The sequence below is a fragment of the Glossina fuscipes genome, unplaced genomic scaffold (genome assembly GCF_014805625.2).
Source record: "Glossina fuscipes isolate IAEA_lab_2018 unplaced genomic scaffold, Yale_Gfus_2 28, whole genome shotgun sequence".
In the NCBI taxonomy this organism is placed as follows: Eukaryota; Metazoa; Arthropoda; class Insecta; order Diptera; family Glossinidae; genus Glossina; species Glossina fuscipes.
The window spans coordinates 17,187,510-17,258,097 of NW_023998423.1; the positions used below are offsets into that span (position 1 = coordinate 17,187,510).

The 70,588-nt window shown below is 33.1% G+C and overlaps 5 protein-coding genes across 9 annotated transcripts in view; all 5 read left to right on the forward strand.

Moving 5' to 3' along the window:
* LOC119636479 (silent chromatin protein ESC1-like) overlaps positions 1-4,641 on the forward strand; it is a 32,161-nt gene extending 27,520 nt beyond the window's left edge. The window contains exons 13-17 of one of the 3 annotated variants that reach the window (XM_038031835.1): positions 2,917-2,988; positions 3,051-3,569; positions 3,636-3,899; positions 4,150-4,247; positions 4,336-4,641. In XM_038031835.1, coding sequence (XP_037887763.1) covers positions 2,917-2,988; positions 3,051-3,569; positions 3,636-3,899; positions 4,150-4,247; positions 4,336-4,518 — 1,136 coding nt within the window. In that variant the 3' untranslated portion in view covers positions 4,519-4,641. Of the gene's footprint in view, positions 226-2,916; positions 2,989-3,050; positions 3,570-3,635; positions 3,900-4,149; positions 4,248-4,335 lie in introns of those variants that run through there. The other 2 variants (XM_038031836.1, XM_038031834.1) reach the window with 2 other exon arrangements.
* A 2,588-nt stretch (positions 4,642-7,229) lies between these two features.
* Positions 7,230-12,886, forward strand: LOC119636480 (putative inorganic phosphate cotransporter). The gene is made up of 5 exons (XM_038031839.1): positions 7,230-7,315; positions 9,310-9,446; positions 9,517-9,718; positions 11,696-12,585; positions 12,655-12,886. The coding sequence occupies exons 1-5, from the start codon at positions 7,294-7,296 to the stop codon at positions 12,856-12,858; spliced, it is 1,455 nt and encodes a 484-aa protein (XP_037887767.1). The 5' UTR covers positions 7,230-7,293; the 3' UTR covers positions 12,859-12,886.
* A 1,405-nt stretch (positions 12,887-14,291) lies between these two features.
* LOC119636382 (putative inorganic phosphate cotransporter) lies at positions 14,292-16,893 on the forward strand. The gene is made up of 4 exons (XM_038031697.1): positions 14,292-14,470; positions 15,376-15,512; positions 15,585-16,658; positions 16,720-16,893. The coding sequence occupies exons 1-4, from the start codon at positions 14,413-14,415 to the stop codon at positions 16,891-16,893; spliced, it is 1,443 nt and encodes a 480-aa protein (XP_037887625.1). The 5' UTR covers positions 14,292-14,412.
* A 1,230-nt stretch (positions 16,894-18,123) lies between these two features.
* LOC119636640 (putative inorganic phosphate cotransporter) lies at positions 18,124-22,650 on the forward strand. Its single transcript, XM_038032130.1, has 4 exons — positions 18,124-18,487; positions 21,071-21,207; positions 21,265-22,338; positions 22,432-22,650. Exons 1-4 carry the CDS (start codon positions 18,466-18,468, stop codon positions 22,639-22,641), a joined length of 1,443 nt encoding a protein of 480 aa, XP_037888058.1. The 5' UTR covers positions 18,124-18,465; the 3' UTR covers positions 22,642-22,650.
* A 10,647-nt stretch (positions 22,651-33,297) lies between these two features.
* Positions 33,298-56,758, forward strand: LOC119636580 (putative inorganic phosphate cotransporter). 3 transcript variants are annotated; one of them, XM_038032018.1, is made up of 4 exons: positions 33,298-33,715; positions 54,546-54,682; positions 54,743-55,822; positions 55,908-56,758. In XM_038032018.1, the coding sequence occupies exons 1-4, from the start codon at positions 33,625-33,627 to the stop codon at positions 56,076-56,078; spliced, it is 1,479 nt and encodes a 492-aa protein (XP_037887946.1). In that variant the 5' UTR covers positions 33,298-33,624; the 3' UTR covers positions 56,079-56,758. The 3 variants fall into 3 exon arrangements, with proteins under 3 accessions (XP_037887946.1, XP_037887945.1, XP_037887947.1); XM_038032017.1 differs by having other exon boundaries at positions 33,298-33,727; positions 55,908-56,757; XM_038032019.1 differs by lacking the exon at positions 33,298-33,715 and adding an exon at positions 51,397-51,563 and having other exon boundaries at positions 55,908-56,745.
* Positions 56,759-70,588: the final 13,830 nt, after the last annotated feature.

A 70,588-nucleotide genomic window follows, 5' to 3' on the forward strand; every position in this document is an offset into this window, starting at 1 on the left:
TTACTGCACTGCCGTCACCAATATTCTCTCACTGGAGAAGGATATGTCTCTTAGCAATTCCAAGCATATCGCTTTAATGTTGCTTAAGATATTTCGTCGTAAGAAAACCAGCGGAATTGAAACGTAGTAATTAATCAAGTTCAAGTTCAAGTTTAAAACTCAATCACGCATACACACACACTTGCTCCGATTATTGTATATAGAAAACCACCAATATGCTGCTCCTTACCCGTTATTCACACTTCCAGATTGTATAATACAGTTGCTGATCAAATTAAACTTAGTGTGTGGAGAGAATTTCAATTTTAAATATTTTCGTTCATTTTTAAAGTGTTTTTTTTTTTTTTTTTTTTTCATTTCATCCCCTTTCTGGGATTATGTAATTGTTTTTGCTTTAGCTAAATCATCATAAAATCCGAATAATTGAATCGAATTTCGTAAGTTCATTTGTATTATTATTAATTTTTTAAAGTAAAAAATATTGTTTAATTTATTAGTTTGTTGTGATGTGTAAAAGACTTATGGTTTAGTTGCTGAAAATTCTTTGTCCTTTTGTTTTTAAGTTATAATGTGCGTATTAGAATAATATATTTTTCATCCATGAGTATACACAATGTTATCTTTTTCTTTTTTTTTAATTGAAAATTTAATAAGCGATTTCATCTTTCATGATTACGTTAATCACTTACGAGATGAAAAGGAATTTATTTTAGACTATCGTAATTAACGCGTCTCATCGAAGAAGAATAATATCAGAGTGTAAGTGTTGCCAATAGGTCAGAGAGTAGGAGGTAGGTTAAATTAAAATGCCATTGAGAAGAAGGCGATTGTTCTTCTCAGCCCTTACAATATCGTAAAACAAACGTAAAGTAAAATTGAAGAGCTATTTAAAAGGGAGTTAATCCTCTTGCAGCAAATCTTAGCGAGTTTTGGACATTATTGACGATGAAAATTGAATTAAAAATCTTGTGAAAAACAAGGGTGTGACTCATGCGACCTTTTTCTAATCTGGAGTTGTAAAATTAAGCTGCACATTAATAAGCTAAGATAAAGCGAGAAATCCTGTGTGGCTGTGAACTTTATGAAGTTGTAAAAGTCATAAATCAGTGATAATTTAATGATTTAGCCGAGAAAATTGGTTGCAGCTTTAGAACGTACCGTAAAGCAAAGTATGGATGATCAAGTAGATAATTTGTTTAAGATGCTTAACATTTTAGTAAACTTTGCTTATTGCAGAAATCGATGATCAATGAAGTAAAAAGCAAATGCAAATATCATAGTTGACCGCGACCTACCTTTAAGTATCCTGCAGCACTTGCACGTAGTTATTCATATAAGAAGTGGTTGAAGAAGGATTCCTTCGCTCTATGCACAGAGACCGAAAAATTGGACCGATCCAAACCATTTTCATTAGCATTCGTCTTTGGGTCAAAATACGCCACTGTACCAAATTTCATCAAAATATCTCAATAATTGCGACCTTTAGCCTGAGCACAAATTTACATGGACAAACGTCACACAGACAGATGGACAGACAGGCTTAGATCAATTCAAATTATGATTCTGAATCGATCGGTATAATAAAAGGAGGGCCTATATTAAGACATTTTGCATGTTACACTAGTGTCCGCACTAGTTTGAAATAAATTTGAAAGACATGGATCTATTTCTTGGCCTCGATTGCATTTAAGATTTCTCATGAAGTGGAGAAGAGGAAAAAGTTTTAGATTTTAATATATTGTAAGGAAAATTGGTCGATAGCAGCAATTTAGCAAAGACATTAAACGAATTTGGACCACTTAAGTCTATTTTTTAGACCCTAACATATATAAGGCTTATCATGAAGAGCAAGTTCTTATATAGAGAGAAAGTGTGATTTCTAGTTTGTCATGATGGAAACTGAAAAATAATAAAATTTTTAGGAAATAAATGTATTTATTAAATTTGGATCCTGCCATGTGCAGTTTTGGGTATCCTCTAGTATATGGGCTTTCATGGTAATTTATGAGTAATGGCTAATCATAAAAGAGAAGTTCCTTCGTTTATGCTGCACTATAAGCGTGTCTCTTGGGCAATTTGACAACATTCACGGTCAGGGGAATTTTTTCCATAGACATTACAGAAACGGGCAGATAGTAAGAGATGGTTTAGAATTTAAAGCTGATTAAGAAAATATATACATGATGGGGTTCCGAGCCTTCCTTTTGGGCGTTTGCAAAGCATTGGCAAGATGAATATAAAAAAATGGGAACCTTGAACAAATCTTAAATAAAATAAAGATATTATGAACTTACCGTGAATGAAAACCTTTCCAAAAATGGTTTTATATATACTTTTAAAAATGCAAAGCAAGAATGATCTTGATCCATATGCCGAACGCTACAATTACCAAAATGTTGTCATCCTTTTTCAAAATATATTTGCCGAAATACATTCGGGCCAATGATTATAGAAAATCTTACGAACTTAAGAAACTTCCAATCGCTCCTTGCTCTTCATGCTGGCGTAGATTTGTTTAGTATGAAAAAATCTTCTTGTCTTGTCTTCTTTTAATCATTCAAGAAGAAACGCGTGCTTGTTATTAAACTCAACTGAAATGAATCCTGAAATTTATGATTTGGATCTTCTTTCAAAAATTTCTCTATTCAGCAGATTTCATCTCGTTAATAGGTGAAAGTGAACAAAATTGAAATAATTAATATCAAGTGATAATTACGATCTATCTGTACTATCCTAACAGTTTTGGCTCTCACTTCGTTATATCTTTTACTTTTTTTAATTTACTTAACTTATTTAAAAGATTCATTTACTACATTTTTGCTTCTTGTGGCTTCACAGCTTTTTAGAGAAGTTTACCAATTATTGATATATTTTCGTTTTTATGGAAAACTAATATATCGTTACCTGCCTTTACAGGTCAAATAGAAAATCACAGTTTTGAAAATAATCCACTCTTTAAAACCGAGCAGGGGAAATATTTAGCAGACAGTAAGTTGAAAACAAATGAACTTGAGCTTTTTGTTAATGTTTTAATGAATATCATCCATTAGCTTTGGCGGAACCATTGATTAAAGCTTTAACACAAATAGTAAACAAACGTCCTGCCGATCCTTTACTTTATTTAACAAATTACTTACAAAGCTATGTGAAAACACGTAATAGTAATGGGAGAACCATAACTACTACACAGGCAGCGGTGCATACTGGCAGTGGTGTGTCACATGTTGCACGAAATGAATCATCGATTGAAAAACAAAATGGCAATGCTTTTATGAACGGAATAGATGGTGATGCCGCTGGCAATCATCTGATGGAAAATTTAGAAGAAACTGAAGCAGACGATACCAAGAAAATGGAAGAACGCGATGAACATGGCCAGAGTAGATTGCATTTTGCTTGTGCTCGCAGCAATCGCAAGGGGGCTCTTATAAATTTAATCGAAGAATCCTTAATCGATATAACATATCGCGATGAATTATATCGCACTGCTAGAGACGTATCATTGCAAGCAAATCAACTGGGTAACGCCAAAGAAATCGATCGTTATGTATTTTCTTTAGCAGTCGTAGGTAAATTTAATATTGAACGCTTTTTCTTTACCTTATTATATAATTGTTTTGATTTGACTTTTGTAGGTGACGTTAAGCCATTTGAGCATTTAGCCGTATCGGGTTATGATCATATTATCGATATATACGATGACAATGACGCCTCCATTATCGATGTGGCCGAGCAACGAGGCAACACACAGATAGCAACATTTTTGCGGGCATTACGTTCGATGGAAGAATTGCGGGAAGAATTACATCAAATGATACGAGATAATCGTGTGGAACGTGTTAAAGAAATTGTCGATGTCCCGAACGGCAAATGGTTCATAAAAGCTAAAAATTATTATGGTACCGTTATATACCGTCAATAATGCATAGTCTATATAATAGCTGGGAAAGTAATTTCGTGCAAGGCAGCAATTGCTGCTTTCGAAATACGCTAAGCTTTACATTACTTTTCCTTACCCGACGTCTTGTTCTATTTTTTTTCTTTAATTTCTTTCCTTGTGGCTATTTTGGCAAAATTTTGCGAAATTACTTTTCAAACGACCAAATAATTTCGATAACAGTTAAAAGCACTTTTCCTCTATTTCTTTAGGTCGGACTGCTCTGCATATAGCCATTTTAAAAGAATCAGTAGAAATTGTTGAACATTTCGTAGATATCTGCCCGGAATCGTTAAAAATAGGCGATAATGTAAGTTTCCTTTCTTAAAGAAAAAAAAAAAAAAAAAAACTAAAAACAATATTTAAAATTTCCTCATACTTTTCTTTCTATACAACAGTTAGAGCGTTCGCCATTACACTATGCCATGGGTACAAGTACTATTGAGAGCATTAGTCGTATACTAATACAGAATGGAGCTAAACGTACTTGCAAAGATTTAAAGGGACGCCAGCCGAGTTATTATTTCATGAACAAAGCCGATGTATTGCGTTTGCAAGAGGAAGAAGATGAAAATCGTTAAAGGACTTTTTCATTTGTTATTTATTTGTTTTAAATTTCGATTTCACGATATTGATCTCAAGTGTGAAGCGTAGTGTCAAATATTATCATTGTAAGAGCACAAATTTTTATAAATGAATTTGAAAATATTTTATGAACAAGTTTTTTTTTAATTTGTTTGTTGTCAATAACAACAAAAAGAAATGAATGCACCTACACTGTAACAAATCTTTACGAATTTATTGTAATTTTATAAATGTAGTTCCCTAAGTTATCACAAGCAACGTTTAAGTGAATAAATTGTTATTATAAGTGAAAAAATAAAAAACAAAAAAAAATTTCAATTTTTTTGAATTCAATGTTATTCATATACCTGCTCTCTTATACACATATTTCGTCAACTGCTTAGGGGAAATTCCTTTTATGAGTGGAAATGGCGGCCGTCAGGAATCATTACAATGAAGATACGGCAAGATGCTATGCCGCATAGTTGCTGCAACGGTAAGGTAGGTCCAAGCACTTATTATAAAAATACGTTGCACGTAATTCTTTGGTCCAAAATTAGAAAACAAAAATTTGTGAGTTCTCTATATTTACTTTAACGCTAGAGCTGCGGAGTGCGTCAACTTGACCCTTTTCAACTAAGCAGTATTGAAAATTATTATTGTCAGTTATATAAGTTTGCAAAAATTTGTTGGCGACTTTTATTTGTATGAAAGGACCTTTAAAGAGTTTTAATCAATTTTCTTCGGCCTGGGCGAATTTCCGGAATGCCTTTGCCCTGTTAAATGACCACTATTGGAAATCATAATACGGGAACTATTTAACGAACTTATAGATGGTTCTTTCGGGAAATTTTCTTGATCCTGGGTAGAACCTTTTTAGGAGTATCCTCACACATAATTGAAAAAAAATAATGAAAAAATTGTCAGTTTGTTTTGGAAACTACTTCAGTTTATTATCTATTGTACTGGAGTGTGTGAGACACACATCTTAACTTAACTTATTTAATCGATGAAAAATCCGTGTGCCAAAGTTTAGTTTCCTATTTTCATTTTTATAAACTACACCACTTGTGGTAAACGGAATATTATGTTTGTGCCGACGTACGTAACGCACTTAACATAATCCAGCTTTTATTAAACCGATCGGTTCAGAATCATTTTCTAAATCTGTCCAAGGCTGTCTATCATGTATATCTGTGTTCAAGGTTTCAATTTTTGAAATATTTTGATGAAATTTGTGCAAAGACGTATTCTGCCCCAAGGATGAACGCTGAAAACATCCCCATATAATGCATTGTTTTGAAAAAATATTTCAATTTTCAAACTTACTCGACAAAGATAGCTAAATAATAGTATTTCATCATTCTAAATTGGTGCGAAAACTTTGGACTGGCTGGAGCCATTTTTTGAATTCTCCCAGCAAAACGAAAACTGAAGTTCATGCGGGAAAAAAGCATAATTTTCAATGCTTCACGATGAAAATGATATCATGATACTAGTTTAACAGGGAAAAATTATTTATACCCAATTTAGTCCATTTCGCTCTATTTTTTGGATCCTATCTTACGTAAGGATTTTCATGAAAATTGATACTTTGTAGGGCAGAAATTGATCCATAATAGTAATTTCATATAAAAATAAGAATTGTGTTAGATAATGCGGTGTAGAGTAAGTATTTAATGGTCGGCCTTGTCTGACTATAATGTTCTTATTTGTTTCGGCTATGATGATTGCATAAAACCGGACGTTAAGTTCTCGCCTTCCACTCCGGAATAAATACCTACCATAAGTATCCCGAAAACTTGTCCAGACCAAAGAAAATTAATTGTATCTACTTAATGCTCTTTCCCTACAAATAAAAGTCACCAAGAAGTTTTTGAAACCTTACGTTCCTTGTAATCAAGAAAGATTGTCTATAGCTTTAACGTCAAATTAAGTTCGTATCCAGAATAGGTTCGAGATTTACTTGCCTTGACATGCTTCTTTTTTTTTTCTACAGTACTTACGTACAGTTTAAATTTCATAAACGATCAGATTCGCATCAGAATACTTTTAGATATCTTGCTTTATAATATAACTTTTGATGGCCCATTTAAAAATTCTTCTTTTCTTTATTACCAGCAGTGATAATAAGCTGTAAACCTTATCACTAAAATGCTTCTGTTCATTATTAAGAAAGCAACCGATAAGGACAGACAGATATATATTTTGATTAGATACATTAGTGTTAATGTTAGTTTATGAGACATAACAGTACAGTAAAAAATTTCGATTTTCTTATGATGATGACGTCTTTTCGAAAATCAACAAAGATTTATTAGTTCAATTAAAGTGAGACCATATCTGTTTTACGTATTACATTTGCTAATGCCGCCCTTCAATTTGGAATTTGATCGGATTTTAATCAATCTTTCATACAAGTTTGAAAAAATAATTCACTTTTACTGCCTATAAATTCAATGCTTTTTATATAGTTGGTAGCAAGCTATATAAGCTTTATTCGCGCAGATTTGTCGCGTTTTATAATTTGATTATCATGAAAAAGTTTTTGCCCTTTTTTTTTTTTTTTCTTTTTCTTATTATTAGATAAAAGCAAAGCTTTGATTTATTCGCATTATAGATAGATTAGACATTATCAAATTCAATTTCAACACTTATTGGTTAAAATCTTTTCAATTCTAAGGAGTTTATTTTTGGCTGCCCACCTTGGCAGCTGCGAATATTTGTGCACAAGTGAAATTTAAAGTTGAGTTATAGACAATAAAAACAAAAGTATATGAAAAAAGAGAAAAATGACTACGGAATCAAATAAAGGTAATAGAAATGGAAAAGCCAAAGGCAAGCAATTTCTTTTGAAACTTAAATACTCTCCAAAATCTGAATGATACGTTGTCCTCGTTTAACTTTTTATCGCAACTTTACTATGAAACTATAGCAAGAAAGGGTAAAGTTTCCTATTTCAATACGGAATAGAAAATGCATACAAGTTTCGGAATTTTTTCAACGTTTTAATGAACACTTGTGTTCAATCTTGACGCCTTACATTACATCTTTCACATAAGTGAACAATAGCGCGTCTTATGAAAAATTCGAATGGTTCTGTGCCATTAAGATATCAAAGTGCGAAGTGAGTGAAAGAATAATTTGCGAGAGTTTTGCGGCTATAAGTTCTTAGACTATCATCATTTCAATGCGGATGGAAAGAGGAATACGCGTAACTACATTTTTCATGCATAGACCAAAGATTGAATCCTTTCCACAGGAGAAGTGCAGTCGAACAACACAGTGATAATCGACAAATGCGATTTTACTTGCGCTATACGCTACTGTATAAATCACATCCAAAAAGGCAAGGCGAAGAGTTCCACTTTTGGTTCAACGGTTTCCTTACTAAATAGAACTGATGCAATCGGCAGATTGGCAGATAGCTTATCAATAATTAATTAATTATATGCACGAGTAATTCTGTGTGGTGAACAGTGTATGTTGTCGTTTGTAAATAATTTTCAAACATATGAGATGAGTCATTAACAGGCATTTGCCACATACATGAGTAGATAAGAGTCGCTACCATCAAATCGATGTTCAGGTGTTTACATCTCACCGCGGTTTGATGATCAAACATGATTGCCGCTACAGCAACTAATGCTGCGTACAGGCATAACACTTATCTATCGGATTCTCACTCGATCTACTGGGGTCAGTTTCTCACCCCCCATCTCTTTGTCTTTCCCCATTTCTTTTTTATCCATCATCATTTTCGTGTTACACATATATATATATGTGTGAGGGTACATCCCTCGCATGGTCAGTCGTAGAAACAAAACTTGCTAGTCAGGCTACTTTATGAAAAATTGGGTGCCTCTGGCCTTTGATTTCGAGAACACAATGCGCAATTTTGCACAGCCAGCAAAATAAAGTCGCAAAGTTCTGTGCGGAACGTTCCTAATAAAGTCGAAATTTGAAACCTTAAGGGAAAACCTTGTATTGCCGCGAATCGGGATGAAACATATAAGATTATGTGAAAATATTGTCGTCATCGCAGATAGCACATGTGTTCTTTACCTTATGGAATCTAAACAACACCCATAGGACCTCTACTTTTTTGGTTATTGTGGTTTTAGTTAAATTTTAAGTAGTCGAGCGATTGAGTTAGTGTTAGTTATTTTCAAACGTCGCCATGTGAGAGTTTCGTCTATTTCGAATTCTGCCAAGGGTTAGTACGAGCCTAATATTTCATTCGAAAACTAATATTTATGATTGTGATAATTTTTAATGCTTTCGGAAAGCAAGATATCTGCAAAATATTTAGCATTCTTGCTTTGTGGGATTTCACTATCATTTATTTGTTTTGTTTAATTACACGCTACACCACTTGTGCTAGAAAGTGTATTAAGATTGTGTATATGACATCCAAAAGGGATTGAAATAGACCCGTCTTTTATCCTATTGGTCCTTTCAGAATAGTTTTCTAAATCTATGTAAGCTTTTCCGTCCGTCTGTCGGTCTGTCTGCCTTGTTTCCCTGTGTTCCGGCCTACAGGTCGCATTTCCGAAATATTTTGAGCAAATTTACTGAAATACTGCCGTGTTTTGGCCCGAGGACAAATGCTATTGACAATGGTTCGAATCGAATCGCTTACCACTAACACCTTACCTTGAAAAGTGAAGATATATGGATAACTGAAGAGTGATGCGCGCTGTGCCTCAGCATAATGTTTTTAACTGTTTTTAGTTTAAATTATTTTTAACTGGCTTTCTTTTATCTTTCATAATTGTTTTTATTTTTTTTTATTTTTTTAATTCTAGTTCCCGTTTTGGGTCAAAGGCATCTACAAATCTTGTTATTGTTTCTTTCGATTACCGTTAATTTTATCGCCAAATTTAATGCGGGTGTCTCAGTAGTGGCCATGACCAATGCCGACACTACCAATCCAGATTTTCCGGTAAATTAAAATCAAAAGAATTTATGTATGAAAAATGTTCTATAAATTGATCTTTTCGGTTTACCTAAAGGAATACGATTGGAATGAAATGGAAAAATCTTTCATATTGTCGAGTTTCTTCTGGGGCTATTTTGTTACGCAATTTCCGGGCGGTTATCTTTGTCGTCGTTTCGGTGCTAAGCTAACTATGTTCGTTTCGACATTGGGTTCGGCTTTGTTTGCGCTACTCATTCCTTTGACAGTTGACTGGGGTGGTTGGCAGATTTATTGTGGTATGTGTGTGTGAAATAAGAAATTCCATATATAAGAAAATTTCTCTGCATTTTTCTAATGGTTTCACTAATTCTTTTAATGATTCCCTTTATTATTTATATATTAATTTAATTATTTATTTTTTTAATACTTTATTAATTGAGTGCTTATGTGTGTGTGTGTGTATTTTTTGTTTGTTTCATTATTTATCCATTTATTTATTTTTTATTTAATTCTTGACTTGTTTCTTTATTATTCATTTATTTACGTATTTACCTGTTTATATATATATATTATTTATTTCTTTTTATTAAGTTATTTATTTCTTAATCTTTATTTTTCTTAGAATCTTCTTCTTTATTATTATATTTACATTATAAGTATACGTTAATTTATATTATTACATTTAAATAACAAACGCATCGCAAAATAAGCCTTACACTGGGGTAATTCCGTTACAATAACAACAATAATAATAATAATAATAAATATAAGAGAAAAATTGCAGTCGCCTATGGTTGAATAGTTTGTACTCACTATCTTTGTCTTGAAAACTTTTAAGGCAAAAATTGAATTTTGGTGCTTTAAGGTGGGCGTGACCGATTTTTTCCATTTGCATAGATACATTCTAGGATCACCAATAGAATTTTGCCGGAAATTTTAATCGTTTTATCTATTTTTATATATACGAAAGTTGAGCTTTCAAACGGACAGAATGTTGAATTGACAGACATGCTTATATCGATTCAGAATTTGACACTGACCAAGAACACCTACACTTTATAGGATTTTTGAAGATTTCCTCTGGATGTTGAAAACGGTTTGACGAATTCTTCGCATTCATCGCATTCTTCGCTGATGGGTACACTAGTCATAACAATATTAACAACATATAACAACAACAAGCATGAAAATTATATTCGATCATGATGATCATGGGCGCAGCTGATTTTTCCTATTTTCAGAATAAAAGTGAAAATTTATATGGTGTATGTGTTGTACTTTACGACTAACAAGCAAAAAGCCCGAGAAAGGAAAAGTGTTCACAGTCTGCGTTACGTAGGCGTGTGGACATGTTGTAGGCGTGTCCCTTTCAAATTTACTTGCAATCTTATAGGCGATTGGGAACGGGACAAGCTTGACATCGGAGATTACACAGACGGACAGATGGACATCTGCACATGTTTAAATCGATTTAGAATTTCATGCTGATCAAGAATATATATAATTTGTGAGGACCGTGAAGCTTTCTTCTGCGTATTCCCAACGTTTTGACAAAACGAATCATTCTTCGGGGATGGGTATAACAATAGTAAAAATAAAAAAGATCAATTATAATAATAATAATAATAATAATAACATAAAATTTGGTTCAAAAACACGCTTCAAATTAATATTTTTATTCAAAAAAATCCACGCTTTTAAAAAATATTTATATATATGTTTTATGTTGCCCAAATTTAGTTTTAGAATTGGAAATATCCACGGTTGAACGCCCTACACTATTTTATAAAAAGAAGGTCTTATATAGTGGGCCGATTCGAACCGTTTTCAATAGTGTTCATCCTTGGACCAAAACATGTCTGTCTACCAAATTTCATCAAAGTTTCTTGAAAATAACGACCTGTAAATCGAAAGGAAGAAAACAAGACGAACCAAAGGACAGACACGCTTACATCAAAACAAAAAGTGACTCTGAATCGGTATAATAAAATCTGGATCTACCTTAAGTCCCTCTGGGTGTTGCATACATCCTCTAAAACTTAATATATCCTTGTACCACAACTGGCTTATGGCATAAAGACTTATTTTAATGCGCTTTATACGCACTTTATTAAAGGTCCAATACAATCCATCAAGAAATTATAACAAGTGTGTTATTATTTGTTATCTTTGTTTGTTTTCACAAAACTTGTTGTGGCGCAAAAAGAATTTTTTTATATATTTTAATGAAATTTGCATATTTTTTTAAATTTCCTTTTATTAAATCCTTGCAGGTATACGTGTATGTCAGGGCTTATTTCAAGGTCTTTTGTTTCCGTGTATACATGCTCATCTGGCGGCGTGGTGCCCTGTGCAGGAACGCAATCGTTTGGGTGCTCTTGCTAATACGGGCATAGAATGTGGCACTGTATTGGCGATGTTCTTGGGCGGCATAATAGCAGCTTCTAGCATGGGCTGGCCTGGTATATCTTATGTTTCATGTGCCTTAGGGGTGGCCTGGTGTATAGTATGGCTGATATTCTCTGCCAATACACCCTCAGAGTCGAAATTTATATCGGCGCCAGAACTGGCTTATATAGAGAGCTCGAAGAATGCTGAAAGGAATATGACGAATGATAGTGGCACGAAACCTGCACGTATACCGGTGCCTTGGAAAGCTATCATGGCTTCATGGCCTTTTTGGGCCCTGTTGGTGGCACGTTCTTCTCAATCTTGGGGATTTTCTACATTACAAGCGGAAATACCCTCTTATATGAATGGGGTCTTAGGCATGGACATGAAATCGAATGCATTCTTTTCGGCTTTACCTTACTTCGTCATGTGGTGCATGTCCTATGTTTATCTGATATTAGCCGATGTCCTCCTACAACGGAAACTTCTTTCGCTAAACGCTTTAAGGAAAACTTTCAATAGTTTGGCATTTTGGGTGCCAGCTATTGGTTTAATAGCTGTCGGATTTGTAAATGAGAATCAACGAACTTTAGCTATAGCGTTAATGACGGCTAATGTAGGCATTAATGCTGGCTCGACTATAGGTAGTGCCTTAAACACTATCGACTTATCGCCAAATCATGCCGGTATACTTATGGGTATTGTAAATACTTCCGCTAATGTAATACCAATTTTAACACCATTGTTGGTAGGTCTTATAGTGAAAAACGAGGTAAGCTTTGCACATGAAATAAGTTAAAGACATTGTTCAATCTCTGTGTTTTTTTTTTCGCAATTTCAGGATGATCGTACCGAGTGGCAAATTGTTTTTGTGATATCAGCTTTAGTTTTCGGTTTAGGTAATTTATTCTTTATTGTTTTCGGATCGACACAATTGCAACCTTGGGATGATGAGAATTATCTGAAATCAGCGTCAAATAAGCCAAATGAAACAAATGAAGAAGACTGTCCCACAAGTAGTGTACAGTTGAGCAAAAGATATTGAATTAGTTTATAAGTTTTTTTAAGTTAAAAATGAAACCGAAAATGCAAGTTTAATATTAAAATTTAAGCGGCAGGTCCGTTAGAACTAAATAAAATTTATTAAGTGAAAATGATTTTTAAAAGAATTTGTTCATATTATTTCTTTCAAATTTCGATAGAATCTTAGAAAGGTTTGTATCTAGAATGTCATATGCCATGGAAGGACCAGACATTTATATATTTGTTAATGGAAAGTGTTTAGCTTTTCTAATGGGATTTTCTGATAAAGCTACCAGTTAGTTACTGCCTTAAGAGACTTAATAAACAAGTTTGTTGCTTTCAAATATTTGGCAATAAAAACAATTAAAACATATAAGAAAATTATAATCGGTTGCCACTGGGTCTTGTATACCCATATCCGCTATTCTATTCGAGATAGGAAAAAAAGAAAATATATCAATTTGCTTACTCTATATTATACGGTATTTTTTAAATTTGGAATGCATCTAAGCATGTCCCTCTGTTCGTTTGTCCATCTGTCCGTCTTCTCAATCGGGTAGTATTCTCCTGTTGAAGAGAAGGAAGTAACCCAAACTTTTAAATGGACATGTCGACAACACCCTCACGCCCATGTGCCACGTGGCGTTCTATTTTGAAAATAGAAAAAATCAGCCGTGTCCACTCCACATTGTAGGGGATGAAAATTTAGTTCTTTTACTTTTTGTCTTTTTTACGAAAACAATGATGGTTATAAAAGATTCGGTGGCGACCGAATATTATTTTCTTACTTGTTTTTTCTTTAACGATTGTGCGATTTATGGTCTTTACATCTTCTATTATTAGTAGTGTTGTTACTGTTATGATTATTATTATTGTGGTTGTTGTTCTTATCATTATTATCATTATTATATTCTTCTATATATAGCATAATCGGTCGAAGTGGCAATTGGTTTTCCTAACAGCCGCTCTTGTGCTTTTTCTGGAATATGTGATATGGGATTCGGGCAAAACTCAAACTTGAGATATTGACACTTTGTGTTAAAAAAAGGAAAGGAAGAAGAACAACACTGACAGTGATAGAAATAACAAATGAATACTTAATTAGACCTAAGTCGAAGAATTTAGAAACAGCAAAGGTTTGCGTCTAGAATATAATATGCGATAGAAAGCCCAAGCATTAACATAGTTTTTAAGACAAAGTGTTAAGCTTTTCTAACGGCATTTTTTAATAAAGCTACCAGTTAGTTACTTACTTAGTTAGCTAAGAGACTTAAGAGATTTTATAAACAAGTTTGTTGCTTCTAAGTATTTAGCAATAAAAACAATCAAAAAAAAAAAAAGGTTTTATTTATTAATCGACTGTTGTTAATCTTTTGTCGACATATTTTAGATAAGAGGGCTTTAAATTTTTTAATAAGAAATGTAATTGTTTATCTCACTTATTAGTTTACGTTTATCTCTCATTGAAAACGTTTCGTTCAATAGAAAAAATTCTAAGAAATAAAACATGAATAAAATTATTTGATTTTGCATAAAATAATTTAAAAAATATTAAAAAATTTCATTGTCTTTAATAATGGCTGAGGTGACAAACAACATTAACAACATCAATAGCAATAATGACAATAATAAAGGTAGAGAACTGGAACAAAACAACAGTTGTTTACTAGTTGTAAGCGAGCAAAAATTATTTTTTGAATTCGTTTTTATTCGCGTCCAAGAAAAACAATCGGTTAATTATGATTAGCCTCATAAAGTTATAGACTGATAATGAAATTTAATCAATGGCATTTATTATGGCGTTTTCAAATCAGCTCTAGAGCTTTCTCTTTTCATGAAGCACCTTTTGCTGCTAAAACGTCAAACGATGTCTGCTAAAAAGTGATCGTGACGAAACAATTGCTTAACCTATCTGCTCCCTCTTTCTCGAATTTTTTCTGATCATCGACGTCTTACACGTGATTCGTCAAATGAAAAAAAAAAATCATCATGTAATTGTCAAAAGGTACGGTTCATCAATATTAAAGATAAGCCAAAGGGTCCTTCATGTTTAGAACTATGCAAGTATATTACAACATTTTCAATTTAAAAATTCAAAAATTCTTCTTCAAACCGAAAATTCTTTGGCTATAGTAAAAACCGTAAAGCTAATCCGAGCACAAGATAAAATTAGTTTATGTTTCTTGCTTAAATATGCCGGGCGATGCGATATCCTTACATTTTCTTATCAATATATATGTGGAGTGTTAAATAATTTCTGAAGGATCTTACGCTATATTAATAGCAATTACTGCACCTTTTTATTAAAATATTCCAGTTTCTAAATAATCGCTGCTTATAGATCCTCGGTTGAAAACGCAAATTTTTTGGATTTGAAAATTTGCAACGACGATCTCAAGCTTACCACGCTGTGTCTTTCAAGCCGCGGTGGTATAGAATGATTCCTAAATAATATTTGTGAAATTAATTGATTATCGAAGTTATCGAGCCCGATATTTTCGTATTCTTCGTGCATTAATTGCTTTGCGTTTATTTTCAGTGCCCACCTTTGGTATGCGTTACGTTCAAGCTTTGTTGATTTTCCTAAATATTGTTGTGATTTATATAAGTCGGTTTAACGTTGGTATAGCAGTGGTAGCCATGACAAATGCTGAAACTACAAATCCCAATTTTCCGGTAAGTCTCACATAAAACTACCTACTGAGTAAATGTTTTTTTCAAATATTTTTTTTCGACTATGTCTTACAGGAGTTTGATTGGTCTGAAAAAGAGATGTCTTTCATTATATCCAGCTTTTATTGGACATACGTTTTAACACAGTTTCCTGGTGGACCGGTGTGCAAACGTTTTGGTGCTAAGGCAACTATGCTAGTCTGTACCTTATGCTCGGCTATATTAAGTGCTTTGTTGCCCTGGAGTGTTCTAAAAGGTGATTGGAAGGCTTATTGTGCGGTACGCTTACTTCAGGGTTTATTTCAGGGCATGTTATTTCCTTGCATACATGAACACTTGGCTAAGTGGTCACCGCCGCATGAAAGAAATCGTTTAGGAGCACTTAGTCATACAGGCATTGAGTGCGGTTCTGTTTTGGCTTTGGGTGTAAGCGGTCTTATTGCCGAAAGCCCTTTAGGATGGCCAGGTATATCTTATGTATCCGCTGGTCTTTGTTTCGCTTGGTGTATTTTGTGGTACGTATTTGCGGCTAATAATGCAACGGAATCGAAATTTATAACACACAGAGAAATGAAATATATTGAAACATCTTTAGCCCGTTCGGAAGATTTTCATAAAAAGAAAATTCCAACACCTTGGAAGGCTATAGTATGCTCTGTACCTGTCGCCGCAATGCTAACAGCTAAGTGTGCAGAAGGTTGGGGTCTATCCATAATGCAATCTCAAATCCCGTCATATATGAATGGTGTCCTAAACATGGCGATTAAAAGTAATGCACTATTTTCCGCTTTACCTTTTCTGGCCATGTGGTGTATGTCGTATGTGTACCTAATAGCTGCTGATATAATGCAAAGAAAAAAGGGATTGAGTTTAACGAGCATACGTAGAATAACTAACTCATGTGCTTTTTGGATATCGGCTGTGGCTTTAGTAGGAATAGGTTTTCTCGATGAAGGCCAGAAACCATGGGCTATTGCAATAATGACCGTGGCAGTGGGTGTTAATAGTGGATGTACAATTGGATGTATTTTAAATCCCCTCGATTTATCACCTAATCATGCTGGCATACTAATGGGTATCAGTAATGCCTTTGGTAATTTAATGCCTCTTATAACACCATTGGTAGTGGGGGTTATCGTTAGTGATACCGTAAGTTCTTGGAATTATTATTATTATTACCGTTATCATCGTTATATTCTTTTGTATATAGCATAATCGGTCGGAATGGCAATTGGTATTCCTAATCGCTGCCATTATATTTTTTGTGGGTAACACGATTTACATAATATGGGGTACGGCCGAAACTCAACCATGGGATGCTGAAGACTTTTTATTAAAAAAGGATTTGGAAAGCAATAGTAAAAGTGATAAAAATGCAAAATGAAAATTTAATAAAATCAATATGAAAATCTAATAACCTTGCGACAGAAATTTATGAATTTTCCCAGGATAAGATATCAGATATCAGCAAATGAAGCTATTTGGCGTACCAAGAAAAGGGCGTCATCATCAAAAGTGTAAGGCATAAATAGGGTTGGTCGGCCCGAGAATATAAGTGAAGCGATTTTATTACCTCTATATTGTCAATCAATCCATCTCTCTGTGCACTCAAAATTATCAAATTCGATACTAAAAAAAAAAACAAGTAAGAAAATTAAATTCGTTCGGAAACGAATCTTTTACACTGTATCCTTTACCTTATCTTAAAAAAGACAAAAGAAGTAAAATAACTAAATTTTCATGCTCTATACTATGGAGTGCATAGAGCTGATTTTTTTCTATCTTCAGAATAAAAGTTTTTATCGTATAGGCATGTGGTCGTTGTAGGCGTCAATACCTACCTACCTGCGAGAAATTCTAATATTTTTGCCTAATTTAAAGTCCATTGCTGTCATGAGAATCTTTACAAAGGACATTCTACAAACGAACAGACGAACAACCGAACAAACGGGCTTGCTTCAACCGACTCAGAATTTAAGGCTTTGTGGAGACTCTGAAGCTTTCTTCTGGGTGTTGCAACCGTTTTAACGAAATGAATATATTTGTCAGCTTTCGGTAATGGGTGTAAAAATGATGTAGAAAATGGTTCAGATCGGATTATGTTTTCGACCGTTTCCCATATAACGCCTTATTTTTAAAAGTCGCTATACGAATAATTGTAGGGGATGTAGGGCAATTAATAATGCGCCAGGGCCCACTATAGTGTTGTTACTTGTTCACAATTGTAGATGTTAAATAATGTATTTTATTTTATTATAAGCAATGATCGGTGGGAGAATATTTTTTTGAATTAGTCTTACGTTAAATGCCGTAGAAGCAAAAAAGCGTCAGTTCCTAAAATGTTACGTTTTATAAAACTTTGGATTATATGAAGATAGTTAATAGTCGTGTGCAGCAATGAAATATACGTACGTATGTATGATGTACACGTGAGCTTTGGCAGAAGATATAAACAAATATACAATAATTGCCGAAGTCAATAAGAAATTAGGCAGCGACTATCAAAAACTTCTTGGCGACCGTGTATGAACTCATAAAAATATTAAATGTGATTTATGGTCAACGCGAAGTGGGGAAAGGTTCGCAATGGTCTTCGTTTCAAGTCTTAATGCATCGAGTGAATATAAAAAGTGATAAACAACCATTTCTAATAAATCGTTTAAAATTAGTGGACGTTCTTTAGTAGCGGACTAATGAATTCATCAAAAACGATTTGAAAATTAGAAAATGATAAATATATTGAATTAGAAAAGCAAGAAAGAAAAATCTCGAACGAATACATTTATGAAAACAATTCAAATTATTTTAGTGGATAAAAGTGAAGTTAAATTATTTCGGTAAAAAAAATTAAAATAAAAATTAAATTTGCAGTTAAATCGAAAAAGTGAAAAGGAAAAATAAAACATAAACAACAATAAAAAATAATAAATTGTTTTAATTAAACGCAAATGAACAAATGGAAGCAGTGAAGAGCAAAGGTATTACAAATGTTTATAATGAACTTTTGTGAACGAGTAAATTACCTTAAGTAAGGACGAAAAAAATAATCGATTTATTTCGTCGCAAGTTTTATTTATCAGATAGTCTAAAAAGTATTGAGCTTTCATATACATCATGCTGCAAGTGAGGGCAAACTACAAGACAATCGAAATTAGACCTGAACACCATAAGTGGGTTTTGGATTTCACTGCGATAAGAAAGCAAATTCTTATAGGCTCGTGATAAAACATGTTGTGTTGGTGGAAGTTTGTGATTAATGACGTTTTACCAAATTGCGAACAAAGCGTTAATAAATCACCTACGTCCAATAAGCAGGAAGCTTGCAAACGATTAAAACTTTTATTAGTAGGCTTTGCAAAAATATTTGCTGTCGATCTTTATTTAAGAGCAGCTGTGTTGAAATGTGAAACTGGCCAAATTTTGATCGTTTTGCTAATGACTTCCTAACAAGGAACCGAAGAACAACCGTAACAATTCTGAAAAGATTTTGTTGTCCACGTCACGTCAGTTTCCGTCAAATTTATTGATCTAAACCACTTTCAAACGATCGCCTATCTATATAACAAATTTTTACCTACAAATCATTAAAAATTTTATAGTGAAATGGTCATTGAACCGCATGATACACAATCGGTTTCCTGGTATTGTTTATCAATAGTAATAATATATTTTATTACTTTATATCTTTTTTGTTACTTTTAATTGGAATACTTTTCAGAAGACCTACTCTATGCACCTGTTGCATATTTATTTTTTTTATTATATCACTCATCACTCAGAGCACGGCCATGATTCGTGTAATACGGGAACGGTCGGAAAGAAATGACGAAAGGCAAAGAAATAGGGACGCAGCTGCCGCATAGTGGTTGTGTGCGACCTAAACAAATTCTGACAGACTTGGTAGTCAGTATTCGTATCTACTCAGCTACTCATACGCGGTTAATGAACTAATACATGAATTATTTCACGCTCTGGGAAACATTGTGACACACATAAAGCGCAAATAATGCACACACCAAGTGAAGCTTTGCAGTTCGCTCCTTACTTGAGTTTCTGGAAAAGATTTTGTCAAGCCGCTATTCAGTTCAATTCGCAACTTTAGACATATTGATGACGTTTAGTTCCCTTTCGGTTATGTTCTAACAACAATAGAAAGGCAAAGACTTTTTAATATTTAACTTCTTGTAATAAATTAAATGAAAAATCAACGAACAAACATTTACCTTCAATTAATACCTGTCTACCTGTTTAAATATTAGGAAATTGCAAATGTATATAAATACCTACTCTAATGTATATAAAGATTAGCTATCACAAGGTAATCAATGCATTTAGCAAATGAGTGCAAGAATAAAAAAAATAAAATATATATAAAGCAAAATATAAAAATAAGTCAAGAACGTGCATGGCGTTAATATTCCCATTCCCCTAACCAAAACAAGAATCGCAAATGTATTTAATAATCGTAATTTTTTATTACTTACGATCGTGCAGTGGTAATGGCCCGCTTACGTAAAAATTTCAACTTATCTCGATAAACATCGTTCATTATAAATTGTAAAGGGCCACAGGTTGGAAAATACGAAAAGAAATATTTTGAAATTTGGGGTTTTCTACTCACGCTTGTACGTACGCTTACGATATATCAATGTCTACTTGTAGATGGGGTCGATCCAATTCAATAAAGAATTTATATACAATTGTACCTGACGGCAAGATTAGGACATAGATGCGTAGACAGATAGACGTGTCGGGAACTGGGCGGTTGATCAAAATTATAATTCTTTTACCTGCACTGGCACTCATATCGTAAACTATACGCAATGAAATAAGTAAATTAATATATTTTCACTTTTTGGTGCTATATAAATATTATGGGGTACAAATAAGTTCGTTCGTGTACCTATAGTTATGCTAAAGTGTACACAATATGGTTGCTTGAAGCTTCGAATAAGTTCGGTGCCAAAAAAATTGGAGGAAACTTTGCTTTTTCTGCTTAATTCGAAGGATAGTGCTGCCAGAACCGTACTTGTGATGATGTGTCTCGATATCGAAATCCCAAATAACCGGGAGTGGGCGGACCATCCATGGCGGTTCCATTTGGCTGGGCCGGGAGGATATGGTGTGTGGCAGTTTGGTCCAACCAAATGAAACAATAACTAAGTAGTGCCAACAACAATAATAGACACAGAGCGCGATATGTCAAAAGTCACGATATCGTGAGAGTTCAATATGGAAAACTTCGGTCTCTTGCTTGCTTTAACTCCAATGACGACATCTAATTGCGGGTTCCTTTTGGGGGTTGGCTTAAAAAATGAGGCATTTCGAGAAAATTTTCTAGCACATGGGAAAAAGTGGAAGCTAAACGCTAGACAATATTTTGATTAAACTGTTCATGCATCTGAATCAATACTATAAGCAAATGATAGTCTTCAAAATCATTGATAAATAACTCGATAATGATAGACATCTTTCTGCGCCATATGTAAAATTTTTATTTAAAGTACTAAGCCCAGAAAACATTAGCACTAAATGTATTGCAATATCGTTTATACTTTTAGGTCCTAAGCTGGGTGTGCGTCATTTGCAGACTCTGCTATTATTTTTTGACATCGTTGTCGCATATATGGCTCGTTTAAATGTAGGTGTGGCCGTGGTAGCGATGACCAATGCTGAAACCTCAAATCCTGATTTTCCGGTAAGTGTTGATTTCTGAGTTAATTAAAATTTTTTATAAATTTTTTGCATTCTTTAGGAATTTGATTGGGATGAAAAGCAAATCTCCTACATACTCTCGAGCTTCTTCTGGGGTTATGTCGCTACGCAATTCGTTGGTGGTTCTTTGTGTAAACATTTTGGCACAAAACTGGTGATGACTGTCTCGACATTTGGCTCAGGATTGGGTAGTGCTTTAACACCTTTATGTGTAATGAAAGGTGGTTGGCAAGCGTTTTGTGCAATTCGCGTCGCAACGGGTTTGTTTCAGGGCATGATGTTTCCCTGCATACATCAGCATTTAGCCAAATGGTCTCCACCGGATGAAAGAAATCGTTTGGGTACTCTTAGCCATACGGGCATTGAATGCGGCACAGTTTTGGCTTTAGGTGTTAGTGGTATAATAGCGGAAAGCTCTCTCGGCTGGCCAGGAATATCTTACGTATCGGGTGGCTTGTGTTTTACATGGTGCATATTATGGTGGATATTGGGTGCCAATAACGCCAATGAATCGAAATTTATTAGTAAAACTGAACGAGATTACATTGAGTCTTCTTTAGTAAGAGCAGAAGATTTTCATCAAAAAAAAATTCCTATACCGTGGAAAGCTATATTCACATCGAAACCATTTTTGGCATTATGCGTAACACGCTGTTGCGCCGTCTGGGGCTTATCGACAATGCAACATCAAATTCCTTCTTACATGAACGGTGTCTTGAATATGGAAATCAAAAGCAATGCTTTATTCTCTGCTTTGCCCTTCTTAGCTATGTGGATTCTATCATACGTGTACGCTTTGGCAGCAGAAATCATACAACACAAGCAATGCATTAGTCTGACGGCTTTACGAAAGTGCATTAATACCATGGCGTTTTGGTTACCTGCTATAGGTCTGGTAGGAATTGGTTTCCTAGACGATGATCAGAAAACTTTAGCGATTACTCTAATGACTCTATTGGTGGGCCTTAACAGTGGCACAATTATTGGCTGCACATTAAACACAATCGATTTGTCGCCTAATCACGCTGGCATACTAATGGGTATCGCTAATACGACAGTAAGTTTTATGCCCATTATAACACCTCTTGTGGTTGGCGTAATTGTAACAGATACGGTAAGAAATTGTTTATTGACCTAAGAAAGAAGCAGGAAATATTTAAAAATTATTATTATTTTTATTTTTTTATCATCGATTTAAAAATTACAGCATAGTAGGACTCAATGGCAGTTAGTTTTCCTAATAGCTGCCTCGATATTCTTTGTGGGTAATGTGATTTATCTTATTTGGGGCACAGCTAAAACTCAACCTTGGGATGCGCAAGATTTCTTGGCCACCAAACCCAAATCAAGTTCTGCTAGTAATGATAAGACGAACACAACTTCCTTGGAAAGTAGTGATCATGTAAAAAATAGCTAATAAATTACAAAAATTTAATTCATTTTTTAAAAACAAAAAACAAAAAAAAGGAATACAAAGGAAATATTAATTGCATTTCGCAAAGTAGAGTAACAAAAGTTGGACTCACGGAAAAGTAAAAACTAATTACCTGCATCACTAATAAAAAGGTAAACAAGTCTCGTCTCGTAAGGCTATCACTAGAAGGACCCTTATTTTGGCATCCTCATAAGATTCAAAGCATCGTTCGAGTAAACAATAAATAATCTATTGGAACCAGCTGTAATATCTGCTGACAACAGCGGGGAGCACATGCTAGGTTCGAACTGTAAACATTTCCTGAGCGAGTTTTCCTACATTGAATTGAATTCCTTCACACTAAAAACTCATTGTATCATGACTTTTGGTCTTTTTATTTTTCATATGTTGTTTATATAGGTAGAGGTTTAATTTTCAGTTGGAATGAAAACGGTTTAAGAATAGTAAGTTTATGAAAACGGAAATTTGTTTCACTTAACCATAAATGTGATCGCGGTATGGTTAAGATGCAAATTCTTTAAAGTAAGGAGCACTGTTAAATATTCTACACAAATTCGCTTAGTGCAAGTATCTTATAAACATTAGAATATCTGAAATTCTCGCATGCGAAAGCTTATTTTTTCATGAGAGAAAAGCGGTCTGCAAATCAACCTAAGTAAGCCAAACTTTCATTTATATGCTAAAGTGCTATTCTGTATGGGTTTTCAGCACAAAAAATTAAAAATTAACATTTATTGCGTATTAAATTATAATTTGTAGAAACATTGGTAAAAATGAGACTTGAAAGAGTGTCCCTCTTCCATCTCAGTTCGTTACGCGCAATCAGAATGCGAAAGTGCCAATATTCACGGTTTTTCGCAAAACGTAAAAAATGGGAAAGGTTTTTTATATAGTGACTTTTCTAAAACAGGGAATGGAAATAGTCGTAAACATGGTCCAAATCGATCAAGAGAAAATTGTGTCTTCATACGAAATTCTATGAAACTATCATGAGATTGTGACCTATAAGTTGAACAGAAAAATATATGCGGAGGGGTAGAGACACGGACAGTCAAACTGATACAAATTCAGAAAACTGTCCTACCCTGTCTAGGGTATAATAAAAGTGAGGCTCTTCTTAAGTCTTTCTGGTTTTTTGCGTTTAGACGCAAAAATGTTACGTAACAATTTACAGCAAAATATTATAATAAATACAATAAATTTTAAACATGTCGCGAAATATTTATAAATGTATTTTTTTATTTGTTTTTAATTAAACGATATATAGTTTCCAGAAAATTTATTTATTACAGTAAATGTTTGTCACTGCGTTAACGCCATGAATAGATTAACATATTTCCGCTTTGTCGTCCTTGTTCAATTTGCTTTATAAATATGTTTAAAGAACGATGGCAAATTTTATTACTAGTTAATATGCAAGACACAATTATATTTTGAAAATATGACAAAATTTTTAAATAGACCTTTTATGGTTATGACCTACACCACCTACGTACTACAAATTCTTCATTGCATTTGTAACAATAGCGAACGGAAAATACCATAAACTTGTTACGTAAATGATGATAAGAATATCCTAATTGAATTTCTTGATCTTGCTTCTTTATCTGCGTCCACGCTGTCTGTTAATTGTTTCGTTGTTAGAATTCGCAGTAAGCGCAAATATTGAGATAAGAAAGATGATAGTTATGTACATGTGTTCCTCATTGATCTATGTGTTTTAAAGATGCAAATTTATCTCATGATAGAATTTGCTAACACAGATTTGTTTTTCTGTTATCTGTTTTCAAGAAATTATTTTTGTATATATATCCTTTATACATATAATTGCAGCGCCTATGCTGGCCAAACCGAAAGATATGTACCCTAAGGTCCATCAGAAATCAGAAATTGAATTATTTTAAATTCCGGATTATTTTTTACTCATCAGAGAGGGGTGGCCTTGTATTCACTTCCACAAAGCGCTTGCAACATTCAGAAGGAAGCTTCAGAGAACCTACATAGTAGATATGTTCTTGACTCTGTGGACTTGTGTGGCAAACTTTTTACAAGTGAGTTTGTATGGAAAATCGGCAAAATCAATCAAATGACACCCCACCGTTCAACACGAACTGAGAATACCTCTGTTTTCGAAGTCAAAAAGAATGATTTAAATAGCAAAAATTCCTGTGTCTTTTATAGGTAATTCTACAGTATCTGTACAAAAATTGCAAAGACTCACGATCACTCAATAATATTGGGTATCTAAATTACCTATTTTTGGGGTTTTTTTCTACCGTACACCGTTGTGTTACGCGTTGTGCGCACAGTAACACGCAGAAAGATTGAAGAAACGTAGACACACCTTTGTTACACCAATCCATGCTTGTCCGTCTGTCTGTCCGTCTGAGTTCTGTTCATGTATTTATGTGCTCAAGCTACAGTTCGCAATTTTCTTGATATTTTGATGAAAATAGATTTTTTGGTCCAAGCATGAACACTAATGAACATAAATCTTATCGGACCACTCCTTCGACCCAGTATGACGACTTATTTTTATAGGTCATTATCAGAAAATAAATTGTAGTTTTCAAAAATCGCTTAGAAATACTGAATTGAAGCGTGAAAACGTTGCATCGGACGGGTCAATATGTTGAACATCTTGTCATGCAATTGTTTTTGCGGAAATTGCATACAGTAAAAATACTTTTTGATGAAAATTTGTTCTTAATAATAATTTGCCATAAAAATAAGGCTTTATGCGCCAAAAAAGTCGAATTTTTAATATATTATGATGAAAATTTGTCCTCAGTAAATCAACCATAGGGAATTCGGATCACATAGATATACTTTTTAGACCTCACCACGTATAGGGATTCTCGTGAAAGTATACCCTTCTACAGCGACGAAGTACAACTTACAATTTGTTATGACGAAAGCAACTGGAAAATCATAAAATCTTTGATAAAAAAATTAGTTAGCTAAGCTTGGACCTCGTTAGTTCACGATTTGAGTAGCCTGTAATATAAACGTCGTCATAAAAATTAAGCCTCTACATAAAAATAATATATTTGATGTAATTTGGTGTTTTATTGCCGAAACGAGTGAACAACTGTATTAGGCGAACTGACGTTGGCCTTGCCGGAACATTTTTGATTGCTTCCTATTTATTTTTTAGGAAAAAGGTGAGGGGTGTAACAGATTCTGTCTCAGCCGGATACAATTTCCTTACATGTTTATCAACATTTTCTTATCTGCAACTGTTATTCACGTTCAATGTAATGCAGTTTGTCTAAGTCCTTGATATGAAAAAGGGTTTCATTGATCTGTTCGGAAGTCCATAACTAAAAAATTTTAATGCATTCACTTGCTTTAATTGATTAGCCGATATTTACTTTAAAGAGAATAAGGTATTTTTACAATTATTTACTAAAAAGTGTTTAAAAAAAATTTTTTTTTACGATTACTCTTCCCACTATGAATACAAATTAGATTTAAATACGAACTTGAATAATTTTGGATTCATTGTTTTTGAAAATTTATGCGTTTAATTCTAATTCAAGCAGTTGCGTCATGTTAGCTTACTCCAAGAACTTGTATTTGTCTTTCGTCTAATATTTTCCTGAGTTTAGAATGAAACGAAGATCTATTCACTTAATGTGTTGTTTGTCAATTATTTCAGATATCAGTCAAGATATATTAGAAAATGTGATATTTAGGCCAGATGTTTGAAAGAATATTTTAATTTCATGTTTTGAAAGAAGACAAGAACCAGTGATTGGATTTATTTGATTTTCAAACTTAATGCAGACGAACTAAAATTTTATTACCAATTTTTAAAAAAATATTGAAAATCCAACTTTGACGTTTAAACCGAATGATCCCACTCTTTAAGCTTTTGATCTGAATGTCAAGAAGCGAATAAATGTCTCTCTCTTCTTTGCTCTGTCCACTGATCCAGAATGTATAAACATTGGAGGTAACCACATGCTATAAGTGTATTTCTACTTTTTAATATATCGCTTGAGCTGGATAGTAAAAGAACTACTTGCATAAGTTGTGTTTGATTACTTAAAAAATTTAAATATAATGATAACGAATGGAAAGTTTAAATGAATTACATAATATATCGCGCACATAAAATATCGTTCATAAGAATTGAAAACGATACACTTGATATCAATGTAAACATCTTTTATTTTTTCACTAACCGATAACTTTGGAAAATTACATAAAGGTAAATGACCGCACAAAACACAAAATAAATATCTTACAATGACAAAGATATTGCGATCTTTTTTCTTACTGCAATATATCACATATATCATGTTAAGCAATTAAGACCTTTTATGATAACCTAAATACTTTATTTGCTCGCATGTTAGTTTTTAAAATTTATCAAACTTCTCAGTGCTTGAAAACAAGGCTATAATTTTAGATAAATTAATTTATTTCGATTTTTTTTTAATGTGTTTTATGATTGATTTATATGCACTTTGGAAACTATTTTAATATATTTTGCATAGATTTTATTAAATATTTATCATTATTTAGTGCTGAAATTGTACGTAAGTAAAGCAAACGAAAAGAAAAATATGTCTGTCTAAGCAGTGTAAATAATTGTTTTAAATGAATAGAAAAAAAATCTTAAAATATGAAGGAAGTTTATACGAACATCTGTAAAGTTTCATTTTACTTATTTTGGTTTTGCTTAAATATGCACAAAATATTTACAAACTACAAATAATTAAGAACGATTTAGAAGTGGTTTTAGTTAGTCAGTGTTGTATGGGGATTTGGTACTGCGACCTGATGGATCTATTGTACTCGCTCATGCCCCTAGTCCTCCAGTCTTAGCATTCTTATGAATCACGCCAGCGTCCTTGGTGGGACACACTAGGGTGCCTGGGGTTGTAAGTTATTCGCCAAATATCTGGTATATGATTCTGTAGATTGGGAACCTCTCACTCGTCGCTTGGCAGAATCTGTTTGAGTCTATTTCCGAAATACTTATGTTTTTCAGGTGACACCTGAGAGTACTTTGAGCTTTGTAGATATGTATGCGAAAACCTAGGCCGCTTCTTAATAGTTCCCATAGCTTACTTGCCGTGTCGGTAGATTTTATAACTCCTTTCGCGTGCTGACATCCTACGCTATGCTTTCAATGGTAATTCAACTTTTCGGTGCAGCCTATTGATATGGTTTCTTGGCACACCACAGAAAGATTTCATGGTCGCTCAGGCCCTTCTATTAGCTAGACCGTCAGCTCTTTTGTTGCTTTCATGCACGCAATTAGGCTTGTCCAGTTCATTCAAATTTTGAAAGCACCTCAACATGAACCTAAATGTTATCGTTTGCCCTTTAAGGCCTACAAGGCGGCTAAGCTTGCGAAGTGAACGCAGATTAGATCTCAACTGCTTCGCCTTCTTAGGCATTCGGAGGCATATACAGAGATTGCATGGACTTCTGCTTCGGGGGAAAATCTTCTAGTTGGAAAACATTTGCCTTCTCACTTACTTGTGTTTATGTTTGCTTTAAAAAAAGTTTTGAAAATTAAGAGGAATCGAAAAAAATAAAATTAGAACAAAAGAAAAACTTGTAAAAAAGCGAGTAAACGTGGAAAATGAAATCAGCAAAATAGCTTCAAATTTTGACACTATCAAGTAATTGTATACAAACAGGCAATGTATACGTACACAGATAGTAATTATACCCAATAACTACGTATAAAAAGACGAACTCGTCATCTACAACTTTGTGATTTAAAAAAGCAAAAAAGGTATAAAGAATGTGATTTGAAAAATTGTGCATTAAGGGTCTTTTCTAGTTTTTTTTATTAAAATCTTTGCTTTATTACTTAACACAAACCATAAAATATACAATGTAATAATAATAATTTACCGATAAATTTTCTTTTTCAAAGCGTACTAGTGTTAGTTAAAAGCCTATTTGGTTGAAGTCGAATAAAGCATCCCTCCCTTTAATTTTGCTAATAACCTAAGATGCTCTGCGATTCGTATATCTTAGGTGAGAGCCGGTACATGAATCTTCTTTTTAGAAAGATCAAATCTTCAGTCCAAAGCGAGTAAGTATATGGTAGTGTGAGTAGGAAGTTATGTTCAGCATTCAATATTCTTTTTATCTGACATATTATTTCGTATTGTTACCGAAGTCCCAAACCCAGTTCATTACAGCGAATTAATTTTCCCACAAAAATAAATTCCCTAGACAGGGAAAAATCAAGTACACATACGTGGCGCGTCATGCAGCTGCCGATCAATGAAAAAGATTAGCGGAAAAGCAGGTTAACGGATTAAAAATGAAGCCATGAACTCTAGTAAGAGTAATACGCTTGTATAGAATACATATAGAATAGAATATTTGCGGAAGGCAGAGATAGTCGGACAAGAACATTTGAGTCGAAAAAGAATATTTAAGTATCAAGAGTATTGCTCAAAATAAATTGTGAATAATCCCACTCTTGAGGAAATTAATTGTAAATAAAACAATGTTGAAGTGAAAACGTGGAAGTGTAATTCTCTTAGAAAAACCACGATCTAGCGATATGAATCGCATTTGAAAAAAGCGAATTTCGTAACAGTATCGTATTTGGGTTTTGAGAGAATCATGAAAATCACCAGTTTCTAGCTAACTCGGCAGATTGACTTGATTCTCAAACATAATATTAGTTTGGGGAAAAAGAAATCCATTATTTTTTCGGTAGATGGCTGCACTGATAGATTTCTCGTAAAGTATCGATCAAACAATTTCATATTTATGCTCATTGGAAAGGTGACATTTCGCAGTAAAAAAAATTCTTTTGCTGGAATCTAGGGAGGATTGTGAAAATCGACTACTAGAGTTTTTTGCAAATAGAGACCAGGACTTCTATGAGAGAGGCATTTTGAAGTTACCTTTAAAATGGCAACAATTCATACAACAAAACGGTGCATATTTGACTCAAATCGGACAATCCGAAGCATGTTAAATAAAGTCCTGAAGTTCATATAAAAATAATGGATTTCTTTTTCCCCAAACTAATATAACGTGAGCGAGGAGAGAGATTTCAAATGTTTGTTCTACCGGAACAAGTTTTGAGACAAACGTTCGAAGAATGATTGACAAGAAAAATATGAAGAAAAAGAGAAATTTTTGTTTCTACACAAAAACTTTCGAGATCCTTTTTGCGGTCAACAGGCTGACGAACAGAGAATTAAATCACACAAACTCATTTAGTTCAAAACGAACATGATATGCATTTCCACACATATATGCTACACATGTTTGACAAATGTATTTTCTCGCAGGAAATAGTCTTGACAGTCAAAATTTCATATTCAACTTAAATTTAACGTTCCATTCTGGCGAATTGTTATATATAACGGTTGCATTTACCACTTAGAAGTTAAAAAAGTGAATATCTGCTCAGTCAAGCATTACAAAGATTTTCAAAAAACTTTTTCTCTTGATCAATGTGTGCATTACTTCGTGTAATTATTTTTCTTTTATTTCGTGCGACGACTTGCCTATGTGCCCGCTCCATATCTGACTTGACTTTCTCGAATTCGTCAAATTTAAAGCATCGAAACTTATGCAAAGCACCCTGAGCAACATCAGAGCAGCAGAGACAAGCATCGGTCGTAAGCATTTGTCTTTTGCGGTTTCGTGACGTAACCATAATAACCGAACAAATATTGGAGTGAGAATTGTACATTGATTATTTTTCTTTTAGAACACCAAATTTGAAAGCAACAAAAACTATGACAAGAAACGACATTGTTTTCTCTTAGCAGTAATGACCGTTTGACCAACGCATATTAATATTGATGTGCTAAGTTCTATGCTACAGAGGAAATCTGCAGCTGGATATAATTAATCTGAAATTAAAATACATTTGTAAAATGCAAATTTTCATTATTTTTTATCTGCATATTTGGCGCAGCTATTTATCAATGCCTTATGAAAATATTACCAACCGTTCTACTAATAGGTGCATAGTCAAAGCCAAACGGCGATTTCCTTTCATTTAGTATCTTGATTAGTGTCAAGGCCTTCTAGGATTTCTATTAAGTTCATTTTCAATTCGAAAAAACAATCATTGGGCAAAAATCTTCTACTTCTTACTATTTACTACTTGTCTGTTCTACGAATGTATCAACAAACTTAATATACTAGCTCGGTTATTCACTAAAAATATACCAGACTTGATGTTTTTAGTAATTCTCATGGCATACGCGTACAAATATAAAAAATATATATTAAGTAAAACTTTAATTTGAATTAATATTAATATGACTGCTTCTTGTCGAAAACTGGTTACGCTTGAATGCACTGGTATGTGTTTTCAAAAAAAAAGTAAATATAAAAAATTATAACACGATAGAATATAAAGTAGTAATAAGTAAGAGTTGACTTATTACAACCTCTCTGAGAACTGAATTGAAATGTTGTAAAGAAAAAAGTTGACATATTAATGATTTTTACTTAAATTTGCTACATTTCTACTAAATTTTATAGCATGCGACCAACTTAGAATCTTATTCGATTATCAGCTTGCTGCTGCTATTGTTTTCATTCAAGTATCATAAATTTTTTTTTATTTTGCATTTAGCTGTCACAGTGTCTGTCATTGTATATCAAAGTTCCAAAACAAAGTTCTGATAAAATAAATGAACTTTTATTCAGTTTTCACCTTCACTTGTTTTTTAGTGAATTTCTTTTACAACAAACGAATTTTTCACCCGGATTATTAATATGTTGCACAGTCTTTCTTAAATTAAATGTGGAACTCATGGAATTTTTTTAAAATTGACAAAAATATTATTCTGAAAATCATATCAGAGTTACTTAGTTGCCGAAAGAAAAGCGAAAGCGACAATTTCGAACCGTTAACAACACTTGTTGATACCGCCCCAAAGTCCTATCCACCCTTATGCTTAAGCAGGCAAAGCAATGGTTACTTTATCAAAAGTTTTATATAGCTCATGAACATAAAGTTTATTGGAAAATCTATAGTCTTTCTCTGTGCATAGGCTGCAAATGTTAAGGGAAAGTTGAAAAAATGTCAGGACATAACCTCAAAACAAGTAAATCAAGTTAAAGCACATCTATGGTTATGCCTTAAACATGGGCTATTTTCTGCTTTACGTCGTACAATGGATATCCATCTCTTTACACTAGTTGTTAACTGAGAGTATATCAACGTCGACCAAGACTTTCAGGATTTAAACAACCTTGGTATACGCTCTAGCTAAAATGTAGAACGATGTGAATGATTTTTTCTCTTTTAGTGGAAGGACAACATATCGAAATTTTGCCATATTTTAGAGTTTAGTGAACTTTTTATGTTTTATAGACAAGCTTTTAAGCGGACCTCTCTCGAACTTGACCCATGAGCTTTAAGTCAAAGTAAATACAATAGGTCTTAGGTTTTGATCACTATTTCTGCGACCATCGGATAATCAAGAAACACATGGATAGATGAAACGTCGGATTTAGTTGTGTGTATAGCTGAGTAGATTTAGAAACTAAAGGTGTACTGCATTGCACGCTTCGTAAAAGGAAGCCCGACGAAGTGTATGTGCTCTTGACCATAGTCAAACGGTGAATCCATCTAGGCATGCCTTTCCTTCCGTCTATCAGTCTTTACGGATTTATGTAATATTAAATAGTGAGTCTATCTAGGCATGTTTGCCCTTCCATCTTTCAGTCCCTACAGATTTATGTGGTCAAGATTCTTCCGATCGCGAAAGTTAAGAGGTCGGCTTTATATTTGCAAAAACGTGAGCGCTTGTTACAGGCAGGATTGTATCGAACTCCCGCTTTCGGCCTCTTAATAGAAGCAAAATATATCAAAATTATGGCATATTTTAGAGCTTATTGAACTTTTTACGCTGTGTAGATATATTTTTAAGCGGACCTCTGTCGAACTTGACCAATGAGTTTAAACTCAACAGATTTTAACTATCGGTTACTATATTTGCGATCATCGGATAGTCGAGGAACACACGGACAGATGTAGCGTCAGGCTTAGCTAAGTATATATCTAGATCCATATCCTAAAGGCGATGCATGCAGCGCATCGTTCTGTTGTTGAAAGTGAAAAGCGAAAAGCAAAGTTACTTCCATTAATGCCTCCAATGCGTTTAGAAATTTTTGAAAATAGTTTTTTTCAAAATTCAGGAAATTAAGAGTTAATGATTGACAAAATATCGTCAAAAAATTCTTCTCATAAATTAATTCAGTTATAAAATAGATAATTAATTATGTTACTGTTTATGTATGCGATTATAAAAAAATCTTATAATACTTTATAATGAAAATTAAAATCTCTTCTAAGATTTATTGAAAACTTATGCATTAATATATGTACGTAGACGTTGAGAGAAATTGAAAGTTATGTTTATATGTATATATGTATATGAATATAAATTTATATATACACACGTCGAAGCAAAAAAAAAAAAAAAACGGTCAAACAAACGGTAATAAATATAAATGAAAAGGTAACGTTAACTAGATATTCAGTCATTTTAAAATATTGTCGCGAACAACACGTTACGTACGTTAAGCGAACACATAACCGATCAGTGAATGTTTTAGGTATTAATAAATATCTCTTAATCAAAAAAAAAATAAATAAATAAAAAATAAATAAATAAATAAATGAATGGAATTTTTATAAGAAAAAAATTATATCGAAACATTTGTTTTCAAAAACTGTGTCATATAATTCGATGTTGTAAACGGAAACAAACCATGTTTTTCGTTTTTATCGCATAAGCGAATAACATAACATTTATAATACGTGGTATACTCTGTGCTACCGGTGTTTTTTGAAAACCGTGCAAAACAGTGGAAATTCATTAAAATTAGTGCAATTGTTGACTCAATTTTGAGAAGACGAACTTGAACAATAAACACATATATACAAATGTAATAAAAAGTGTTTATAATAAAAGGCATATTTCAATTGATTTCGTTAAAATGAAAATTTCAAATATTTTGCATAAAAATGGTTCATTAACATTAAGTACAGCGCAGCATACATCAAAGGATATCTCCAGCTCGGATACAAGTAATAAAACAGGTTTGGAAATACACATAAATAGACGATATTATCTCTTGACAATACGCACACAGTCAAGTTTGCTTAAATTGTTTTTCATTTCAAAAAACTGTTGAAGTCTTAAAATGTCTTTGTTTCTTTTAATTTTTGATTTTTAACGTTTGAAGGGCTTTTTTAAAAGTCAACACAAGCATAAACATGATGAATTTTTTTTGAAAGTTTTAACAGTAAATTCATTAAGAAATTTATTTATTATATTAAATCACGAAAAGAAATTAAAATGAATTAAAAATTATTGTTGAGCGAAGCCAGCCATTAAATATACTTCTGCATCTTCATGTGCCGTCATCATTGAATATTAAAAAAATAGATTTCGTTGCCAAGTGAAGGTTCATTTTCAATGCGCACACTTATACGGGAAAGAGATTACGAAAATTACATTTACATACATATAACATTTTTGTTAAGGAATTTATTATTAATCTTTAATTTTATATCGTTATAAAATATTAAAAATTCCATCTTCCTGCCAAATAAAGATTGATTTTTCTTAACAATTCCCTCAAGAAATGGGGGTTCAAGTAATCGCTCTATGTGGTTAAAACTTAAAGCAATAGATTTACATTTGAAAGGACTATTTCGGACCAATTTTTATAATAATGTACCGAAAATTATAATTTGCTCTCATATAAAGACTTATTTTTTAATGGGAACGTGTACGGGGCAAATTCACAAAAAATAGTTCTATTCGATATATAATTTTCCTCAACCCATGTGATACACCTAAATAATATTATTGAATGATTTGTGTTGAAAAGTAGGATGAAAGAAACATTACTTCACGTGTTCGCCTAAATATGATTCGAACCAAGACATTTTCCCAAGCGCTCATCTACGAATTTTCATCAAAGTGCTTCGTAAAAAGACAACCTGGAGGATATATATACATATATACATAAGTCATATTGAAAATTCTCTGCGGCCTTTTCCGCGGATATGGTTTTGGGCCTGTATATTGGGCAACACTCACCTGATTGTCTCCAGCGGACATGTGCTTAAGAGGTGACATTTCAGCATACATTTTTTGTGAAGATAGTTTTCCAATTCTTTACTCTTGTAAAAAGTTATATTGATTTGAAAATGTGTAAAATATCGTTATGTGATATTTTTTTGCTATAAAAAAAGTTAAAAGGCTGCAAAAAAAAACATTGTGAAGTATACGAAGAGAATGCTGCGAATGAACGAACGATCCAGGAGTGATTTGCTCGATTTTTTTCCGAAAATTTTGATGTCAAAAATGCACCCCGCAGTCACTGAAATAGTCGATGAAATGGAGCAAGACCTGCACTCAAGCTGTCAGGAAATAGCGGAGTCATTAAACATAGGAGTCACTAAATAGTTTGAAATCATTTAAAAAAAGAACAGGTTGTAGATGGAAGTTCGAAACTGTGGAAAAAACCGCGACGTCTTTTCAATATGACTTAATGCATATGTATGTGAGTGACAATGTGTCAAGTCTTCTTGAGGATAGAGTAGAAAAAAATCAATTTAATATATCCGAGTAGATAAGAGTCGCGACTACCAAGTCCGTTTTCACGGCTTCAAATCTTAATATGATTTAAATATGCTTGACTAGTGTGAATATTCTATAGAAAGGGAGACATAGTTTATTGATTGGACGCATACGAACTAAACTGCGGCCATTCCCTTTCGTATTCTCTTTTTCCTAACTTCTTTCGAACCATCATTTTGTTACACGTATATGTACGCGGTATTTCCTGAGTGATTGGTCACTCTGCGTACATAAAGCGCGATTTTGCGATAAAGGGGAATGAGTGAATAGAACGATGCGAAAATTTTTTACTGCGATAAACAATGTATTTCAAAGAGAATAAAAAAATACTCGTTAAGACGCTAGGATGGATAGAGGTAAACGCGGACGAAGGATTAATTAGATGAATTTAGATGAACGCGCTGATGTACTAAAGCCAGGAGATACAAATAACTACGTAATAGACAGATGCTTATACGGATAGAAGAACATTTAGAAAAAAGTAGATATTACATCGAATATGATATGGATATAGGGACAGACGAAGAAACGAACCTTTGTAGGTTTAAACAGATTAAAATTTCAAAGGACAAAGGGAAGTCGAAATGACACGTCTAAGATGCGATATATATGTATAGATTCAAAAACTGTTAATAAAATCACGCTTATTAATGAAATATTTAAGATAAAGTATATGTTGTACATCTCCGCTATACTTTTTATGATCTGTCCATCCATACAATCTTGCTTCTATATCTTCTATAGTCTTCAAGAATAACCGATTGCTTTGAAATTTTGAAGCATTTGCATACGGCCCGGATTTTGCGTAGAGTTGGCGTCAGAATTATGGCACCTCTCTCAGTGTAAGGTTTACAGGCATGTAAGGACACAATGAAACATATAGAAAACATAGTAATAAATTTATTAATTATTATTATTAATTATAATTATTTTAGCGAGATGGAATCGAAGCCGATCTTTCTTATAATGGGATGCTTAGATTTGTTCGATTTTCTTCAACCTCTTCTTGCACTTTTTATAGACAGAGCTAAAGCAACGCATGGTCCGATACAGATTGTTGTACGTAATGTTTCTCAATGCTCTACACCATTTGTGGGGTAGATTAAGTTTGTGCAGATTCATACAGCACACAGAAGGACATAAAGTGTACCCATCTTTTATTATTCAAGTCAATTCTGAATCGTTTTCTAAAACACTTTTTGAATCAATCTAAGCTTATCTATGTATTCGTTCGTCTAATTTCTTTGTGTTAACACAAAAATGAGGGCTATTGGAAATATTTTGGATTGGACCACCTCGTCTACCACTTTCCATTTAAACTTCATTGTTTTGAAGAGATGTTATATGAATAACCGTAGGACGGTGTAGACTATTTGTTAGTGAACCATGGCCCACTATAGCCCATTTTACTTGTTTATTGTAAAAAAAAAAAGAAACATTTTTTATATGTAGAGTTGAACTCGAAATATTTAAAAGATTATTTCTAGTTTGAAAATTCCCTTTTGCGCTTGTTTGCTTATTCGGGTTTTATCATGCGATTTCCTTTTTACTTATTTTTAAAGTTTCAATTCGCTTAAGTTAAATATTTTATCATAAGACATTCCATGCGTCATAAACGCCTGTAAATCAATCAAATTATTTATGAAAGATTACTCTACGATAATGTGCTCCAAAGTCAGCGTGCAATTTCAATTATCATGATAAGCCTAAAATTGATTGTTCTGCAAAAAAGAAAAAAAAAAAAAAAATCGATCTGACATACGTATTTCCTAACTCTCCCGTGCCCATAAGCGATAGCTTAAATTAATCAATTACGCATTTTCGTTAATAATTTTTATGGTAATATATAAGACCTAGACATTTGTAATCAACTAAAGATATCGCAATATGAAAGAGGCGCGAACTTACAAAAAAAAAAAAAAAAAAAAAAATTATGTTATATTTGTTTTTTATAAATTTTCTAAAGAAATTCGAATAATTGTTTATAGTTTCATGTTTCTATGTTTATAAGAAAATAAAGGCTATTATCATATTCATTTCTCCTTATAAAGTATATTTATTTGTCAGTACAAGAAAATAATGAAATTAATATTCTTGTCACACGAGCGTAGAAAAAAAGAGGTGAAGACAGTCAATCATCATCACACAAGCATTGACTTTTCTTTCAAATTTGAAAAGAAAGGCAAGTAAATGCCTTTTTTTACTTTTATAATCAATTCTTCAAAAGAAATTTTTTTTTTGTACAATTTTAAAGCTTTTAAAATATGCCTAAAAGTTTATATTTAATCATAATAAAGAACTGTTTTCTATCAAAAATAAATTTTATGCTTTCTTAAGAAGCTCGTGATAATGACAACTATTAGTTATTATACCCTACACCACTTACGGTACCGGTTTATGTGTATGCATGTAACACTCAAAGGAGCTTAAGGTAATTCTTATTACATCGATCGATTCACAGAATGCCTGTCTGTCCATCGTCTATCCATCGTCCATCTGTCTATCTGTCCGTTGATGTCCGTCCTTGCAATTTTGTGTTCATTCTACAGGCTAAAATTTTCCGATATATTTTGATGAAATATGGTACACAGACATGTCTTCACCGAAGGACGAAAGAGATTGAAAATCGTTTGAATCGGACATCTTTTGCGACCGTTTCCCATATATCGCCTTATTTTGGAAAGTCGTTATATAAAAATATTTTGTTATATTAAGAATTTGGCGACAAAAATTACTAGGTAATGGTGTTTCGGTATTCAAAATTGTTGTAAAAAGGTTGGATCGGATGGTGCAATTTTTCAAACCCATGCCCATAGAAAGAGTATCTTTGTATGGCAAAAGGGACTGATTTGCAATATTTCTTGATGGAAATTACTTCATAATAATAGTTTGACATAAGAATTAACCTTGCGGCAGTTGGACAACCTTAGTCTATTTTTTGGATCCCATTCGAGACAAGAGTTCCAATAAAGTCTTTGTTTAGGTTTTGATTTTTATGATGAAAATTGCTTCGTAAGTGTAATTTGATATAAAGCTTGTATCAAGTTTTGACCAAGTGCATCCATTTTTTTGAGATTGTCGCATACGCGGGGTGTTATTAAACAGTTACAAATAAGTATAATATTAAATTTTAAATCGTCAGAAGGCTCGAATTTATAATATTTCATAATAATAGCGTGTAGGAACGTAGCATACAAATTAGCCGTACCACATAGGCCTATCTTTTTGACCCCTTCATATACGGGTACTCTTGTGAGAAGCAAGCTCTTCTATGGCGACAGTGTAATTTTTACTTTTTTATGACGGAAGCAACTGAAAAATAATAAAATTTTTGACAAGTAAATTAAGATTTCCACCGTAGTTGATATATTGACCATCCGCCGATATGAAAAGTATTTCTTTAGATAAAAATAATACGTACTGCCACGAAGCTGATATTAGGCGAGTAAGATACCTAATAGTCGGCCTTGTCGGACTATAGTGCCGGTACTTGTTTTAACTTCTAATTAAATTGTTTTTAGATAATTAATAAACCAATTAGACAAAAAAAAACAAGTAAAAAAATTAAATTCGTTCGGGACCGAATCTTTTATACCCATCACCGTTTTCCCCAAAAAAATGCAAAAGAAGAAGAAGCGCAACATATCCATGCTCTACAATATGGAATGGACGCAGCTGATTTTTTGTATTTTCAAAATACAAGTTTCTGTCTTATAGGCATGTGGGCGTTGTGGGCGTGTCCTTTGAAAAGTTTAGATCAATTCCAAATTCTCTTGCAAGTTTGTAGGTGAAACCTTCATTTTCACTGATGGGAAAATGGTGACCACAAATAAAGTTGCGGAAACAGACAGACGAACAGACGAATAGGTGGACACGTTTAGGTGAATTCCAAATTTGAATCTGTTCAAGAATTCGTGTAATTTTTAGGTTTTTTGGAGTTCGTTTCTTCGCGGTTTAAAGGTATAGAAAACTAACTACATTTTGATACACTAAATATTGGATAGGCGTGGTCAATTTTTCCAATTTTTGTGCAAGAATGCTACATCATTACCCATAGAGTTTGCGTTGAAATTTTTATTTCCTCTAGTTTGTGAGTAATGAGCAAAGAACCGATTTTTCATTCCGTTTGAACAGCAGAGGTGTCCTCAGTTTACATGATGCTATGACCGCGTCCTTACACCCATTTGACCCATTTTCAATACCAACTTGCGTGCAAGAATTTCCAATATCTTCACCAAATTTGAAGACCGTAGCTTCGTTTTTGCGGCCAGGAGAAAGTTTACAACAGACATTACACAGACGGATACGTGGAAAGCTAGCGGACGGACATGCTTAAATCGATTTAGGATATGATGCTGATCAAGAATATATATACTTTGCGTGGTCTTCTGGGCATTGCTAACGTTTTGACAAAATGAATCTATCTCTCACCCTTCGGTGATATGTATAAAAAATAATTTCATAATAAAGAGGAAATAAATTAAGAAAATTTGTCTTCTCAGTGTGATGTGATTAAAAATGTCAAAGTATTGTTTACACAAAATATTGAATTGGAGCAATTTGCGAAAGTGATGTAAGTCTAAAATTACAGTTGTTTTAACTCGCTGGTTCTTATTACTTAGTAAACACAAAACAATAACGTATTAGTGTAAGCATGTTTGACTTAAGGTGAGTCGTGCACACCCAGCATACGACAAATGAAAGCACATTGTTCGTGTTTTGTTCGGCAAAAAAAAAAAAAAAAACAAACAATTGAGGTAAAAACATATCGATAGAATTCAATTGAAAAACTTTTTACTCTACTTTTAGAACGACACAGTTGCCCAATAAAGTCTACGTACAGTACCGAAAATTGATATTTTTCTTAATAAAAACGGGGTGAAAAATTTGTTGTCTGCATACAGCATCACAGTACTTAGTTGTTGTACCTGTTTTCGTGTTGTACCCGTTTCCTTTATCCTTATTTTTTTTTTGCTTAAAATGTCATAAAATATACAAAAAGGTAAGGAAAACTCTCAAGAAGTTAGACATGTGATTATAAAGTTAGGAAGTGGGGAAAAATGGTACGGAGGAATGGTAAAAACAACTGAAGTTAGTCATGCTACTAATCAAACTGTTATAGAAAATTGCAATCTCACACAAATACCATAGAAAATAAGGACCGAGCAGGCTAATCAAACAATCTTACAGTGCGAAAAATAAGGTATTACCAGAATCGTAACAAATGATCCCAAAAATAGTTGTGGTGATATTACAAAGGAATTCGAAAAATGTAAGCCAATTAGTATTCATCCCAATACGGTTCGTAATGTTTTAAGATATAACGAATTTCATAGCCAAGCATAGACACGCATCGCCAAGCCACCCCCACCATGCTTTTCAGTCAGTAATAAATTTTAGATTGCCATCGCTGTATGAGGTTTCCTCCTTACTTTCTCTTTATCATCATATCCGAATACATCGAATTTGGACTCGCCAACAACAATTACAGTTGTCCAAAAAAATATACGGCCATTTTTGTGGAGTTTTGCAATTCGAGGCATTTCCTAATATTAATTTCGCCTCTAAATGGTTTTTATCTTGGAATACACTTAGTTCTTAAAATATTTTCATCCGTTTCGGAATGAATACTAATTGGTTTTGACAGCTCTCTCTCTCTAGCTCGTTTGCAATACCATTTGTTACAATTCTGGTGATACCTTGTTTTTCGCGCTCTGTAAGATTGTTAGATTAGCCTGGTCGGACCTTATTTTCAGTGGTATTTGTGTGAGATTGTAATTTTCTATATCAGTTTGATTAGTAGCATGACTTATTTCAGTTGTTTTTGCTATTCCTCCGTACAATTTTTCCCCACTTCCTAATTTTTTAATCACATGTGTAACTTCTTGAGAAATTGTCTTGAGTTTTTATATATCTTGTGGCATTTTAAGGAAAAGAAGTAAGGATAAAGGAATTCACTTTAATTGATAAATTATTATTTCGATATACGAAAACAAGTCCGAAAACTAAATACCATTAAATGTAGATATTCTTTTTCGAATCTTCTATTGATGTTGTTTGAAGACTTTCTTTGTGTTTTGTGGGTCAGAAGCATATTTTTCGCCTGTAAGTTTATATTAAGTCGAGAAAAGTCTCGAAGTGTTATTTAACACAAGTTTTTGTTGCTTAAGAAACACATTTTTTGACCCTCACTCCATGGAAGCCGTTTTTATTAAGAGAAACCGTAATTGTCGGTACTGTACGTAGACTTTAGTGGGCTACCGTACCTATTATATTGAAAAAGAAAATATTTTTAAATATTCCATTGCTTTTCTGATTGTTCCCACTTAATTTTTAAAGTAAATACAGGGGAGAGTAAATAAGGATGACGGTGATTGAGCACACGTCGACTAGGATGCAGCTAGTTCCTATTACTTTCTCTATTTCTTTTTCTATTTCTTGAGTGATTGATCGTATTTAAAAGAAAAAAACAATTAAAAACTCCGTTTAATGTTTACGAAACGAGTGAACTATCAAAAAAAGGCAACGCAACCATCCGTCCATCTATCCATACAGCAAAACCGGTTCGCCAACGTACGGCGAGCATTCAACTGAGAAAAGCTAGCCCATACGGCTTACTCATCAAGCTCGAGATCTTCCGATTATGACTTGTTTGCATCGAAGGTACATGCGCTTACAGATCGGCGCTTCACTGGTTACGAAAATGTACGAAAATGAATCGATGATTGATTTTTCTCATAAGAGAAATAGTTTTTTTTTTTTGTGCCATCCACAAATTGTCAAACAGGCAACAAAAATGTACCGGTGGTGATGAGCAGTGTTTCCCATACAAAATACCTCTGTTACGCCTTGCATTTTCTGTACAAAAATTGCTGTTCCGTATCTACTTACTTGGTAGTTGTACAGCTTGCAAAAAAAAAAGGTAGAAGAAGAAATAAAATTGTGAAAGAATAAGGCCTAAGTTCTATGAAGCTCCGAGCAAATTGATGAACAAGTCGATTAATCTTTTGTTCTTGGGTCTTCGGTAACTCTCCCAGACAACAGAGTTTTACCCTTTGACCTACCATGGGCAATAACTAAATTTATAAACCGTTATCCTTTACTAGATAACGCAAAAAATAATAAGTGACAGAGACTGTCTGCACTATAAGTATAGCTGAGTATTTAATTTCCTTTATTTTATTGTTTTTAAATAAAATGATAGTTTTCAATGAAAATTTACTAACTAATTGCTTTAGGTGTATTTGTTGAATTTATACGGAAAAAATAACATAAGAAAATATTTAGCTGTGATCGAAACTTGTCTACGCGTCGCCTTTATATCAAAAGGAGAAAAGAGGGAAAAATTCAATTTTTTATACTCTATGATATTCGGTAGGCAAAGCTTATTATTTTTAGGTTTTTGCCCAAGTACTCTAGGATAACACAAAGGGAGAATTATCTATTGGAAATTACAAGTAATAAGCAAACAACCCTTTGGAAAGGTGTTCACACCTTGTGTTGCACTATGAGCGTATCCTTTGACTTATTTGGCCTATTTTCAATGCCGATATGTGTGCAAAAGCTGCCAGTACTTTTGCCACAATTTGAAATCAATATATTAACCGCGAAAATGTTTACCACATACATGCGCACGGCCGGAGAGACAATCGGTTGACATATATAGAGCGACACAGAATTTGATAATGATCAAGAAAATATCAGCAAACATTTTAGAAAATCTCTATAGGTTCCGTCTAGATATTGCAATTGTTTTGATGAAAAGAATATACTTTCAACTATTTAGTCGACCTGGCTATACAAATATAGCTTATCATAATTTCGGGTAGCGGGCATAGAGAGAGAGAGAGTAGGTAACGAGTTCTCTAACCAGTTTTAGTTAAGTTGTTAAACAGAATTAACAAGTGGCGCCTAAATAGTTGCTTTATCTTACAAACGCGTACATATCTAATTCGAGTATAATTAACTCAATAATTTATGTTAAAATATTTTCCAAATTGAACCATATTTGAACATAAATACTGGTATGTCATTACTGTAACTTCCTTAAAGAAAGTTGTATATATCGGAAAATAACTACACTACAAATGCCTTTCGAAATCCAGATCATAATATAACAGAATTAAAGGCGTAATGCACTTAATTATCTGTAATTAGTTAATTAGATAAAGTGGAATAGAAATCGATACTTCATTCATCCATTCTTGTGCAAGGCCTAAATAGTAAGTGTGACCGATAAGTGTTAGATAACGTAAGGTAAGAAACTCCACAAAACTAAATACAATGCATTATAAAATGATTGACAAGTCTTCCTATTATTGTCATATAAATATTTTTTATATATTTATTTAGCTACGCACCATATATGGTATAAAAGAACGTGTGACAAGTGTTTACACTTGTAAGTAATAATTGATTTAACAGTAATTTCATTTTTTATATGTACTCAGTAACTATAAAACAAGGTTTAGTTATCTAAAATTGTTGACCTTACGTTCCGCTTATAATCTATGCTAATACACTTAAGATATTGTTGAGTAAGAAATTATAGCTAAACAATTAGAAATTAAATGAGGTCTTGATCGATTGTTGTACTTGTTCCTGACTTGTATTGCAAAGAAAAAGTACTTAAAAAACTATCTTTATTATATCCTACACTGCTTGTGGCACAGGGTATATTGTAGGGTATATGCAGATGTGTGTGACACGCAGAACGGCTTAAGATTGACATAACATTTGTTATACCAGTCGATTCAAATTCATTTTCTGAATCGATATAAGTCTGTCCGTCCGTCCGTCTGACATCTGTCCTTGCAAATTTTGTGTTCAACCCATAGATTGCAATTTTTGAGATAAAATTTTAATAAAATTTGCTATACTAACATGTTTTGGCTTAAGATGGAACGCTATTGAATGCTTTAAATCGATCCACTTTTTCGATCACTCCCCATATAGTGTGCTATTTTGAAAAGTCATTATATGGAAAAAATTTGCAACTTTCCAAATTTCTCGATAAAATTGGCCAAGTAGTAATATTTCAGCATTCCAAATTGGTGTGATAACCTTGGACTGGCTAGGTCAATCTTCTGAACCCCTTCTCATTAATCGTTCCTACGAAAATGGAACCTTTGCATGGTAAAAAAGTCTAATTTTGAATACTTCATAGTTCATAATATGAAATTACCAAAACCATCAATCTTAACGAATTGGGAATTTGTGGCACATAGATCTATATTTTAGATGTCACCGCATATAAGGAAATGTAAATCTTTAAGCGACAAACAAGGCTGCTTGTAAATGTTTTATGAGAAAATGTTGCTCACTAAAGTAATTTGACGTAAAAATTAAGTGGACCAAACTTGAAACACATGGGCCTATTTCTTAGACCCTACTCCGTATAGTATTTCTCATAAATAATAAGCCCTTCAGGAAACGGTTTAATTTTTAGTATTTTATAATTAAAATTGGTAAGTAATAGCAATTTAGCAAAAGAATTAATAATATGGAATTGCGATCACATAGGTCTATTTTTATATATATACAGCATATATTACAAAAGTTATCATGAAAAGCAAGCTTTTGAGAGAAACTCTAATTTTTAATTTTCTATAATGGAACCTAAGAAATGGTAAAATTTTTGAAAGGTAAATTAAATTTTTTAATTCCGGATCACGTCACGTGATGCTTTGGGAATTATCCAATATGCGGGTGTTCATGAAATATAAGTCTTTGCATGAAAATAATGCGTAATTTGTGGCGTCTTAAGCAAATCAAATAACTTGGTGATTGGTAGCGGTTGGGTCAATGATAAATAATTTCAAATGATGAAGAGATTTTATTTTAAAAAAACCTTTACGTCCCTTCATCGATTTACATCAAGATAATTTTTTCTTTACAAAAAATTCGTTTTTAATCGGATATGTATATATATAAATATATGTATTATACGTATTAATCATAATAAAAAAAACAAAAATTGTTAAGTTAACCTAAGGACAGTGGGAAAGAGAATTTTCAAATGCATTTAGCTTTTTTTTCCAGAACTTTAGTCCAAACAAGGGAGATCAATAAACATATGGACAGAGATTTGCTTTGGTCATGCTTAAGCGCGACTCCTTGACTAAGCTCAACGTCCATATTTTTGAGGACAATTAGTTGAAAAATCTGACAATAACAACAGTGTCACAGTAAACAGTAATACTTCTTAAAATCTATGCTGCTAAATATACTCAACGATGCTTGGTATTAACAGTAAGTTAATGAAGACGATTTACACTGTACACCACTGATGATATGAGAGCATATTAAAATTGTGTGGATGTAAGTCGCAGCCAAAAGGACATAAGATAGGTCCATCTTTTATTATCAATAAGATTTTGATTCGATTTAATTTTGTTGGTCCGTCTGTCCTCGTTGTTTACTTGCATTCACTTTTTAGGCCGAGATATGAATTATAATGAAAATGACATTTATTGCACGGACATGTTTTGGCGCAAGCATGACCGCTATTGAAAATGGTTCGAATTGGACCACTTTTCCGACTACTTCCCAAATAACTAAGGCGTTAGTTTGAAAAGTCGTTATACGAATAATTGTAGGGTCGTGAGAGAAGATAAAGCACATGTGCTAATAATTTCCTGAACTAACGCGTAGATGGCATTTCTTACAAAAAATCTTTATTATTTTCAGAAAGTGTCAGCCCCCAAAACATTTTTCCCGAAATGTCATCTCATTTCGGTAATTTGTGTAAGAGTTATGTCAGTTTTAGGGATGTTATATTTTTCGTTTTTAGAGGGAAGGAAAAATCCACATATCGTGCATTGATTAAATATGGGAAGAGAACACTGTTCAAGCTCGACAATAACTTGCGGAGAATGTTTCGGCACTTCTCTGCCATTGATGTTGTCGGTAGTTTTCTGATTGTAAATGAAGATCTGCAGACATCGATAAAGCTGAATGTATGACACGCTCGATGTAAAGCCCAATAATAAAAAAGTGAGCTTGCAAAAGATAGCTAATATTCTAAAGATATTTGATGCCAGCGTAATCTCAATTTCGCATAAAGATTTTTTCATGAGAATGTTGTTCTCCAAACAGCTATGGCTCCGTAGCAAGCAAATCTAATTCCCAGCGACTATCGCTTGTTTCCAAATCTTAATAGCATCATCTAGGGAAAAAGATTTGCATGAAATATTAAGGAGGCATATACCTCGATAGTCTTCTATCAGAAGGGAATGGGAAGCATTGTGCTGACTGTATCACTCGTAACGGAAAGGACTGTAATGAATGGAGCAGAGTTTCGCAAAAGCAAAAAGATCAAAATAATTGTTGTCTTCGGCCCGATATGTGTGAAGCTAACCTATTGTTATTAATTAAAAAAACAAATTTGTTCTTCTAATATTTCTCAAGTGGAATCTTAATTGAAACTTTTATTGACTGATAAATGCATATTTTTCAGTAGAGTAGTACACTTTTTTAAATTATCACATTTGACTTCATTTGATTTCTGTTATTATTATAAAGCCTTATTACGGAAGCTTATGCCTTTAAATATAATTCATCACATTTTGTAAAATTTTCTCTTTAATTAATTTTAAGAAACGTAAGTAAATAATGAATATAATAAAATTTGAGTAAATTATATGTTAATCGATATACGAATTAGTTATGCACGCTTAGGAATGTGCCCTAAAACTTAGATATAAAATCCAAGTAAATATGTTAGGCTGGTTCAAGAGTTACATGAGAGAGAAAAATCGAATGAAAATTAAAAAAAAATTTTTTTTATCTTTCCGTACTATTATATTTTTTATATCCACTATCGAAGGATGCATATGCTTCACTTTGTCATAACGTTTGCAACAACCGAAGGTAGACCCTTGACATTCTTGATCAGCATGAAATTTTGTCCGTGTATCCGTCTAGGTGTTACCTTTTCTGTGACCCCTAAGTAAAAGCATGGGGCTTTAAAGATTTTAATGGTTGCCGATACAAGAGATTTGGACCCAGCCGAATATAATACTCTTACTTGCTGAAAATTGGACCTTGGATTTTTTAAGCTTCTGCTTTAACATCGTAACAATCAAACCCGTTCAACTAATACTTTTGAATTTGCTGAACTTTCGATTATGCATTCAATTTCGTTTCTCTAGTATCTGCTCAAGGATTCGAGATAACTGCGATCTATGTACATTTTCTCTATAGGGACTTGAATGTTATGTTTATGAAAAATCGGTATTACATGCTTCGAATTTATTGTATATTGAGTTTTGTACGTTAAATAAAGTTCTATTGGCAAACAAGGCCAAGGTGCAAGAAAACTCAAAACCTTCAGACTAAAAGATTCTCTCAGCTCACCAAACATATTTAAAAATTAATTTTTGTTAAGGAAAAAAAGCGTTTATTATTCAACGGCCATAAAAATTGCCTTTGCTTGCAAAGGGCTTCTATTCTACATGTCACACTCAAGAAGTTTGTAGACTAAATAAAGTGAATGTTTGTATACGCAAAGCAACTGAAACTCTAAAATGCTTTTGCAAAAAAGAGACTAACTCTACTTCTTATAGTGAAAGTCTACAGAAACTTGCAACGAGGCGAGAGAGCCTGCTTGGGAAAATCATAATGGAAGACGCTAAAATTATATTTCCATTGAAACATCTGAATGGGTAAACCACCCGGTGATCTTGGCTTTCTTTTTATCCATACCTAAGCTAACCACCGACAAGTAATATAGTTTTCTAAAATAGCGTTACTGGCATCTATTCAAAATGAAAAACGTAATTGCTTACGTAGAGCTGAGTTGCAAAGTTTTCGAAAGGGATTTAAAATCGATCGCATATTCTTATAAAATATATATATTACTCTTCGGTTAGTTAATTTGAACATGTTAACTAAATGGATAATAAGTGCGTGAACACAAATTTGAATTATACCCCTGTGTTATATTCGGCGGAGCAATGTCGCATGCCCACCCCTATGCTTTTCGCGTTCTGCTCTCCACGTTCTTTTATTCGATACCCATATCGCTGGTAATATTAAGAAAGAATCAATCCATTTGGACGCAGTGTCTACCATATTCATTCTAGAATTAATCCATTTTTAGGGAGAGAATGCACATGTTCTTTTAAGGAATCTACAAAACAATTTTAAACATTTTGTCTTGTTTGCCTTATAGAAAAATAAGCATAAAACCTTAAAATGGTAAAAAAAAACAAAAAAAATTAATCACTTGTAGGTTTATGTGGGCATGACCGAATTTTTCCATGTTTATACGTAAAGGGTAGAGTGCTTCGTAAAATAAATTTAAAAAATTTCTGACTTCTAACTTTAACAATCTCCGAGTAACGAGCAGAAACCCAGAAATGTTTGTTGTGCGTTCAATTTATGCTCCACTGTGGGTTTCTGCTCTGTTCGACAATTTTCAATACCAACCTGCATGCAAAAGCTGCTAATGTTTCTAGTAAATTTTAGGTCGTTATCTTCATTTTTGCGACCAGAAGAGTGCCAACAACAACAAACACCACACAAACGAACAGACATGGCTCATCATCAATTCAGAATTTCACGCTGATCAAGAATATACCTTATACGGTCTCTGAAACTTTTGGGCGTTACATACATTATGAAAAGAAAAAATGAGTATTCTCCCATCCTACAGTGGTGGGTATAAAAAATGAAAGACTAACATCCTGTTGTTTATAGTATTAAGTGATCGTGCCTGCTTGTTTCGCTTTTAGTAAAATATATATAGAAATTTTTATTATGTCTTCGCTGTAGTTTATATGTAACGAGCTAGAAACCCAGCGAGCAAAGATGTTCGTCCTTTTATTATGCACTGCAGACTTGACCTTTGAGTCTTTTAATCGACTTGGCTCATCTTTAATATCAATCAGCGTACAGGAAATTAGCCTTTTTTTCGCTTAAATTGAAGACGATATCTTCGTTTATTGGTCCCAAAAGGACAGACGGACATGTTTATATCGATTGAGAATTTGATTCTGATCAAGAAATAAGAAACCAAGTTTCCTTCTGATTGTTGCAAATAATTGGGCAAAACGTAGGTAGCTTTGTTTTTTTATTACGGGCATAAAGAAAAACATAACTGCTGCAATTCCTAAGAATTTGAACGGACTTCCCAGCTGGATCTGCCAATATATAACTATTACATTTAGGAAAAATTAATTAAAAAACAAACAAAAACTGAATAATTCTTAATTATGGTAATTTTTACGAATTTACTGTTCGTTACGATCAGTAATAAAATCAAATACAATCGTAATGAGTTCTCTCGAACCAGTCTAATGCACTTGCATACGCGGATGTATTGATAATCATACACCTACTTATTATATTTTGTTATATCAATGCACTTATTGATCGTCTACGTTTCATCAATTTTAAGCAACGCTTGTTACGGCGATGCTTATATAATTCATTAATTATAATATTAATTGTGCAGAAATATATATGAAAAATATATGAAAATTTTATATGTATTATATTATCAATGTATAAACGTACATGTACATGTGCAAATGTGTAAGCATGTGCAAAAATATATTTATCTACATATACATATATAAACATTTTAAGGAAGCATTTATAATATGTATGTGTACGTCTTGAGATATATTTTTAGATCTGCTCATATATTTATTCTTGTGTTTACTTATATACATTTAACAAATAAGTTTATCAATATATAAAGCTTTTAAAATCAGTTTAGAAATTTGCAAAATTGTGCTCACAGCCACAGGTTCAATTAGAATTGTTGAACATATTCGCCAGTAAGCCGTTGGGGCAGTTTCTTAAAACTTGCAGGCAATAAACATAATTAACTCACTGAATCCACGTTTCTATATAAAAGATGTACCCATCGGAAGGGCGTATTATTTTGTTTTTCTCTTTACAAAGCCTAATTTTGATTGCACCCTTCAGATGATAATAAAGCCCAGCAGCGATTGTACCAAAAGAAGAAGAAGACTTTCTAAGGTCATGCTAGGTCGAAAAGCTTCAATTTTTGGAATAACAAGGTGTTTTTTACTAAGCACTTATGCTCTAGATCGCACTCTACTTAAAAAAGCACTCAGTTCGACATGTGTGCTTCTAAAAATCATTGTTTCGAAGAAATTTCACGAGGTTAACTAAATTTTAAGGGATATTTTTAGAAAATGTTTTTTTTTTTTTGTTGTTGTTCACAAGCGGCAGCGGGGCTCAAAGAAAAAAAACTGAAACAAATCTTTTGTTTATTTATAGAATTTTTAGTTTCAGTTGTAGGAAGAGAAATATTAAAACATCTTTTTATTCTTTATATCGTAGACAAATAGCTGTGTATATTAAGTTTAGGCATATGCGTGCAACATCCAGAGGAACTTGGGATAGATCCACCTTTATTTAGAATCACTTTTTGAATCAATCTAAGCTTGTTTGTCCGTCTGTTCGCCTTGTTTATTTGCTTGCGCTCTACAGGCAACAATTTTAAGGGACCTTTTTTGGCCCCAGCACGACTAGTATTGAAAACCTTTCAGATTGGACCACTTTTTCGACCACTTCTCATCTAAAAGCCTAACTTTGGAAGGTTCTTTTCTCTATAACTATAGATTATTTAATGGAGGCCTTTGGCTTATTTTTTAAAATGAGTGAAAAGGCGACAGCGTAACATTACTCATTACAGCAACAACTTTATGGAAAAGTAATCAACAAGGTTTTCCATGTGTTTCACATTTCAAGTTCAGCCGACCATGACACTCTTTTGAAAGAGAGCCCATTATGGATATCTTTTGTTTATCTAAGACCTTAGATGATTACAATTATTTTCTTATTATCAGCTTATGATATATTTGTATTTATTATTTATTTAATATAAATGTTTGCTTCACTTAAGCATCGCTCTTATGATAATATTATTTAAAGCCTGTAATAATTATTATGTATTGGAATATATTCACATTACAAGTACATGTTTAATTACATGAACACTTGTGTGTACACAATAATGCGAACAGTGTATTGATTGTTTTTTTACCACTTGAGCTTCTCCTTTTTTTTTTGCGTTTCTTTTTGTTTTTACGGTAAGCATACGAAATTTTTGTATTATCACAAAAATTTAGTGAAAAATCAAGGAAATGATGATCAGTTGTTATTAAACCTTCCTTACAACGATTCGCGTAAATTGACAGAGTCTTCACTTCATTTCTAAATTATTTAATATTAATTAATTAAATTAATTTAAAAAAAATAAATAAAAAAAAAAAATGGTAAAAAATCGCCGCTTGGAATCTGAAGGTGAGAGTCAGCCAAGAGAGAGAAAACCATCCTAAAGAAAAACTAAAAGACGTACGCAACGTACGCATGTGCCGTGAAAGGAATTATTAAGAGAGTGACTTACGATATCCAAATCTTTACCACGATTTGATTTATCTTCTCTTAAATGTTTATATATTTTTATTTTCAAACTTTCTAATACTTTTTCTAAGCAATAATATAATATTTCATAATTTCTTCGCAGTTGCTTTCGTTTTTATTGATATTGATGATAAGTGTATTTGTGATCTTTATTTGTTTCTTTGCTTTTCTTTTCTTCAATTAATTTCAATTAGTTTCTAAAATAAATTTCAATTTTTGCTCTAAGAGACTTCCACAATATAGGCGAACGTAAAGAAAAGTAAGCAAGCTCGTAATTTCTTTTCTTTTCTTTTTTTTATTTTTTTTTTAAGTCCAATCAATTGATTTGAAAGGCACGTGTGGTGTTTTGTTTTCACTATTTTTAAATGAACCATAGATGATGTTAAAGTTGCGAGTCATTCGACATGCAAGGATTGTAGACATGAATCTTGATTTGATTTTTTCCTTTTTCCGGTTGAGAAAAAAGCAACGATTCGTGTAATGATTGATCAGTAAAATGAAAGAGAACTAACTCATCACAAAACTTGAAATAGAGCGAATGAAAGAATCGGAACGATTTTCTAACAAAAAAAAAAAAAAAAAAAAAAAAAAAAACGAATAAAACCTAAAACTGCGTCCTGTGACTTCGGAAACCATCATTGTTCTTTAATAATTTGATGCAGCGCATCGAACACACGAAAGAAATTATAATTTGTGTAAAAAGTGCGAGGATTTGAAAAGCAAAGACAAACAATCAACATTACATTCTATCAAAAAACTACAGAGATTTATTAAAAAGTAGAATAAAATAAAACTATTAAATATGCTACAGTGGGCCAAAATGATTATTAAGTAACCTAAAACACCCTACTTATTTATTCATATAACGACCATTCAAAATAAGGCCTGATATGAAAAGTGATTGAAGACGTAGTCCAATACGAACCATTTTCAATAGCGCTTGTCTTTGGCCCGGAAAGCGGGCGTCAGTGCACCAAACTTCATCAAAGTATCCCAAAAATTATGACTCACAGGTTCAACGCAAGAAAACAAGATGAACAAGCTTCAAGAAAAGCAGACAGTAAAAGGTGCCTGTATCTCAAGTTCTTCTGGGTCTTACATACACCCCTAGAAACGTAATATAACCTTGTACGAAAAGAAGATATGAAAACTGGAAACATTTTCGCAATCAAAAATTGTTCCTGTAGAATTCGAGCTGTAAAGTCGATGTTTCGCAAAGCTCTCTGGAAACTAGTTTACCGCTGTAAAATTTTAAAATCTTATTAACTTTAGCAATATTAATATGTAAATAGTCAACTACATCATTGAACTGACAACTCCCGATACTTTCTTGACAGGATATATGTGTACATTTTTGATAAAATTTTTGATTTTGCCTGAGATTGTGAGTAGATTTAACTGCATCTCGCCCTTCGTTTTCTTTGTAAGTAATATAAGTGAATTTTTGACAAAAAATTAGTTAATAATACCAGATTCCTGATATGGTTTTATGTGGATTTCTACCTTGAAGGCCTAACCCCACAGCACCCGACGGCACACAAGTTATCTCGACAACGGATAGCCCATTAAAGAGTGTCTTACTCCTGAGATACCGAATTAAAGAAGAGCCACTTTCTCGCTTATTGTTACGCGCCGAGCTCTACCTCTACTCCTCGGGGGTAACCACAGCCACCACGATTCTCCCCGATAGGCCGTAAACAACAGTTGGGTAGTGCATCTTCGTGCCAGCGGCAATCCTACGTTTGGTCAACCTAAACCCCATGGACATCCATTAGCTTCATGTCTCATCGTTTGTTAAAGAACTTACGCCACGCTATACAGCTTTAGCCATAAAAACCAACAACCAACGTTAGGTTTTCGATAGGTATCTCTTAGTTCCGCTCCCCAACCTAATGGTAACAATTAATTCAGTCTGCTATGGGTTTTTCTTTTGCCTACAAACAGGAGGTTAATTACGTAACTGAAAGTTACTTTTCGTTTTTATATTCAATCGTTTTTGCCAAACATCTGAATACAACACCGAATGTTAAATTTTTCATACCTAATTACCTCGCGTTTTTCCAAAAGCAAATGCTTCAAAATTTTTATCATTTCATCAATATAAATTTATGTAGTTAGTGAAATTACAAATGCACTTATTATATATTATGAAAGTGTTGTAGGTCCACTTTCTGCAAAGACATAATATTTATATATGTTATCAGTCAAATTTCTTTAAGTTAATACTTAAACGAATACCAATTTAATTATTTAAAATAATATAAAATGAGTGTCTTACATATAACACAGTTACATATAACACACATATAACTCAAAAGATGAGAAACGGGCGCAGGATAATTATTCACGAATCCATATGATTTTTAGACAGGTTGGTAAAATCTTCAACCGAACGTCATGAAGCTTAGCGACGTTTCCTTTGGAAGCATGAAAGTGATATGGATCCGTTACCTGTGACGATATGTCATCCTACGAACTTATTGAGTGATGTTTGATCAATACTTTTCAAACCGTTCAAACGCGTACTTCTAAATATCTCCATATAATATAATATAGACTTACACCACTTTCAAAGAAAATGATTCATATATTTTCACCTATGTCCAGACCGCTCACTGATTATTTGATGGGAAAATTTCCCTATTTAAACGCCTGGCATTTGCTGAAGATTCCAATCTGCTCAAATTGCACTTGGACGTAAATTTATTCTATATCTTTTTGCACCGGGAAAGCCTTGAAAATTGAATCATCTTAATAAGGGGACTAAATATAAAGATTTCTTATCCGTATCCATAATCCGAAATGACAAAAAAGAAACAAAAATTTCTTTGCCCCCCTGTAATAAATCTGATCTATTTGCAGGTCCGATTTTTGGTGTACGACATTTGCAATGCCTTTTGGTATTTTGTGGGCTTTCAGTGGCCTACGCGCTGCGGGTGAACCTTTCTGTGGCTATTGTGGCCATGACTGATCGAAATGATTCAAATCCCAACTTCGATGTAAGTATTCTTTCGATAATTTCTTTCATTGTATTATTTATGTATCCTCTTTCTTTTCAGGAATACAAATGGACTGAGAAAACGAAATCTTTGGTATTAAGCAGTTTTTTTTGGGGTTATGTTGTTACCCAAGTTCCTGCCGGTTCCTTGGCCCACAAATTTGGTGGTAAAATTATGCTATTGCTAGGCATAGGAGTGTGTTCCGTGTTAACGATATTAACGCCAATTTGTGCTAAATTGGGCGACTGGAAGCTGGTATGTGGCTTACGAGTGATACAGGGCTTGAGTCAAGGATTTTTATTTCCTTCGACTCATACCATACTATCGAAATGGGCTCCGGTGGAGGAAAGAGGTACATTAGGTACTTACAGCTATTCGGGCGCTCAATTCGGTACCGTAGTTATGCTGGCCACAAGTGGCGTGGTAGCCTCATCGTCTATGGGTTGGCCAGGTATATTTTACATATCCGGTGGCGTAGGCATGGTATGGACATTCGCTTGGTTTGCATGGGGAGCTAGTTCACCGGCTGAATATAAAAGAATCTCCCCAGAAGAAAAGAAACTTATAGAAACCTCATTGGGCTTCGCGAGCAAACCTGAAGAGAACACTACACCGATGAAAACTCCTTGGTGCAGAATTTTAACATCAGTACCTTTCTTAGTGTTAACTTTGGTTCATTGCACTCACAATTGGGGCTTTTGGACTCTATTAACAGAGATTCCAACGTATATGAAAAACATCTTGGGCATGGATATCAAAAGTAATGCTTTGTTATCAGCTTTGCCTTATACGGCCATGTTTCTGATGTGCTTCGTCTTCTCCACTCTTCAATCGACCCTTAGCCGACATCAATGCATACCATTATCAGTGAGTCGTAAACTCTTTAACTCAATCGGTCATTGGATACCTATGATAACATTAATTGCTTTGGGTTACGTGGGAGCTGATCGAATAAATTTGGCGATAGTCTTATTAACCATTACGGTCGGCATAAATGCGTCCACTTATCTTGGTTTTCAAGTGAATCATATTGATTTGTCACCAAATTTCGCTGGCGTTCTAATGGGCATAACAAATTGTGCGGCGAATATCATGAGTATTATTGCTCCTTTAATTGTAGGATTCATTGTAACCGATGAGGTAAGTAAAAGATTTTTTTAAACAAAAACAAAAACAAAAAAAACAAAAATTAATTTTATTTCAAATTATTTTTTACATTTTTCAGAAAAATTCTGCACAATGGCGTTTCATTTTTTTTATTGCTGCCGGTTTTTATTTCATTGGAAATTTATTGTTTGTGGTATTTGGTAAGACAACAGTACAATCTTGGAATGATATGGAAAGTACACGTGTCGCGAAGGGGCGTGATGGTAACTGTGCAGAGTCACAGCATTAAAAGTTCGAAATAGTTTAACTTATGAATATTTCCTAGTCATGTAAAGCCATAACACTGTTGACACCGAATCAGTTACATTATCATTGTTTAATTGCCTAAGTTTATGTGTATATGTAATTTTTATAGATTTCTTTTCGAAGCCAATTAGCTGTTATTTATATACGTAACTTTGAATTAATTATAAGTTCTATTATATATATATATAATAAATGTACAAAAACGAAACCAAAAGTACAATCGAATCGATTGACGACTGATTAAAAGAAATATGCGATGCTGCTGCGGTATAACAAAGTGCATTGAATGCAAATGATACGCTTATCAATTATTTTTAGCATATTATCATACAATTAGCTGAGCTAAAATATTCATTCTCTGTGGACTGTCATCGTCATCTGATATATTGAGAAAAATATTTCGATTTCTTCCCTTAAGATCTAATGTAATGAAGTTTCGCAGAAAAAAGCAAAAAAAAAGTAAAAAACAGACAAACTGTTCTACAGTTTGTAATAGTACTACCGCAGCAGTTCATTGTGTTGGCACTAAAAACTGTCCCTTATCTCTCAGCTCTCAGCTTATGTTACTTCTCCAAACACTAGTTGAATAACAAAATCAAGGTTAAGCGATGCGTTGTTCCTTTCACTTTTAGATTGGGGTTTTTTCCTGCAGGGTTACTTTTTTCCCATCATCTAGTTAAACAAATTAAGCAAAACATAGAGTAACTGAGTGGCAAAAATATGGTTGTAGATAAAATGATTTCCTATCTCACGTTAATGAAAAATATGCCTGAACAATAAAATTATTTTCATCTTAGGTCGGATGCGGCCGCTATACAAATTTATTTTCTAATCAATTAATGCAGAAATCGAAGCAATTTTGTTGTAAATATTTGTAGCAAATTCGTTATAAACGTTTCCCTTGGCCCGTAGGTACTTTATAGTTTTATTCACAAGTCTTTCTTTTGTTCCCTTCACGTTCTGTCAGTTTTCTTGACTGTGAAATGCATCTACATTTGAATTTGGTAAACGGCTATTAACTGAAGGGCACTTATGAGGCCTTTCTACGCTTTTGTTTACGGCCTAGGTCAAGCTCTTAAAGCAGATAACGAATGAACGGACAGACCGATTTAGAACGCGGCATACATCAACAACACATACGCTTTAATAACACATCTGACGGTAGCCGCAACTCGCACTGACATGTTAATGTTTAGAATGTTCGCACGAACCATTTTTAAAATTTAACTTTCCTCCCCCGCCAATTGCAAATTTCACGTTTCACTTTCTTCGCCAAATATACAATGCACAGATATAAATATTATAGCTTCATGGCTATTGAAGATTGAAGCAACAAAACTTCAATATATGTTAGACTGCTGCTGGAAAATCTATAGAATTTTATAAATCTGTTTAAATTAGGGATATTAGAGATATATATAGAGTAGAGATATTATTGGTTAATAAGAATTACATTCAGCATAAATGTGTTTTCAGTCGATAAAAATATAAAGTAAACAAATTGTTCTACTTTTGATGCATAAAATTAAAAAAGCTTTTTATTTGCAAGCAATGGAGAAATTATGACATTTCAAAAAAAATATATCTCATGATTCGAACATTTTTTTAAATTCTGCGATTGACTGTGCTCTAAACAATGGGGTCCCATTTAACTTTTTGGCACGCCTACTATGATTGCAGCGCATTTTTTGTTATATAGATTCCCGGACCATGAATATCCCCGAGTATATATTCCCATAACATAAATATCCCCGACTATAAATTCACAGACCATTAATATCCCTGATCATAAAGTCTTGATTTTGTTACTTTAAAAATTAGCCTAAAAATATGCTAACATTTTTGTGTTAAAATCAAGATATATAAATTTTATTCGAAAGCTCACAGAAAGCGTTCAGTTTGCTCGATTCTGAGTTTTTTGTTGAACAAATATAAAAAAGCATACACTCTACACATCTTATGGAGTATATTAAGTCTTTCAACTTGATAGAACCACCAACATAGACTTGAGATAGACGCGCAGCTCATTATATCAATCGATCCAGAAATGATTCAGCAAATGGTTAGGAATGTATTTCAATCGAACCCGAATCACCTTAAAAAATTAATTGGATTGAAGCTGTTTTGCGACGACGACCCACATATATAGCGAGTTATTTTGAAACAATTTAAACAATGCACTATTTTTTAAAACTCTCTACAAAAATCATTGGCTTTTAATAACTTGGTATAACAAACAGGATTACAGACATGGTGTGGTCAGTTTTTCAATCTGCTTGCAATAAATTAACTTACGGTTTTTTTTATATATTTATAAATATAAGAAAAGAGAATTTTTTTAATCTTTTATAATGAAAACTATGTGAGATGAGCAATTTTGTATGCAAATTTATCCTGCTTAGTCTGCCACGCAAAGATACATATTCCGGACACCTCGCATTTTAAAGCCCTTAAGCAAAGTTAGCCTTTATATGGGAAACGATTTGACTTGTTTTGCCTCACGATTTAAATTTTATTAGTTAACAAGTTGTAACAGATGTAACAGTCATCCTTGCAAGACTCTAATGGTTTAGCTTGTCTTTATTGCAATTAAAATAAATTGTGAACTTCTCTTGTGAGGATTCTCGCGTGAGAGAATCTTAGAAAATGTATTTTACTAATTAAATTTTTTTTTTTTTTTTTTTTTTTTAATATGGACCAATCACTCAGGAGATGTTTCCTGGGTAGACAAAGAGATAGTTAAGTGGCTGCAGCGTAGTGGATAAGTACCGTAAATCCCTAAGCTGCCCATGACTCACTATAGTTACGACCAAGCTAACATTTCGATTTTATCCTATTTTCAAAAAAAAAAAAGAATATTCTCTTTCCATATATATTCAAACAAATGGTTTGGTTGAAATGTAATATATATTCTTTATTATATAAATGTATCAAAAATATGCATTCATATCCCCTTGTACATCTCCTGAATAGTTTTATACAATTTTTAGAGGCGTGACATATCGAACTTGTAGTGTAATTTTGTAGTCGCGAGTCTTCTCTACCATGCGTTTCTCAGTCGACTCTAAGCGGTGTTCTGCTCTTCCCGTCCCCTCTAGACTTAGCACTTTTCTTTTCTTAATTATTCCAAATTGATTAGTGTAGGCGCTCAGCCCATTTGTATTCCATGTTCTTTGTACTAAAAATTTAAGGCGATCTACACTTTATTCACTTAAGTGAATGGTTTCCAGAATTTTTTCCTATATTTACTTCGAGATAAGGCCATCTGCACCTGGTTTCAATTTCCATTCTTTTTTCCATTCCCTTTTCCTCTCTTCTTTACTCACTTATTTATTTACCTTTGGTAGACAGATTTCAATTATATCTTTAATTTAGCTTTGATAACTTCTATTTTAAATTTTAATTTTAAGTTTTATTTAAACTTTTATTTTAATATCTTTATTATTCAGCTGATAATGGATTTGTGGACGGGTTTCATTAAATAAATAATATAAAATAATAAAAATAAATTAACAATTGCCATTAGAAATAAGATACAATATTAAACTTATGCATATATCATAGTTGAGAAGAGACTAATTCCCAGCAAATGCGCCGATAAGAACCGAAAGAGGGCAACTTATACAAAGGAGTTCTACATCTTATAATTTAAAATCTAGTACGCTTATCGCCTGATAACTGCAAAGCTCGCAAAGTGACCAAATATAGGCAACTATAGCTTTTTATACCTTATACCACTTTTGGTACAAGTTTTGGTTTAGTTAGTGCGGATGCATGCAATACCCACAAGCACTTGATATAAGTCCATCCTTTCTTATTTTTCCGACCGAGTCGGAAACACTTTCCAAAACGATCTCAGCTTGCCCATCCGTGTGTCAATCTGTTTGTATTGTTTTTTTCTTTTCAACCAGCAGGTCGCAAACTTTAGAAATATTTTGAGGAAAATTTCCATAGCAACATGTTTTGGCCCTGAGGACGTTTGCTATTGAAATGGATTGGAATTGGACCACCTTTTCGACCACTTCTCATACAAGTCCTCGTTTTGTGTTAATAACTGTGTTAAGCGAAGTGGCGTAGGGTCTTTGATGGTGTGTCAAATCCAACTGTAGTGTTTTTATTTCTCTAATTCCACTTCACTTTGTAATAGACGACCGAAAATGTGTTTCGGAAAAATAATTTAAAGTACCTATGTTTTCGGCACATTTTGAATTGAACGTAGATGTGTTCAAGTTTTTGTAGATAACGATTATCGTAAATATGTGATATAAATCAAAGAAACACTAGCGTATATATATTTTTATACACATCGACGAAGGATAAGCGTACATTCATTTGATTGAAACGTTTGCAACATTTCGAAGGCAATGCATGGCATGGCTCCTACAGAATATATGCAATCTTCATCTCGATAAATTTCTGAATCTACCTAGTTATGGTCTTTGCGCTCATCTGTGTGGATGTGTAATGAAGATGCTCTCTCTCTCTGGGTCTGTATGGATATGTAATAAAGATTCTTTGTCTCTCTCTTTGAAGAAAGCATTGCATGCTTTTGGATTAATATCTCGAAAACTTGCCCAATTGGTCAAAGGACACAGCTGGCGCGCAAAGCTTAAGCGCCTTGATTTTAAAATGCAAAAAAAAAAAAAAATTGCATTAAATTTCTCAAAGATTACAACGGATAGAAAGGCAAATAAATTTGTCTTCATACTCTGTGAATGTACATATCTAGCCTTATCGCCATCTCTCATTATAAAAATACTTCAATTATCAGCACATCTTGTGCTGCTGCTTTATTCTTAATTTACATCTTTATTTCTTAATAATATATTAATTAATTGCTATTAATAAACACTCTTTCGATGCAAGCAGAAGTTCAATATTCTTTAGCGCATAATTAATTCCTTTGTAGGTGACATAGAATTCATTGTTATCAAGTATTTGTTATGAAATATTGTTCATCGCCTACGCTTGCGTGCAATCCATATATATATTGGCGGAGAAGAAAGTTAACTCCAACTGTTCTCGATTAATATCTTTTTCTCTTTTATCTGTTGAATAACGTTATGTTCAAAAAATTAGGGAAATTTTCAAATGAAATCAAGCATTAAATAATTGATCTACAAGTTTATGCTCTCTCGTCTAAAGTAATCGCATTCGTTTAAATAAAATTATGCGAACGATTTGATCAGTTGACGAACTTGATTTTTCGGTATAGCATTCAAAAAATCCTCCTTGATAACCTTCTATTAACTAAAAATGGAAGTTCTTTCAATCGAGCAAAGCTAAACCACCCAATCACAGCAATTTTAAACGAGTACAATGGCAGGCCGTGAGTTTGAATTTTGCTAGCGAAAGAAAAGGTACATTATCTTGATGCAAATGATAAGGAGGTAGATAAGTTCTCTTCCCATAAAACTGGATGTTCCTTAGGAATAGACTCATATAAGCAACTGAAGCTGATAGCCTAACAGTACCTATGAGGTCTCTTATAATTAATTAACGATCTCTAAATGCAAGATCTTTAATTCGGTTAACATCTTCACTTAAGCCTCTTAAGCCTCTATACTTTTTAATGTATTTGTAACATTTGTAAACCCTTGATTCCACCAGTGTTTCATGGCCACAACACATTCTTAATGCATCGAAGACATCTGCCTTGTTTTTCAACATTTTTCAATGACAGTTATACTAGTCTACTCAGAAAAATTTGAAACATTGAATTTCCCCTTATATTTTGAACACCATTTTATAATTACGCCTCCTTTAAAAAATATTAAAAAAAAGAAGAAGCGAAACTTTTATTTATATTTTTTCTATAAAATAAATAATAATCAAAATATGATTTCAGTGAAATTAGGTTCAATTGATTTTTACAGATTTCTTACGACTGGATATTAGGCAGACCTCTTAACATTAAAGTCGAAAGAGAAATATTTCGAGGTAAGCTAGCATGGACGTTTGTACTAACGATTTATTATTGTCTGATTTTAGTCATTAGCTTCTTTACTTTTTCAGAAATAAAACAAAGAAACGCAAAAAGAGATCTCATTATAAGGATAAGTGCAAAGCGAAGATGTAGTGGAAAACTCAAGTGAAATCGACCGTTTTCTGTTCTCGCTATATTCACATTTGTTGTAAGTAAAGAGAGAGCCGAAGCAAAGGGGATTAAATTTTTGGCAAGAAATTAATTTATCAAGAAAAGCTAATGATGTTGAAATTAAAAGTGAATTCTGTAGATAAATATTTACATTTACTTAACAACTGTCGACAATGGATAAATTAGAAAAGAAATAATTTATCTGAAATGAAGAATATGTTAAATTCATTAGTCGATATGAATGAAATGAAATATGCTCGAGACGGCAAACATATCTAATATTTCTATGATCGGACAGTAGGGAGCATGACTCTGTTCTTTACCATCTTGCGAACTTATCCAAATCTTTATAGGTGTTCTTCTAATTAATTAACATCTGCGCCAAATTCGTTGTCTATATCTGGAATACCTAACGGAGCGCGCTTGTTCTTTTTTTTTCTCATTTGAAAAATGTGTAAAAATTTTCAAACAAAAAACTCGCATAAAATGTTGCTTCAGATCTCAAAGCAAAAAATCTATTTTTTAACCGATATTTTTAAAATACTTGTTGATTTTATATCCATCTTCGAACGATGAGTGGTATATCCATTTTGTCAAAACGTTTGCAACGCCCAGAAGAAAGCATGATCATTAGATTCTAAATCGATTTAAGCATGTCCGTCTGTCCGTCTATGGCTGTTGTTAACGTTCTCATGGCAGCAAAAGTGAAGCTCTCGCCTTCGGGTATAAAAGATTCGTTCCCGACCGAATTTAATTTTCTTACTAATTTTGAGATGAAATAAAATTTTCTTTGGTCCTAGCCATAGTCACTCGGTAACAACATAACACTTACCGATTGGTTAGACACAGACTAGGTTGCGATCACTTTCCCATCTCTTTCTCTCTTTGTTCACCGTTTTCTGACTGTCACCATGTTATAGGAATACAGTTGACATTCCCTGGTTGATCGATTATATTAAGAAAGAAAACATGTAATGTTTTGTTATATTGCTTTAATTTTTGTTGATAGACCAAAGTCGGCTATTTCCGTGGGCCGTGTTGAAATAGTTGCTTCAATTTTAATATTTGGTATCTCATCTAAAATCGGTTGAAAAATTATCTAGATCGTTAAAAACTCATGTTGCATGTTTCCTTTTCAAGGTCAATGAATTCGAAACATCATTTATAGCTACTTTGCGACGTTGTGACCGATCACTAGTCACAACTGAAGATGAATGTCTTTTCTTGTTGTAGTCTTATTGGCTCGGCATCAATCGTGATATTCTGAAGGAATGGTGACAGTGAAACAAGTTCGGTAGAGCTTTCACAAAAGTTGACAGCCCTGGATTTTAGAACTTTAAGACTTTGGTCTTATATCTCTGGCTAAATTAATAATACTAATAAAAAAACATTCAAATATGAATTTTGTTATAAAACAAAACTGTTAAGCCACGCGAAACGCAAAAAAAAAAAAGAAAGAATACTTTATGACTTGTGACGTCTCTGTGATTCTGCTCAAAATGCGGCTAAAAGTAAGATAAAAATAAATTATTAAATTTTTAAATTTTTATAAAATTTCCAGATCAAGCTCTAAAATCATTTAATTTGACTCAAGAGTTTATCATTATCAGAAAAAAGAAATCTGCCCGCTATATATACTTGTATTGTAAATGGATTGTACAAACATATATAAAAGGTATTTAGGATTAGTTTCATATTTTTATATATATTTAATGCCTAAACAAATATTTTTTAACTTTTTATTCGTAAGTAATATCGTCGTAAAAATGGCCTCATGCTTTAATCTAATGATATACAGCTTGTTTGCTCTAAGTTTTAATTAGTGTGAGAATTTTTCTTCATAAAAGTATATAAAATATAATAACAACAAAAAGTTGATTATGAATTTAAAATTTATATATTTTTATGTCTTCCTTGTAAATAATGATTTAGGGCAGTAAAGCAAAATACGAAACATGGCCTGCAAAGGCAAGCTGCAACATTCGTCAGATCAGTTGTAGTATAAGGAATTAATTCCTTTCAACTTTCTTGACATGTTCCTTTCGTTATGTTAGCAATAATGGCGTTTTAAAAATCTGCATTGATGTTCGTTATTAGACATGGAAAACGACAAGTTCAAAAAAATCATCCCATACTCCTTCCATACTTGATTTGCTTAAACATTCAAAATAATGATAATAACAATAGTAATAAAAACACAAATGAGAGCAAGGCCGACCATTAGATACCCTGTACTACTTCTTTTATTACAGTCATTCACCCGCTTTGGGAATACAAAATTACACATTATTTTCTTACGAAGACACACTTTTCATGAAAGACCGTATATTAGAGAATGCCCAAAATATCAAATGACGTCATCCAGATTTAGCAAGCTTAATTTACTTCTCAAAAATTTTACAATTAATTATTTTTCGTCATAAAAGAGTAGCAATTAGACTTCCTAAGGTCTTGCTTTTCATAACAAAACCTATATATGTTGGGGTCCAAAAAATCGATCGATGTGCTCGAAATTTCATACCGTTAATTTTTCTTGCTCAATCGCTACCATGGAGTGATGGTTCATCATAAAATATTAAAGATTAAACTTTTTTCTAAAAGGCTTACCATATAGAGTGGGGCCCAATTTGTTATATGACATTACAATTTTTTTTTTATTATACAATTTTTTTCTATATAACATCTTTGCAAACAAGGTATTGTTTTTCCTTAATTCTAAGTACACAAAGTACAAAGTGTACTAAACACCATCAAAATATCTTAAAAATTTGCGACCTGTAACTTGAATATAATAATACCTGGACAGACATCAGACGAACAGACAAGCTTAAATCAACTCAGAGAACGATTCTAAATCGATATATAAAAGGTGGCTCTTTCTTAAGCTCTTCTGCATGTTATACACGTCTACATAAAGTTAATATACTTTGTACCACTAGTTCTGTAGGAAGTAATAATAAATGAAATCACAGTAGAGCGCCACAGTCCTTAAAATAAGTCATTACATGCGAAATGGTTGAACAAGTGATGCGATCCAAATCATTTTTAATAGCGTTAATCCTTAGCACAACACGTGAGTGTATCAAATATCATAAAAATATCTCGAAAATTGCAGATTGAACACAAGAAAAAAAGCTGGGTAGACGGAGAAACGGACAAAAGCCTACATCTCTTCAGAAATTGATCGATATAATAAAAGATTAGTCTGTCTCAACTCCTCCCTACCACAAGTGGTGTAGAGTGTAATATTAACAATAACTTAACCTTGTATTAAGAATGAAATGCAGGACATGCTGACCAAATGATCAGAGATGGTGTTGTATACTAATGTCAGATCGATGTTAGATTTACGTGAGTAATTTCTAATAAATACCTGGTTGGTTAAAAGCACAATCACTTATCATGGCGTCATCATGTCCGTCTATCCACTTGCGCTTATTACGATTCCGGCTTTAATAGTTTGCGTACATTCTTGTGTTTCTTCTTTCTTTGTCTTTCTTCATAAATTAAAATTTCAAAATTATCTGAATCGATTCGTTAAGTGACTTAAAAAGCACTTTTTTTGCAAAAACATTTATGTTAATGTTAATGCTATGTTCACTTTCCTTATTTGTTTTCGTATGCTATCTTTGGGTTAGTTTTGAAGATAAGCAACATTGTCACTTCAAATTATGTAATATCACGCCTACATGTTCATAGCACGTTACGCTTACTTTATTGATCTATATTACCAAAAACATTGCGTAAAAATATTAAGTTTAAGTGAATCGTATTTTTTTTTAATTTCAATATCAAGGGAAACATCAACGTTTTCATTCTAGAACTTTGATTAATTCAACTGATGCATCAGAAATCAAGTGAATTAAAAGATAACTTTTCCTGAGATTAAAAAAGACCTTATTGAAAGCTAAGCCAGCCCTTCTAAAGATGTGCTTATGTATGCTTATTTCGCTACCATATAAGGCTTTAATAACTGATTTCAGTTTTTGAAATATTTATTATAATATAAATGAATGACCAACAGGCGTATTCCGAGCAATATCGCAGAGACGACACAGATCACAAGGTAATGTTTTGTTTTATTATTTGCATAACCTAATAACTTCGTTTCATAAAAGAAATTGATATCGGAATATTTTACTGTGAGTACTCCTTAAGAATCCTAAAGAAAACACAATGTTTTCCCTTGTGACTAGTGACTGGTGACAGCGCGAGTGCAAGTGTATTAAATGCTTAGAGGCTATTAAACAAAAACAATTGAAACCTGGTCAAAGGAAAAGCCTTGAAATAATTTAACTGTTAATAATCGAAGCCGGATTGATCAAGGAGCTATTCAATTATTATATAGCACAAATTTTTCAAAGAAAAAAAGCGATTCATTCTTGTAAATCTGTCACGCGAGTACGTGTTACCATTGCTGAGTAGAATCATGTTAGATGCTTGCATATATTTTGATCAGTTTTTCATTTAAAGAAGGAATTTGTTTTAGAAATTATTAGTAAAATATTTTCCATCATTCTCCACAACTTTTTTCCATCTTTCTGGCAATACCGTGTCGAAAGAATGATATTTGTTTTGGCAGCGATCCAGACATCGCACTTCTTCAGCATTTCGGAACCCTTTGCCAGCCATGCCATACTGTGTCGATCTGACCAAGTGGTGATGAGAAAGCGCTTTGTCTAGGGAGCAAGCTGAGTGCGGCAGAGCATCCCATTCGACCTTCAAAAGTGTATCCTGCACAATTCTTTCAACGTGTGGCCCAACGTTGCCATTTTTTAACACTATTGCTGGTGTTTTTTGCAACAATACATGATTCAAATTATCCGATTGACATCGGTAGACATCTACAGTAACAGCTTCATAGGGTTTGAGCAGCTCGCAATACACTGCACCTAACTGAGTTCACTGTGTGTATACACAGCACAACTTTATGGCCATGATGTCTAAGTGAATGGCTCTCCTAGACTAACCCATGACATTTTGCGCTTGGAATTGTTGTAGCTTATCCACTTCTCATCGCAATTAGCCACAAAAAACTTTCCTTTTCCTGTTTAGCAAGCAATGAAAGCACGGTGTTCAAACGGTTCGAAATAGGATACTCAGTCAATTCGTTTGGCTGCCGTTTTCCCTTCTTTTAGGTCTTGACCATCGCATGCAGACGTCTAGGAACAGTTTATTCATCAACTACTAAGCTGTTCGAGGGTTCTTTGAAATTTTGAATCGGGTCTTCGTCCAAGAAAGCTTGTGCTGTCTTCGGACTCTTTTGGTCTTCTAAGTCATTCTCGTCATGGTCACTTTTAAATCGTTGAAACCAAAACTGACAATTGAGATATGATGGAGCAGCATCACCCAAAGCCTCTGAAAGTGTTTGATGGGCAGATTTTTTCAAATCAAACAACAAAAGTAATGAATCCCGAACATGTAATTGTTAGTCTTCCGTAATTAGCATCGAATAGGTGCCGCTGATCAAAATACTTCTATTAACATCTATTATAATACAATTAATTTTTGATGAATATTTCTTAAACTCTTTTCCTCTAAACATCGATTATTTCGATCGATTGTTCGCGATATATCGCAAAATCTGTGAATGAATCTTAGGAGGAAAGATGACAGCATCTCCAAGCCAGATCACTTAAATAAATTTTGAGAATAACACTTTAAAAGACCAGCGGAAGAGAAATATTAGAATTTTAAATATAAAGACCTGGTATCAGGAAACAGAGCTAAGAAGTTATATAAAACACTAACGCCTGTCACGCTCTTGTATTATGAATAACATTAGTGCCAATCGAATTTCTCAGCGAGAAAAAATGCTTTCTTTTTTAAAATGCTTAAAGTATCCTACTTATCGTTCATACGTTAATAATTAACTTTTTTTCACTGCAACCATCACGGAACGGTCGAGGGTATACTTATATTGTCATAACGTTCGCAATACCCAGAAAGAAGCTTCAGAGAATCAATAAAGTGTACACGTTATTGATCGGAATCAAGTCTGAAACGTTCTAGGCAAGTGCGTCAGTCCTTCTGTCCGTCCGTCCGTCCGTCCATTAGCCGCAAAAATGGATGAATCTGCTAAACACAATATAAATTTCCGCTTTTATTCTATCACGCCTACCCAACCTTTTAAAATATGGAAATTTAATCTTCTTCCTTTTTTTGAGTCTTTTCCACAATACTAATGATGGGTATCAAAGATTCGGTCGCAACCGAATATAATTATTCTAACTTGTTTTTATATATAAAATGTTTAAAGAGAAGCGTATGAAAAATATTTTTTATTTAAATAAATATTTTGTGGAAAAAAAATTCCACTTCCACAAATCAACAAATGGTTGGCGATGTTTTGATGTAAAAATAATTGCTATTTTGCTTTCAAGTAAGAAAGTCATAAACACGATCTTTATAAATTCTTATTTATACAGAAGAGAAGAAAGCAAATGACAATTTTATTATAAGCAATTCTTTGGTGATTTTTTTTTTTTTTTCTTTTTTCTTGCATTTTATTTATTTATTTATTTTGTTTTTGTTTATTTCGTTTCTGTTGCAATTAGTAAATATTTTTTTTCTACCTTTATGTTCCGTATAATATAATTAATTATATTTCCAGGTGAAATGCATATAAAAAGCTGTCTCTCGCTGATTAAATTATTGCAATAAAATGAAAGATATGAGGAGAACGGATGGTCCAAGGAAAAATATAATAAAAACGAAGTGAAAAGGAAGACGTAACACAACAATAAAACAGTTCGATAAGTTAGGTTAGTGAGTACTCGTCACTACTCCGTCACTCATAGAAAAGTTTGTTAGCTTTTCAGTAAGATATGTCAGTCATTTTTACGAATATATACGGGTTATGTCCATTGTTAAGTAGTGCAGATGACATGCATGCAAATAAACACTATGTTTGCGAATAACTCATTTACACGTTTCCATGAGATGATAAGCATATAAGAAAGCACTGAATGACGTCAGTGAATGATTTTTATGCCTATGTGTGTAGTGTGATCATCATACATGCCTTTTTTCGCTTTACTTTAGTTATGAAGTTTATCTTATATATATATATATATGTGTGTGTGTGTGTGTGTTGCGGTTGTCTCCAGTCGCAGTGATAAACTTACTTACTGTGCGTGCGTGGTTTGATAAACAAAAACGTCTCTCTATATATATAGATAAATTTGTCGTTAAGTACTAATTATTATCAGTCAGAGGGCTTATCACATTCCTCAAGAAAGTGTTTTGATATTATTTTTAATCTTATGTCTTATGACTTATGCCTTAAGGGAAAATTACTATAATTATTTAATTTGATTGAACGCTTTTCACGTTGATCATATCTACGATATATGTCTTTTTGTCACGTTCTTTTCGAAACCCTTTACCAATTGTTACTAGGTTAATAACACTTACTATAAAAAAAAAAAAAAAAACAACAAATAAGAAAATTATTTTGATTTATTTTTATAACAATCACCGTTATCCTGTAACAAATTCAAAAAATGGCAACAATATATATAAGCGTACTCGATAATATTGGGTTAACGTGGCTGGTTTTTGGTACAATTATTTTATGAAAATTTATATTGTGTATCTGTGCTAGTTTATGAGCAACGAGCAAAGGACACAAATTGCAATGGGGTTCTTAATGTGTTGTTGCGGGCGTTTTCTTTGACCTGCTTGTCGATATCTTCTTTTTTGCGAAGGGAACAATATTTGCCATAGATACTACATAGTTACACAGACAGACAGATGGACAGACGAACAGACAAACATGCTTAGATGTCTTCCGAATATGTATCTGCCCAAAAATTTGTATACTTACAAAGTTATTGACAAAAATAAAATTTTGATATACCTCCATATACGGTAAGCGTGACTAGTTTTTTCCATATCTGTACATCACCCACAGAGTATACGATCAAATTTTTGTACATTACTCTGCTGTAGTTTATGAGCAATGAACAAGAAATCAATTCTTTATTCCTTTTGTAAAACGACGGTGTTCTCAGTTTAGTTGGCGCTGTACGTGCGTCCTTTCATCGATTTGGCCCATTTTTAATTTCAACCAGCGTGCAAGAGCTTTCAATGTTTCTACGAATTCGAAGGCGAGATTTTGATTTTTGTGAGCAAGAGAATGTTTACAGTAGACATTGCACAGACGAGAGACAGACAGGCGGAAACGCTTAAATCAACTCGGAATTCGATGCTGATCAAGAGTTTGTATACTTTGCCGGGTCTTCAAAGCTTCCCTTTGATCTTTTGACAAAATGGCTAATCACCCTCATCCCAAGATGATGGATATAAAATCAAAAGCATTTGTATTCACTACCAAAAGGAAGTAGTGTACTTTATCTCTGTGTGTGTGTGTGTGTGTGTGTGTGTGTGTGTGT

Bases quoted from the DNA above. Each gene is read 5' to 3' on its own strand.
- LOC119636480 (XM_038031839.1), top strand. From the start codon at position 7,294: ATGACTACGGAATCAAATAAAG. The intron at 9,447-9,516 runs GTAAATTAAAAT...GTTTACCTAAAG, and splicing joins CTACCAATCCAGATTTTCCG to GAATACGATTGGAATGAAAT. The intron at 9,719-11,695 runs GTATGTGTGTGT...AAATCCTTGCAG, and splicing joins TGGTTGGCAGATTTATTGTG to GTATACGTGTATGTCAGGGC.
- LOC119636382 (XM_038031697.1), top strand. From the start codon at position 14,413: ATGGCTGAGGTGACAAACAACATTAACAACATCAATAGCAATAATGAC. The intron at 15,513-15,584 runs GTAAGTCTCACA...TATGTCTTACAG, and splicing joins CTACAAATCCCAATTTTCCG to GAGTTTGATTGGTCTGAAAA. The intron at 16,659-16,719 runs GTAAGTTCTTGG...TTTTGTATATAG, and splicing joins GGGTTATCGTTAGTGATACC to CATAATCGGTCGGAATGGCA.
- LOC119636640 (XM_038032130.1), top strand. From the start codon at position 18,466: ATGGAAGCAGTGAAGAGCAAAG. The intron at 18,488-21,070 runs GTATTACAAATG...TTATACTTTTAG, and splicing joins GGAAGCAGTGAAGAGCAAAG to GTCCTAAGCTGGGTGTGCGT. The intron at 22,339-22,431 runs GTAAGAAATTGT...TAAAAATTACAG, and splicing joins GCGTAATTGTAACAGATACG to CATAGTAGGACTCAATGGCA.
- LOC119636580 (XM_038032017.1), top strand. From the start codon at position 33,625: ATGAAAATTTCAAATATTTTGCATAAAAATGGTTCATTAACATTAAGT. The intron at 33,728-54,545 runs GTTTGGAAATAC...ATCTATTTGCAG, and splicing joins GGATACAAGTAATAAAACAG to GTCCGATTTTTGGTGTACGA. The intron at 54,683-54,742 runs GTAAGTATTCTT...CTTTCTTTTCAG, and splicing joins ATTCAAATCCCAACTTCGAT to GAATACAAATGGACTGAGAA.